At 43.8% G+C, this 72,089-nt stretch overlaps 1 protein-coding gene and 1 long non-coding RNA gene across 2 annotated transcripts; both read left to right on the plus strand.

Moving 5' to 3' along the window:
• Nucleotides 1-5,005: 5,005 nt before the first annotated feature.
• Nucleotides 5,006-10,232, plus strand: LOC116504977. The gene is made up of 3 exons (XR_004254875.1): nucleotides 5,006-5,073; nucleotides 8,122-8,220; nucleotides 10,101-10,232. It is a non-coding gene; the product is annotated as an uncharacterized LOC116504977 (long non-coding RNA).
• A 12,581-nt stretch (nucleotides 10,233-22,813) lies between these two features.
• LOC116524052 (tripartite motif-containing protein 15-like) lies at nucleotides 22,814-26,018 on the plus strand. Its single transcript, XM_032239148.1, has 3 exons — nucleotides 22,814-22,862; nucleotides 23,073-23,171; nucleotides 25,323-26,018. Exons 1-3 carry the CDS (start codon nucleotides 22,814-22,816, stop codon nucleotides 25,841-25,843), a joined length of 669 nt encoding a protein of 222 aa, XP_032095039.1. The 3' UTR covers nucleotides 25,844-26,018.
• Nucleotides 26,019-72,089: the final 46,071 nt, after the last annotated feature.

Below are 72,089 nucleotides of genomic sequence, written 5' to 3' on the forward strand. Positions count from 1 at the left end.
CACACAGATTAGGCCTCCTCCGAGTTCCATCCACCAGTCAGTGTCGACTGGCAACTACGCGGAGGAGAGCCTTCTCGGTAGTAGCTCCGACCCTTTGGAACGATCTCCCCGTGGAGATTCGTACCCTCACCACCCTCCAGACCTTCCGCACAGCCCTTAAAATCTGGCTATCCCGTCAGGCCTGGGGTTAAAGAACGTAACTCACCCCCACCCGAATGGTATGAATGTTGTGCTCTATTTTTTATTATGTATTGCTCTTATGTGTTATTGTTTGTTATTGTTTGTATCCCCCCTCCCCATGAGTTGTGAGCCGCCCTGAGTCCCGCCAGGGAAAAGGGCGGCCTATAAATAAATTTCAAATACAAATACAAATTCTTAAAGACTTCCAGTGTTGGGGCATTCACAACTTCTGGAGGCAAGTTGTTCCACTGATTAATTGTTCTACCTGTCAGGAAATTTCTCCTCAGTTCTAAGTTGCTTCTCTCCTTGATTAGTTTCCACCCATTGCTTCTTGTTCTGCCCTCAGGTGCCTTGAAGAATAGTTTGACTCTCTCTTCTTTGTGGCAACCCCTGAGATATTGGAACAGTGCTATCATGTCTCCCCTAGTCCTTCTTTCTATTAAACTAGACATACCCTGTTCCTGCAACCGTTCTTCATATGTTTTAGCCTCCAGTCCCCTAATCATCTTTGTTGCTCTTTTCTGCACTCTTTCTAGAGTCTCCCCATCTTTTCTACATCATGGCAACCAAAACTGAATGCAGTATTCCGAGTATGGCCTTACCAAGGCATTATAAAGTGGTATTAACATTTCACGTGATCTTGATTCGATCCCTCTGTTTATGCAGCCTAGAACTGTGTTGGCTTTTTTGGCAGCTGTTGCACACTGCTGGATCATATTTAAATGGTTGTCCACTAGGGCTCCAAGATCCCTCTCACAGTTACTACTATTGAGCAAGGTACCACCAATACTGTACCTGTGCATTTTGTTTTTCTTGTCTAAACGTAGAACCTTACTTTTTTCACCATTGAATTTCATTTTATTAAAGTAGTTTGATCAGCCTATGTTTAAAGAACTGAGCAACAAAGCAACTTTAGAGAATACCTCATTTACATACCAAATACCTCTAACTTTAATAGTACATGCTCTTTTTATGTATTTTTAACATTCAGTAAAATCTGCAAGTCTCATTTTCAGAATAATAGAATAATAGAGTTGGAAGGGACCTTGGAGGTCTTGTAGTCCAACAAATGAAGTTCAAATATATGAAGAACATTTGCAGGAACTGGGAATGGCTAGTCAAGAGAAAACAAGGACCAGGGGTGACATGAATGTATAGTATTCCAGTATTTCAGGGGTTGCCACAAAGAATGGGGAATCAACTTATTTTCCAAAGCACCAGAAAGCAAGAAGAAACTTGGAGAAACTTCCTAACAGTGAGAACAATTAACTAGTGGAATAGCTTGCCTTCAGAAGTTGTGGGTGTTTCAGTACTGGTGGTTTTTAAGAAGAGACTATATAGCCACTTGTCTGAAATGACATAGAATCTCCTGCTTGAGCTGAGGGTTGGACTAGAAAACTCCCATGATTCCTTCCAGCTCTATTCTGGTAATAATAATTATTATTATTATAATTCCCTGCTCAAGCTGTAAACTCTACCATTTCCGAAAAAGGTTGTCCAATCTCTTCTGTAAAACCTCCAGGGTTGGGACATGCACAACTTCTGGAAGCACTGGTTCATTGTTCTGTCAGGAAATTTCTCCTTAGATCTAAGTTGGTTCGCTCCTTCATTAGTTTCCATCCATTCAATCCAGTGTCTGGATTGGTGGAAAGATTTTTGTCCTTGGTAGGGAGTCGAACCAGAGGAAGTCCAACTCCCCTTTCGACCCTGTAAATGATGCTGTGATTCTTTCTATGTATGGAAGGTCGATATCCTGTATTTTCCCTCTCCCTCCTTAATATTGTAATGGACTGCAGATTTTTATCTGAGGCACCCACTGTCAGCCCTGTGACAAAGGGAGGAGAAACAAAGCTGGGGGAATCCACTAATCCCCTTCCTTTGCTGGTCTTTCCTTAGCACCTTAAGGATGGAACCATCCACCCATCTCATTCCTGGGACTCAGAAATATGGACAGCAAATTTTAGGCTAGCAGACTGCTTGAAGGAAAGGTGCATTGGAGGTTAACATTTGGCCATGCCCTAGAACACATCTCTCCTAGGAGAGATTCAAAGCACACATACCTCATCCCCTTAATTTTCTTTGAGAAGCTGCATCTGCCTACAATACCTCCTCTTTCTAGCACCAGCAATAGCGCTTAGACTTATATACCACTTTACAGTGCTTTACAGACCTCTCTAAGTGGTTTACAGAGTCAGCCTCTTGCCCCCAACAATCTGGGTCCTCATTTTACCCACTTCAGAAGGATGGAAGTCTGAGTCAACCTTGAGCCTGGTGAGATTTGAACTGCGAAATTGCAGGCAGCCAGCAGTCAACAGAAGTAGCTTGCAGTACTGCACCCTAACCACTGCGCCACTGTAGCTCTTGAGAACCTGAACTCAGGGCAAGAAGGTGCTAGCCATGAGTAAGGAAGCAAAATGTCCCCCTCTCTGAAATCTTTGCATGCTCTGTAAAATTATCTTCCCAGACTCCAAGCAAAGAACCGCAGATCACTCTTTCTGCCCCTGCTATCTAATTTTGTTACTTTCTTATCACTGGCACGCATGTCACATAAAGCTTTTCCAAAATATGTGTAAACAGGTAAGCTATTTAATGCTGAGTTGGGAAGCTTGGTTATTAAAAAAATAAGCTTCACTAGATGAACGAAAGATCCCTTTAAGGTAGACTGGGCTGAAGGTGGGAGTATGATCAGCCCATAGTCACTTAGTAAATTCCTGTGGATGCAGTTGGATTCAACCTGTTCAAGAATTTGTATGTTACAATACCTAATTTATTTATAGCACATCAATAGAATAGAATAGAATAGAATAGAATAGTCCAAGTATGATTGGACACAGAAGGAATTTGTCTTTGGTGCATATGCTCTCAGTGTACATAAACGCAAGACACATTCATCAAGAATCATAAGGTACAACACTTAATGAGAGTCATAGAGTACAATTAAGCAATCAGGGACAATATAAATCAATATAAATCGTAAGGATACAAGCAACAAAGTTACAGTCATGAAGTCATAAGTGGGAGGAGATGGGTGATAGGAACGATGAGAAGACTAATAGTAATATTGTAAGGCAGCATTAGTGAAGGGTATGACAGTGTTGAGGGAATTATTTGTTTACCAGAGTGATGGTGTTGGGGAAAAAACTGTTGTGTCTACTTAGCTTGGTGTGTAGTGCTCTATAGCATTGTTTTGAGGGTAGGAGTTGAAACAATTTATGTTCAGGATGCGAGGGGTTTGTAAATATTTTCACGGCCCTCTTTTTGACTCATGCAGTGTACAGGTCCTAACATGGACTCGAAAAATATATTAACATTTCACCTAGACTAGTAAAACTTAATAAAATATAAATGTGATACCTCGGCTAACGGAACTCAATAGAAGGTGATACAATAAAGGAAATTGAACGTGTTAAATGTGGTTTGCAGGCATTTGGCAAGCTAAGCATAATTTTCAAGAAAAACCTTCCCCTATGCCTGAAGAGAAAAGTTTTGATCAGTGCATGCTACCTGTTCTAACATATGCCAGTGAAACATGGATACTAACCTCACAATTGATACAAAAGCTATGAGTGGCACAAAGAGCCATGGAAAGATATATGCTTGACATCACAAGACCAGATAGAAAGATAGAAAGACCGGCACATGGATTAGAGAAGAAACGAAAGTATACAATGCCATCAAGAGAGTAAAAGAATGGAAATGGAAATGGGCTGGTCGTATAGCAAGACAAACTGATGACAGGTGGACCAAAGCCAGTCATAGAATGGATCCCACCTGATAAAAAGCATCTAAGAAAGTGACCTAAAACAAGATGGAGTGATGACATCAGCAAGTTTTGCGGGCCCAATTGGCAAAAGAAAGCTGAGGATCATATTGGTTGGAAACATGTGGAAGAGGCCTTCATCCTGCAGTGGATAGACAATGGCTAGGAGGAGGAGGAGGAGGAGGAGGAGGAGGAGGAGGAGGAGGAGGAGGAGGAGGAGGAGGAGGAGGAGGAGGAGGAGGAGGTGGAGGAGGAGGAGGAGGAGGAGGAGGAGGAGGAGGAGGAGGAGGAGGAGAAGAAGAAGAAGAAGAAGAAGAAGAAGAAGAAGAAGAAGAAGAAGAAGAAGAAGAAGAAGAAGAAGAAATGTCAAAAGTATCTGTGTTTAAATACCAACCTCTAGGCCATTTAATCGTTGAAGCACAGTATCCTTTATATTTTTAAAAAATCAGATATTGGACCGGTATACAGCCTCAGCTTACAGCTGGTCATGTTGTGACCTACAGTTTGATGTGGGACCCTGCAGCCACACTGAGGTGAGGATACTGAACCTCATTTATACAGAGAGTCCCGGTAGACGCCATGTGAGGTGTGAATCCTATTCAGGATTGTCCGTAGCTGAGGGGATAGTTCAAAATGTGGCACCTTTTTTTGGTAGGATCCTTTATGTCTTCCTATGTCTGGATGTTCAGTCACCTATTTGGCTTTCCATTGGGAATTGAGAGCTGAGGTGGCGCAGTGGTTAGAGTGTAGTACTGCAGGCTACTTTAGCTGACTGCTAGTTCGGCAGTTCGGCAGTTCAAATCTCACCGGCTCAGGGTTGACTCAGCCTTCCATCCTTCCGAGGTGGGTAAAATGAGGACCCGGATTGTTGGGGGCAATATGCTGACTCTGTAAACCGCTTAGAGAGGGCTGAAAGCCCTGTGAAGCAGTATATAAGTATAACTGCTATTGCTATTGCTATTGATGCTTAAGTTACAATACTTGATGTAAATTAAGGAATGGATGAACTTCACAATTACCTTCCAACCTCACAGATCATTCGGTGAATCCTCTCCTGTGGAAAATTTTGTTCGGCATTTCGGCTGTAGGAAATGTGATCCTGGGTGTGCTTTTGATTGTTTTCATTCTTCCAGGTAAGAAATGTTCTGCTTTCTTCCTTCAACCTGTCATCATTCTCCCCTTTACACAAAGTATCAAAAACAATCAGGAAAAAACAGATTAGGAACACAAGTTAAAATAGAGAAGAAAATGGTAATTGTGTATGTCTAGTTTAATGAAAGAAGGACTAGGGGTGACATGATAGCAGTGTTTTGATATCTTGGCGGTTGCCACAAAGAAGAGGGAGTCAAGCTATTTTCCAAAGTACATGAAGGCAGGACAAGAAGCGATGGATGGAAACTAATCAAGGAGAGAAGGTTAAAATTAGAGCTAAAAAGAAATTTCCTGATGGAACAATTAATCAGTGGAACAACTTGTCTCCAGAAGTTGTGGGTGCTCCAACACTGGAAGTTTTTAAGAAGAGATAGGATAACCATTTGTCTGAAATGCCTTAGCAGGGGGTTAGATTAGAAGACCTCCAAGGTCCCTTCAAACTCTGTTATTATTCTACTCTATTTGTTCACTCATTGGGAAATTCTTTTGTTCCATTTTGGGAACAAATCAAAGTTGAAGAGAACACTGTGTTTGTTCCTCATTTTAACAGCTGGAAATCTGGGGAGCAGAGGTTATAAATATTTTAGTCTTTCCTTTTCCCCTCACAATATTTTCCATTGGCTGCAGAGGAGCAGTGTCAGGGCTGCCATTCAGCTATGCTATGCTATGCATTGCTTGCAGTCAGCCTGCTATAGCAACAAGGGTAGGGACAAGTGGGTGGAATAAGAGGGAAAGTTAGCAGGAGGAATTGAAACTAAGCATTGCACCCTCCTGTGAAAATCGCTGGACATTCCAAGGTCAAGCAAAGAAATGCAGAAACACCCAGCCTGTGAAGACAGGGACTGTTTCACCAAACAATTTGTTAGCACCTAATTGGACACACTTTGATAACCAGGAGTGGTGGTGGATGGAAGCAAGAGAAAATTAACCATATGCTTTTGGTGTGAAAACTTCAGATCCAGCTTTGCTTCTTCTGTAACCACTTGGCTTTAGTAAAGTACACCTTTGGCTAACCATGGGCCTGAGAGCCTTTCTTTTCTAACTGACCAAGTTGGGACAGTTGACAAGTAGAGTGTGGAGTCCAGATTACAGAGATCACCATGAAGCTTCACAGGAAAACCAAAAAATTCAAGTGGGTTACTGCAAAGGCCCATCTTTTGTTTTTAACATGGAACATGTATGCAATCCACATAAAAAGTGGCAGAGCTTCAATCTCACAGTCCTGTCCATCTTGCCTGTCACCACAGTCTGGTGGCTCAGAAGTTAGAATGCAGTACTGCAGGCAAACTCTGCCCACAGACTAGCGTTCGACCTTGACCAACTCAAGGCTGACTCAGCCTTCCATCCTTCTAATATCAATAAAATGAGGTAAAATGCCCCCAGATTGTTGGGGGCAATATGCTGACATGGTATCTGCGAAGAGAGTGCTGTAAAGCTCTATGGAGCAGTAAATAAGTCCAAGTGCTATTGCTATTATTATATAATAGTACTTTTTAATTGTATTCATTCATTTATCAAGCAATCATTCAATCAATCCATCCATCGGTCGATATGGCCACCGATCTCAAAAACATGATTCTGCTGACAACCATTAAAAATGATATAAAAAGAGCAGGAGACAAAATAAAAAAAGAGGAATGGGCATTCGACAGGTTCACTGCCTTATTTATAAAGTAACAAAAGCAGGATTAAAAATCAATAAATAAAGCTAAAAAATATAAACTGGTCCTTTAATGTAATGAAAAGGGAGAAAGAATTAAATCAATGACTGGAAAGTAACTGAATTAAGTAAGGCTGTTTTGAAAGGAATAACAACATTAAATTCAGTTAATTTTTGGTCCTGGCTGTACTGTGATCTTTCTGTAGGGCCCAGCATGCCATTCAAAGTCTGAGTAAAACTTTCAGCCCAAGAAAAACTCAACACTCTGAATTTAAAGGAAGACTAGGACAGTACAGGTCTTAAACAAGCTTGCTCAGCCTGTGGGAACTCACTTTCTAATCTCCCTCTCTCCCTTCAGAATCAATGGGGCAAATTTTGGCAAGCCCTTGGTAGGACTGGGTGACCAACTCCATCTATCACTTCCTTAAAAAGCCAAATCAAATTATTTATCGTTCAGATCAGTGGTGGAATTCAATTTTTTTTGCTACTGGTTCTGTGGGTGTGCTGTGGGTTTGTGGGTGTGGCAGGGGAAAGGATACAAAATCCCCATTCGCTCTCTACCCCACTAATCTGCTTTCCAGCTCCGTTCTCCTGTCCAGAGAAACAAAAGAAGATCCGCTGGGAGGCTGAGAGGCAGGGAGGCAGTGGGGGCGGGGCCAGCCTATTTGGCAGTTCTCTGAACTACTCAAAATTTCTGCTACCGGTTCTCCAGAACCTGCCAGAACTGGCTGAATACCACCTCTGGTTCAGATTCATACACTGCTTCTCCCCTCCAAGAATAAAATTGCCCAGAGTGGTTTGTAAATCACAGAAGAAACAAGGCCACATATATCCCTACAGAGTCTCCAAAGAGCCTAACAAGGGGTAAGAACTAAGTAGCTAGTCCTTAGCTTTTTTTAGCCAAAGCTGCCTCCCCCCTTTCTCCTCCTTCTACCATATCCCTCATGGAACGTTGGTGATCATGTTTGCGATCCTATTTTTATCAACAGCCCCATGAAAAAGTGCTGCTGAGTTTTGTCCAAACCAGTCCCTTAGATTTTGAAGCCATGATGTCCTTCTTCTGCCTGGACCTCATTTGCCTTCCATCTTTCCAGGAGGATTAAGTGAAGGGTGGTGTATTTTTTCGGGTGTCACATCACATGTCCAAAATATTCTAACTTTCCCTTTTTAATGGTTTTGATGATCTCCCTTGGCTTTCCCAGGCAGCTTATTGCCTCCTCATTTCTGATTTTGTTAAGCCAGTTTATAGAACCCAGCTTATAACAGACCTTCTCCAAAAGATGGCATATATTAATAAATGTCTTTATAAGAAAAAAAAGAGAGAAGATAACGATGGCAACTGTATTCTAACGTCAAGCTATTCTCTAAGGTTCTCAGGTTCCTAGTGAGGGGCTGAAGGCAAGGAGAGGGATCCAAAGTTGTCTACAGAAATGTATTCCTTGTGGATCAGCTGAAGGCTACATAACAGGTAATCCTGGTTCTTTCCATCAATAAACATCAGCTCTGTCAAAATATCGATATGAATTATGGTTTTTAAAACATTCAGAACTCATAAAAGACAGGTGTGAGAATCCATCCGAGATGTCTCCTCAGAAGTCATTAAGTTATAGAGTCAAGAACAATACTTTTTACAGGATTCTGATAGGTTAAGAGTCCCAAGCAAGGCCGAGAGGAAGCAAGGCCAATGGAATTGTAGAAGAGAAATAAAAGTGGGAGGGAGCAAAAGCGTAGAAGTTGCCCAATGTGAGAGCTTGAATCTAGACAGGAGATACTGCAGTTGTTGCCCAAAGCATCCAAATGGGAACAGCATGAATTGTTCATAGCAATAGCAGTTAGACTTATATACCGCTTCATAGGGCTTTCAGCCCTCTCTAAGCGGTTTACAGAGTCAGCATATTGCCCCCACAGTCTGGGTCCTCATTTTACCCACCTCGGAAGGATGGAAGGCTGAGTCAACCCTTTGCCGGTGAGATTTGAACCGCCGAACTGCAGAACTAGCAGTCAGCTGAAGTGGCTGCAGTACTGCACCCTAACCACTGCGCCACTTCGGTTCATGAGTCCCGAGTCCCAGCTGATTGTGAGGAAATGGGGATTTTGCAGTAACCTTCCCCTGGAGTGAGGAGGGAATGGAGATTTTACAGTATCCTTCCCCTGCCACGCCCACCAAGCCAAGCCAAGCCAAGCCGACCAAGCCATGCCCATACAACCAGTAATAAACATTTTTGAATCCCACCACTGATAATCTCTTTCCATCTCCTGTGACCCTTTAAGCCATAAAATTGCAAGCTGGACATAAAAATGTTAACTGCATTTCAAAATACAGAGCTTCATGTTTCATGTAATGGCATCCATTCTCATTCGAGTGCCAATATCAGAAGCTTTTCGTTCTGCAGTTATTCAGCCCTGAAGGAAATAGTTGTGTGCATGCATGCATGCTATTCTCTTTTCTATCTGTTTTAGTGGCATCACAAATCAGCCTTTTAGATGGCATACTTTGTTTTTTGTGGCTCAGGCTAGGTAAATCGTTTTAAGAAGATTTACACTCCATTTGAGGAGAGATCCCACCTGTAAATCTCTACTCTTGCACAACAAATGGATAACTATAAAAATTATTTGAAGAGCTATAATAGAATAGAACGGAATTCTTTATTGGCCAAGTGTGATTGGACACAAAAGGAATTTGTCTTTGGTGTATATGCTCTCTGTGTATATAAAAGAAAAGATACATTCTTCACGAATCATAAGGTAGAACACTTAATGATAGTCATAGGGAACAAATAAGCAATCAAATCATACTAGGAGACAAGCAATTTACATTGTAAGGATACAAGCATCAAAGTTACAGTCATATAGTCATAAATGGGAGGAGATGGGTGATAGGAATGATGAGAAGATTAATACTAATGCAGACTTAGTGAATAGTTTGGCAGTGTTGAGGGGATTATTTCTTTAGCAGAGTGATAGCGTTCTGTTCTTGTGTCTAGTTGTTCTGGTGTGCAGTGCTCTATAGTGTTGTTTCGAGGGTAGGAGTTGAAACAATTTATGTCCAGGATGTGAGGAGTTGTAGATATTTTCTCAGCCCTCTTTTTGACTCATGCAGTGTATAGGTCCTCAATGGAAGGCAGGTTGGCAGTAATTGTTTTTTTCTGCAGTTCTAATTATCCTCTGAAGTCTGTGTCTGTCTTGTTGGGTTGCAGAACCAAACCAGACAGTTATGCAGATGACAGACTCAATAATTCCTCTGTAGAACTGTATCAGCAAATTCTGTACAACTGTACAGAACTGTAGAACTGCATAGCAAATTCCACAGCTGATGGTGAACATTTTTCCATTCTTTCTTCGACACAGCAAATCTGACTCTGAATCCCAGCACAGCTCATCCCCAGCTCTACATATCCTCTGATTTGAAAAGCGTGAGATGGAGAGGCATGAATCAGCAAGTCCACGGCAGTCTTCTGAGATACGACGTTATGGCCAGCGTCCTAAGCCATGAGGGCTTTAATTCTGGGAAGCTTTGCTGGGAGGTTGAGGTGGTGGATGAAGGGGAATGGTGGGGAGTGGGAATTGTTAGGGAATCTGCAAACAGAAATGGGCCGATTCTCCTCGATCCTCAAGGGGGTTACTGGGGAGTGCAGCGAATTAAAGGGCAGCATCAATCAATCACTCAGCCCAGGACAAATTTGACATTGTGCCACTCCCCAAGAAGGATCCGAGTTTCTTTGGATTATTTAGAAGGACTTGTGGCATTTTTTGATGGCGATACGAATGCTGAAATCTTCACTTTTCCAAAAGCCAATTTTGCTGGAGAGAAGATTCATGCATGGTTCTTGATCTATAAGTGGAATGGACAACTTCTTCTCCACCCGTGACACAAAGGGACAAAGACGGTCATCCTGTTGGAAGAACTTCAGGCCACCTGCTTTAATCTCTCTTCCACTTTTTCTGTTTCTCTCTACCTTCCTGTGCGATGTAGGATCCTAGGATAACATTACAGGATCCAGTCTGGGGTGCTTTGACCTTTTTAAAAATCCTTCTGTTTTCCCCAGTCTCACCTACCAGATTTTTAAATTCTAAATCAAAGAACCCTTATGTTTCAGTAATAAACTGCATTTCAAATAATACTTCTAAACTTAAAAATTAGAAGGAATAAATCATGTTTCAATCTGTCTCCTATATTTGAGAATGTGTGTGCTGGACAGGACTAGGACACAAATAATTATCTTGACTTTGAGAGTTCACTTGTCAATCCATCCCCAAAACCATGTACCTTGCAGCCATTGGATCTCATTAAGCTTCTGGCCACTCCCAGTTTTAAACATTCTGAATCCATCATCCAGTGGTGGGATTCAGCCAGTTCGCACCACTTCGGGAGAACCAGTTGGTAACTTTCTAAGCAGTTTGGTGAACTGGTTGTTGGAAGAAATCATTAGGGCAGAGAACCGATTGTTAAATTATTTGAATCCCATCACTGCCATCATCCAATGTTAAACAGCAATCTTGGGGGCAGGGGGATGGCTGCCCAGATACACTCTGGGACGTGCTTTGGCTGGTTCAGATATTGAAACCTAGGCATTCAGAGTGCCTATCAGTCTTGTTGGTTTTAAACCAGAATCATTCATTTCATTTTTTTTCATTTATTTGACATTTATAGGCCGCCCTTTTCCCTGAGGGGACTCAGGGCAGCTTACAATTTGTAGGAAGGGAGTGCAAGACAAAACACAAAAAGAAAGTGTGGAATATAATAAAATAAAACAATAAAACACAACATTCATTCAGCATTCGGGTGGGGCGAGATTAGGGTCTTATCCCCAGGCCTGACGGGATAGCCAGATCTTGAGGGCTGTGCGGAAGGTCTGGACGGTGGTGAGGGTACGACTCTCCACGGGGAGATCGTTCCAAAGCTGCTACTGAGAAGGCTGCTACTGAGAAGGCTCTCCTCCGCGTAGTCACCAGTCGGCACTGACTGGCGGATGGAATTCGGAGGAGGCCTACTCTATGCGATCTGATGGGACGAAGGGAGGTAATCGGCAGAAGGCGGTCTCTCAAATAGTCAGATCCACTACCATGGAGGGCTTTATGAATGGTAAGTAGCACCTTGAAGCGCACCCGGAGATCAACAGGTAGCCAGCGCAGCTCACGGAGGATCGGTGTTATGTGGGCGAACCGTGGTGCGCCCACGATCACTCGCGCGGCCGCATTCTGGACTAGCTGAAGTCGCCGGATGCTCTTCAAGGGCAGCCCCATGTAGAGCACATTGCAGTATTCCAGCCTAGAGATCACAAGGGCTCGAGTGACTGTTGTGAGGGCCTCCCGATTCAGGTAGGGCCGCAACTGGCGTACCAGGCGAACTTGGGCCCCCTGGTCACAGCTGACAAATGATGGTCAAAAGTCAGCTGTGGGTCCAGGAGGACTCCCAAGTTGTGGACCCTATCTGAGGGGTGTAGATTTTGACCCCCCAGCCTGAGTGATGGAACGCTGGCCAAATTGTTGGGAGGGAAACACAACAGCCACTCGATCTTGTCTGGGTTGAGTACCAGTTTGTTAGCCCTCATCCAGTTCTTAACGGCCTCAAGACCCCGGTTCATCACGTCCACCGCTTCATTGAGTTGGCACGGGGCGGACAGATACAACTGTGTGTCGTCCGCGTATTGATGGTATTTTATCCCGTGCCTCCGAATGATCTCGCCCAGCGGTTTCATGTATATGTTAAATAGTAGGGGGGATAAGACCGAGCCCTGCGGCACCCCATAGGTAAGGGGCCTCGGGGACGATCTCTGACCCCCCACCAACACCGACTGCGACCTGTCCGAGAGGTAGGAGGAGAACCACTGCAAAACAGTGCCTCCCACTCCCACCTCCCGCAGTCGTCGCAGAAGGATACCATGGTCGATGGTATCGAAAGCCGCTGAGAGGTCAAGGAGAACCAGGATGGATGCACGGCCTCCATCTCTGGCTCTCCAGAGATCATCGGTCAATGCGACCAAAGTGGTTTCTGTGCTGTAACCGGGCCTGAAGCCGGACTGGAAGGGGTCAAGGTAACTAGCTTCCTCCAAGGTACGCTGAAGCTGGAAGGCCACCACCTTCTCAACAACCTTCCCAACGAATTCTTAGGATGAATGAATAAATAGCACCTTCTTACACAACAGAACTAGCGGTTCCTGGGAACTATATGGAAGCTCCATCACCTTAAATCAGTGTTGGGATTAAAAAAATGTTTTACTATCGGTTCTGTGGGCATGGCTTGTTGGGTAAGGCTTGTTGGGCATGGCAGTGGAAGGATACTGTAAAATCTCCATTCCCTACCCACTCCAGGGGAAGGTTACTGCAAAATCTCCATTTCCTCCTGATCAGCTGGGACTAGGGAGGCAGAGAATAGATGGGGACGGGGCCAGTAAGAGGTGGTATTTATTGGTTCTCCAAACTACTCATAATTTCTACTACCGGTTCTCCAGAACCTGCTGAATATCACCTTTGCTTTACATCTCTGCTTGTGAGAAGAATGTGTGGAAACTAAGTGTTGAACTATATGAGTATCTTTAATGGCAGAAGTCTAAGCTAGTTGGATTGGATCAAGAGCTTGACTACATTTCTAAGATGGGGTGGGAGCTAGGTATATGTCGGGAACCAAAATAAAACAACTCAATTTGTGATGTTTTTCACAATTACATTATAGCTGAATCTTCAACAGTGGTATGCAGTCTAAAGATGGCCTTGGAAGGACATGTAGGTATAATGATATGTTGGAACAACCTTGGGAGAGGAAGACAAGAGATGGTGCCCAAGGAACAATCAGATGAGAGATGGCACAGCCCACGGCTGCATAAAGAGCGGAGAAAGAAAGTTAGGGAGGACCTGCCCTAGTTGATCAGGCTGTTAAAAGCAACTGTGGGAGATTCATACTTTCAGACTAGCAATACACTTTTGCGAGGCTTTATAATACAGTAGATTAGATTATCTGGTCATGTTTCCTTTATGGGAGCGCTGACAACAATTTTTCAAGTTTGACAAGACAAATCTCCCGACATCTCTTTTACAGCCTGAGGAGCCAGGAGATTCCTTTCTTTCTCTGCCCATTATGCAGCTGTGGGTTAAGCCCTCTCTTATCTCATTGTTCCCTAGGAGAGATTCTGCCCACATTCAGATTCAGATTCAGATTTAATTTATTTGTATGCCGCCCTTCTCCGGGAGGGACTCAGGGCGGTGAACAACTCAAAAGGGAAAAGGGGATACAAACACAATACATATAATTAAAATACACAAGAGTCATACGGCCATACAAGTTGAGAGGGGAGGGGAACTCATCAACCCCAGGCCTGCCGGCACAGCCAGCTTTTGACGGCTTTCCGGAAGGCCTGGAGAGGGGTAAGGGTCCGAATCTCCGTGGGGAGTTCATTCCAAAGGGCTGGAGCTGCAACAGAGAAGGCCCTCCCCTGGGTAGTAGCCAGATGGCATTGGCTGGTAGACGGAACCTGGAGAAGGCCGACCCTGTGCGATCTAACGGGTCTGTGGGAGGTAATTGGCAGAAGGCGGTCTCTCAAGTACCCAGGTCCAATACCATGAAGGGCTTTATAAGTTATGACTAGCACTTTGAAGCGTATCCGGAGACCGATTGCTAACCAGTGCAGCTCGCGGAGGAGAGGTGTCATGGCAATACAGTAGGAGATGCATAAACTGGGGGGGGGGGAATCCTTGGTTTTGGAGGAATACAAAAAGAATGGATGGAACCAGAATGAACATTACATTTAATTCCCAATTACATGTTGACATTAATATACTTTATGTCTCATGAGTGAGGGAGCCTAATTATCTACAGCAGGGGTGTCAAACTCAAGGCTTGCAGGCCAGATCCGGCCTGTGGAGTGCTTAGATTTGGCCCACAGGCCTGCCCTGGAAACAGCGAAGGACCGGCGTATGGTGGCCTCTGCCAGCAAAGACAGAGCTCGGGAGGGCCACACGCAGCCCTCCTGAACACCATTTTTGGCTGTGACTGCCTCCTGCAGCCTTATGCCAGAGAAAATGCAGCTGGGAGGACCGCACAGAGCCCCCCCCAGCTCCATTTTGCTGGCAGAGCGCTCAGGTCACCACAGGTGCCCCCAACATGAGTGACATTGAGCTGGCCATGCCCACCCTGGCCACACTCACCTGGCCCCCTGGGGTCAAACACAACCCTGGTGTGGCTTTCAATGAAATTGAGTTTGACACCCCTGGCCTACAGCCATTGTCATTTGAGGGAATTTCACAAGGGCCTCCAAAATTACAATATAGGTAATCTTTGACTCAGGTCCACAATTAAGCCAAAAGTTTCTGTTGCTAACCAGCAATTTTATGACCTTTCTTGCCACAATTGTGAAGTGAATCGCTGCAGTTTTTCAGCTAATAACACGGTTGTCAAGTGAATCTGGCTTCCACAGTGACTTTCTTTGCCAGAAGGTCACAAAAAGTGATCACATGACCCTGGGGACACCCTCAAATCATCATAAGTATGAATCAGTTGCCAAGGGTCTAATTTTGATCGCATGACCACAGGGATGCTGTAATGGTCGTAAGCAGTGGTGGGCTGCTGCCAGTTCAGACTGGTTCGGGTGAACCGGTAGTTCCAATGATCAGCTGCCCCTGCCCACCTGCCCCCGTCCTATCCTGCCCTATATTTCCTGGCTCAGCTGATTCATGCAACACAGCTGACATCCGTGTCTCCTCTGCTCTACTTACCAGGGCTGCCTTAGTCGGTGAGCAGCTGAGCTTCAAACTGCTGTGTTTTGAATGCTGTGTGCAAGCACATTAGGTATTTAGGTATTTAGGTATTTATTGGGATTTATATGCCGCCCTTTTCCCTGAGGGGACTCAGGGCGGCTTACAACCACAGGGGAGGGGAAGTGCAAGGTCAAAACAAAACAATATGTGAACAACAGAAAAATAATAAAACCCAACTTTCATTCAGCAATCAAACAAAACACTCGGGCGGGTAATTAGGAGCCTATCCCCAGGCCTGCTGGGAGAGCCAGATCTTGAGGGCTGCGCGGAAGGTCTGGATAGTGGTGAGGGTGCGGATCTCCATGGGGAGCTCGTTCCACAGGGTCGGGGCAGCAACAGAAAAGGCTCTCCTCCGTGTGGTCGCCAGTCGGCATTGACTGGCAGATGGAATTCGCAGGAGGCCCAGTCTGTGCGATCTAATTGGTCGATTTAGGGAGGTAATCGGCAGAAGGCGGTCTCTCAAGTACCCAGATCCACTACCATGGAGTGCTTTAAAGATGGTCATCAGTATCCTGAAGCGCACCCGGAGACCAACAGGCAGCCAGTGCAGCTCACGGAGGACAGGTGTAACGTGGGCGAACCGCGGTGCGCCCACTATCACTAGGCGCACGCACAGACATGATCACCGAACCGGTTGTTAAACTTGTTGCAGCCCACCGCTGGTCGTAAGTGTGAAAAATGGTCATAAATCATATGCATTCTCCCCCAGTTGGAACTTTGAACGGTCAGTAAATGAACTGTTGTAAGTTGAGGACTATCTGTATGCAGGAGAACTCATGTTGCCACAGAACCCTCACTGACAATGGAGTCCTGACCGTAAGGAGGAATGAGTCTTCCATCACTACTCTATTATAAGAGGTTAATTAGGAGATGGAACAGCTATCCCGTTTTTCCCAATCCAGATGTCCAGATGTCATGAAGCCATGGAGCTGAACTTTCTTAAAACATGGTGAAGAAAAGGAATAGCCATAGCAATAGAACTTAGACTTATATACGGCTTCACAGTGCTTCTTTGAGAAGCTGCATCTGCCTACAATACCTCCTCTTTCTAGCACTAGCGCTTAGACTTATATACCACTTTACAGTGCTTTACAGCCCTCTCTAAGCGATTTGCAGAGTCAGCATATTGCCCCCAACAATCTGGGTCCTCATTTTACCCACCTCAGAAGGATGGAAGCCTGAATTAACCTGAACCTGGTGAGATTCGAACTGCTGAATTGCAGGCAGCCATCAGGCAGCAGAAGTAGCCTGCACTCTACTGCACTCTAACCACTGCGCCACCACGGCTGATCAGTCAAATGGAAATGGAGTGATCGTCCTTAGAAATTGAGGTTCTGAGTCTCAAATATCTGCCTACAACTCACTAGTTGTTCCCTGATCAATCTTCATCATCATCTTTGTCCACAAAGCATCAGTTATGTACCAGGGATGGGTTCCGGCAGGTACTACTGCCAGTTCGCTCATGTGCATGCTTGATGTGCACTGCACCCGCATGCACAGTGCAATTAAACTTGTTCTGTGTATGCACAGAACTGAAAAACAAGATAGCACCGCTGGCAGGGAACCAGTTCGGGGACGTGACAGGCCTGAGTCTCTGCTGGTTCCAGCAACCCAGGCCACCAAACCACTACTGGTTTGGCTGAATAGGTAAGAACCCACCACTGTTGTGTACTGATGATTACCATTAAGCAATAACCCTCCCACTCCCCCACACTCTTTGAACAAAACATGATTTATAGGGCTGGGTTTCTGAAGGCAATGATGTAATTGCTTCAGACCGGCTGTTTCAGAAGCTCAAGGAGTTAGTGGTTTCTCTTTTGAAGACTGTGAAACTTGCAACTGCCGTTAACAACAAGCTCTGGAAGATGGATGTAGATGGACAAGTGTATATGGATGCCCAAAAAAGAGACTTGCCAGCTTCTAAACAGAGCAAAGGTAACGACTTAAAGCTCCTTTTACTGCCCTCTGCATGTGGGTAGTAAATTTTTTTAAAGCAATTTAAGAAGATGGTGAAAGTAAATCCAGTCCCTAGGACTTTTATGCTTTTTTTAAATATCATTTTTATTCAGCATTTTTAAACATCAAAATCACAATTGTGTGATCACAATTACCCTTTTACAGCTTTCCGCTATTGGTATTCTTTTTTCCCTCATTTAGGCTTCCTGTTGTTGTTGTTGTTGTTGTTGTTGTTGTTGTTGTTGTTGTTAGGCATGCATAAATGTCCCTGTCCTACTGTCCCCATTTATTTGTATTCATTTCTTTCATTTATATCCATGTTTATATTTATACCTCATATCTTGAACATGTTTGACAAACTAATAAATACAAATATTAATATTATCTACATCTGCAAGCTGATTGGACACTCCTTTTAGACTTTCTGAATGAATTGGAAAAATATGTTCTTATGATTTATGGTTTTGATTATGAGAAAAAAAAACCTGGATAGTAGAAAACATGAAAGACTTTTTTTGCAATTATAGGTAAAAATAATTTTACAATTGTACTTACATTTACTGCAAAGGAAATCAGAAGTTTCTTCTATTTCTTTGTCATTCATTCTTTCTGCACTTTTTCTTTCTCTCCTTGCTTCTTCTATTCTTTATCTGTGTTATTTTAAGTTTTTGTAAACTTTAAATAAAATTGTCATAAAAACTGAAGTTTTTTATTGATTGAACTTCCTGTATTTCAACTTCCTATGTTCTAACAACTTTTTGGTGTCTGTATTCCGGCTTTTCATATGACTTTTTTTTTTTTACAAAGTGCACTTTAAAAAAAATTACTCCTTCCTTGTCAGATTTTTATGAGCTACATTTCATACTGTTTCCCTCTTCTCCACCATCTTATGATCAGGTCATATTAGGCAGATGAAACATTGTAAAAGCAAAGAAGATGGAATACATGGCAATGCCCATATGATCTGAAGCTTCTAAAGATAAGCGTGTGTTCTTAAGTTAAGTTTACTTTATTGTCATAGCACCTCGTACAATGAAATTAAATGCCGCCTTCAGGTTACATCATTCATAATAAAACTATAAAAAATGTAACAAAAACATACATCCTTCACATTCTATACAATTTTGTCAGTCTTGTGACAAGGAAAGGAGAAACAAAGCCAGGGGAATCAACTAACCATCTTCCTTAACTATGTGGTCTTTCCTTAACAGCCGTGTGCAGCAGCTGCCAAAAAAGCCAACACAGTTCTAAGCTGCATAAACAGAGTGACAGAATCAAGATCACGTGATTTATTAATACCAGTTTATAATGCCTTGGAATACTGCATTCAGTTTTGGTGACCACGATGTAGAAAAGATGTGGAGACTCTAGAAAGAGTGAAGAGAAGAGCAACAAAGATGATTAGGAGACTGGAGACTAAAACATAGGAGGAACAGTTGCAGGAACTGGGTATGTCTAGTTTAATGAAAAGAAGGACTAGGGGAGACATGATAGCAGTGTTCCAATATCTCAGGGGCGGCCACTAAGAAGAGGGAGTCAAGCTATTCTCCAAAGCACCTGAGGACTGAATAAGAAGCAGCTTAGAACTAAGGAGAAATTTCCCAACAGTTAGAACAATGAATCAGTGGAACAACTTGCCTCCAGAAGTTGGGAATTCTCCAACACTGGAAGTTTTTAAGAAGAGATTGGACAACCATTTGTCTGAAGTGGTGTAAGGTTGCCTGCCTAGGCAGGGGGTTGGACTAGAAGACCTCCAAGGTCCCTTCCAACTCTTCTATTCTGTCCTGTTTGTCCTGTCCTATTTTATCCTATCCTATCCTATCCTATCCTATCCTATCCTATCCTATCCTATCCTATCCTATCCTAATCTATTAGGACAGCACCATCCACAGGTCTCCTTCCTGGAAGAGAAGAAGACCTTTAGATTTTATGCTAGAAGACTTTCTAGGCTGCTCAAGAACAAGTGCAGGGCTCTGCCTCTAGAAAAGATCTCTCACCGAAAAGATTCAAAGCATAGCACTTCATCCCCATAATGTTCTTTGCTAAGTTGCACCTGCCTACAATTCCTTTTCTCTACAAAAACATATAGTCAAGACAGCTACACATAAGGAAGCAACCCTTCTTTCATGGCTCCCACTTGTGGCTGAAGTGGGATTAGCTGTTTTCTGACCTAGGCTTCCCCGAAAAACACAAAGCAGATTCCCGGTCCTGACAAAACCCCTTTTATTAAACGAAAGTGAATTCCTCTCATGCACGTTCCTCAAAGGCCTGGTAAACAGTCTTTCAAAGGTGAATTTATGACCACAGATCTTATCTATCTTGGAAAGCTGCCATGTAAATATTTTCCAAACACAGTGGTATGCAAGGAAAGACTTGGCACAGAGTCTCTGAGATCCATGGATAGATCTTCACACTCCTGAAACGAATCTAACGATCAAACGAATGTATTGATTCCTGCAAAAGCCCACTCTCCTTTTGATCCTCTTTTATTTCCTATGGGAGGGGCCATTCACCGTCCACCTGTGGCTTTATTCCCAAGTCGACCCTGATTTCTTAGCTGTTCTTTTCTTCTGGCAGCTCTGCACATGTGCACACTGGAAACAGGCTCCAGCTGTTCCTCTGCCTCGCTGCTGTGTAGCTCCGAAGGCAGCTGAGAACTGCCAGACGGCCTTGGCCCCATCTCTGCCTCCGACGCAGAGCCCTTGTCCAAGCCTTCCCCAGCCTCCATGACTGGCCCATGTTCCTCCCCAACCTCCTCACTCTCCGACTCTGCTTCCAGCTCCGTTGGCTGCTGGCAGGCCACAACAAGCTACTCTGGAAGAAATTATCCATAGGAAAGACCACACGATCATTTTTGGCCTTTGCAAAAGCTGCTGCCTATTTATCATTTACTCATTGTCCTAAGTCTTCCCTTAAGGCCTTACCAGAAAATCTTTGGAAAGAGGCGACCTATTTAGCTTCTAGGTGCAAAACTGGACTGCCGCATCTCTCGGTTTTATGTTTCATTTTAGCATCTACTTTGAAATTGTTCTTAGGACTTTTATTTCTGGTTCTTATGGTTACAATAGGCTCTGCTGAGGAATTAGTTAAACCAAAAGGAAATACAGGAGAAATGCAAAGCAATCTCTCCTTCAGCAGAAAGGAAATGGAAAACCTTTTAAGAAGAGAGAGGACAGCCACTTGCCTCAAATTTTATAGGGTCTCCTCCTTGAGGAGGGGGCTGGACTAGCTTCCCTTCCAGCTCCATTGGGATTGAAAGGGTAGAGGAATGATGGACCCCAGTGGTGAAATTCAATTTTTTTTACTACCTGTTCTGTGGACGTGGCTTAGTGGGTGGGGCAGGGGCAGGATACTGCAAAATCTCCATTCCCACCCCACTCTGGGGTCAGTTACATGTAGTATTTGCCGGTTCTCCAAACTACTCAAAACTTCCACTACCAGTTCTCCAGAACCTGCTGAATTTCACCCCTGATGGACCCCCTTTTATAACTCTGTCTTCATATCACACAATATAACAAGAGGAACAGAATTTGTAGTGCAACAAACAATGCCACTTTCATAATTTCAAAAATGAGATCCTGTGGACACCTGTGGCATCTGCTTTACTTCCCCATCTAATGTCCCTGTGAGGAAGGTTTGGGCTGAAAGAGTGAGCCTGACCCTCAAATTGTGAGTTTCCATGGCTGAATGTAAACCTGGGCCTAATCCCAATATTTTAATACCCCACAACACAGTTATGGAAGCTGGTGGAGGGATGGAAGATTAAACTCTATGATTAATATCCACAGGTTGCTCCTTTAATTTCTGCTGCAAGATTACGCTTGGCATTTCGATGGTGGGAAATTTAGCTCTGGCTGTGCTTTTGATTCTTTTCATTCGTGGAGGTAAGACAAGTTCTGCAGTCTTCTCCTAGCTTTTCATGCTTTTTTTCATGCTGCAATGCATTGTTATAGAGATACACAGAACCATATTCACACCCAAAATATTTTATTTATTTCTTTAATTATTAAATTCAGAAACCACCCATCTCCCTCAGAGGGACTCTGGGCAGCGCACAAATAAAATATTAAAACATAAAAACAGTATATAAAATGTTTAAAAGAGGCAAGGATAAGTAAAATTCAACGTCAAAAGTTAATCAAAGGGAGAGGGGAGAGTTTTCAGGATACTAACCAGCCCAGAGGTGGGTTGCTGCTGGCATTACTGCCAATTCGCGCACAAACCAGGCGCATTTTCGCATTTGCAAATAAAATGGTTTGCACATATGTAAAACCTTAGAAAATGAAAAGAAAACAAATAAATTTCTGCACTGAAAACTGTTCTGCACATGCGCAGAACCAAAAAACAAGATGGCGGCCACATTGGAGAACTGGTTCAGGGGCGTGGCAGGCCTGGGTCGCTGCCAGTTCCAGCGACCCAGGCCGCAAAACCACTACTGGTTTGGCTGAACTGGTCCAAATTGTTAGGAACCCACCTCTGAACCAGCCCCATGGCTGTGTGCTCCATTGTGTACTCTAAGCAAGACCACAGAGCCATGTTTTACATCTTTCCGAAAGGCCAGGACAGCAGGGGCCAACCTCACCTCCATGGGTGGGTAGAATAGCAATAGCACAGAGTCAGCATGTTTCCCCCAACAATCTGGGTCCTCATTTTACCCACCTCGGAAGGATGGAAGGCTGAGTCAACCTTGAGCCTGGTGAGATTCGAACTCCCAAATTGCAGGCAGCCGTCAGGCAGCAGAAGCAGCCTGCACTCTAACCAGTGCGCCACCATGGCTCTTCAGGATGTTCCAAAGGATGGGGAGAACAGCACCAGTCAGAATTGATCAATGGGACCCACAACATGTCTTCCCTGCTTTGATCGAGTGGGAATGGCTGATGTAATAGGACAAAGATGATACTGTAGGTAGCCTAGTCCCCTGCCATATAGGGCTTTAAAGCAGTGGTGAAATTTAAATATTTTTACTACCAGTTCTGTGGGTGTGGTTTGGTGGGCGTGGCAGGGGAAGGATACTGCAAAATCTCCATTCCCTCCCTATTCTGGAGCCAGCCATAGGTGGTATTTGCCGGTTCTCCGAACTACTCAAAATTTCCGCTACCGGTTCTCCAGAATCTGTCAGAACCTTCTGAATTTGACCCCTCTTTAAAGGTCATAACCAATACCTTGAATTGGACCAGGAAGAAAACTGGCACCCAATGCAGCTTCTGCTGGAAAGGTGTCATAATCCCTGCTCTTTGGGTGCCCAAGTTTGCCTGCCCGGCTGCATTCTGTACCAGCTGAAGTATCTGGGTACTTTCCAAGGGTAGCCCCATGTAGAGCACATTGCAATAGTCTGAACAGAAGATGACCACGGCATGAGTGACCGGGCAATTAAAAACTTGAATTTGCGAATTGGGCTCATTGGTGAGGAAATGCTTTAAAATGACTGAATCAGAGACAAAGAAACTTCTTGATATTTTACTCTTATTCATAGGGACTTTGTTTCTTAAAATAACTCCGAATACCAAAAGTCTAATGGGTTTTCTACTCCCCTGAACCACTTGTGAACCAATAAAAAACAAATGGTGGTGTTGGATGGCATTGAACTCAATTTTTTTTAATTTTTTTTTTAAGATTTGCAGGTTCGTGCTGTTTCAGAACCTGCACCTTACCATATCGGGAGTTGCATGCTAAACTGTATTCCTTGTCAACCTGCTACAAACAGCATAACAGGTAAACTCCAACTGCTCTAGCATTGAGCAACATAGTTATTCCTCTTTGTGGGTTCGAAGACATCCAAGATGCGGTGTCAAAGCTCACACACTGGTGAAGTGTTTTCAGAAATAAGATTTTGCTCCAGTGACAGGGTGAGCCAGTGTCCTTTGAAGCTGCACTGTGGTCATTGTGCCTTCCCAGCAAAAGGGGCGTCGGGGTGCAAAATAAAGCAAAGGTCATCTGATGTTGCTCAATGCTGAAGACCTTTTGGGGGGAAGGACGATAATGACTCCAAAAGGGATACCAGTCCCTTTGGCAGTTATTATGCTTTCCTCTGGCTGTGTGCATTGCTGAAGAAGTTGGCCATTCAGTTGCAACGGGACCTAAGGACAGTGGTGGGTTTCAATTTTTTTTAGAACCTCTTCTGTAGGGGTGGTCTGCTTTATGGGAGTGGCTTGCTGGCCATGTGATCAGGTGGGAGTGGCTTGGCAGCCATGTGACTGGGTGGGCCTGGCCAACATGTAAAATGTGGTGAAATTCACTTAACAACGCTCTTGCTTAGCAACCAAAATGTTGGCTCAGAAACTCTGGCATTTGAAGCACGCAAGTCTTAAAGCTGTCAAGCTACAAGGCCCTTGTACCCCTAACCCTTTAGAAAAAAAAACCCAGGGGTGTTCAAACTTGACAGCTTTAAGACTTGTGGACTTCAACTCCCAGAATTCCTCCAGGCATGTTGGCTCAGAAACTTTGGCATTTGAAGCATGCAAGTCTTAAAGCTGTCAAGTTATTCCTCTTTGTGGGTTCAAAGACATCCAAGATGCGGTGTCAAAGCTCACACAGAGCCCTAATAAAAAGTCCCTTCTTTGTTTTTACACTTCCCACATGACATATGTTGGAAGTGTAAAAACAAAGAAGGGAATTTTACCATCTATGGTAGATATGTGACAAAGCAAAAAAAAAATTTTTTTTTCCACTCTAGTCTTTCTGTCTGAGGTAAGAAATTAAGTTGCTGGTGTTTTTCTCCCTTTGGGCACAATCCAGCATAAAGTAAAATGCTTTCTTCAGGTATCAAGAGGAAATATGTCCATCAGAGGTTTCCAGATAAGGCCAGTTTGAGGAAGATCCAGGGGTCAAAAATTTTAGCAAGGTGTTCTCTGCCCAGTTGGGTGGGTATGGCCATGGTGGATGTGGCCTAGTTGGCCTCCTGCACCAGAGTGGGGTACGTGTGCTTTTTGCTTTCCTCGAGCCTCTGGGAGGGCAAAAATGGCTTCCTCAGCTCTGGAGGGCCTTCCGAACTTCCGGTAGGCCCATTTTTCACCCTCCCTGAGCCTTCATACACACCCTGCACTTACCCACATCCAAAATGGGTGGCCTAGGGACTCCTGGGAGGGGTAGGATGGGCGGGGCCAGTCAAGAGTGGGACTTGGGGGGGTTCTCCGAACTACACTGAATCTTAGCTAGAGGTTTTCCCGAACCCCTGTGAACCCCCAGAAGTGAACCCCTGGGAAGATCTATTTCAAGCCCATCCCCAAAAGTAAAGAATTGGAAAAGTAAAGTGATGCACTTGATGAATAAAAGAAATGTGTGCCTTCCAGTGAAACAATATCAGCTACCTGTCAGCGTTCCAAGTATCATGAAGTCTAGTTTTTTTTTCCTATTGCATCTGGAGTCCACTGATAGGGTGTCTGTAAAATAGAAGGCTTACTGTATATACCGTATTTTCGGACTATAAGACACACTGGTATATAAGATGCACCAAGATTTCAAAGAGGTAAGTCAGGAAAAAAAGGTTTTGTCCTCACTGGCCCCCAGGAGCATTCTGCAGGCTTCATCAGGGCTTGGGGAAGGCAAAAATGCCCCCCTTTTTCAGCCCTGCTGAAGCCTGCAGAGTGCTTCTGGGGAGTGGGGAAAGTGAAAACCATCCTCCTTTTTTGCCCGTTTTTCACAAAAATGTGCTAAGGGGGGCGGGGCTTCAGGAAAGGCCAAAAACAGCTGTATTTGGTGTATAAGACTCACCAACATTTCGTCACCCTTTTATTGTCATTTACTCCGAAAAATATGGTAGTTGAACAATTGCTATTTTCCCCAACCAGCTTATAAGAAAAAGTAGATGGCACACAAAAGATGGTAATTCCTTCTCCCCAAAACTGTTTTCTTTCTTCCACACAGCAAACCTGACTCTGGATCCAAGCACAGCTCACCCCTGGCTCTACGTATCTCAAGATTTGAAAAGTGTGAGATGGAAAGAAATGAAACAGCAAGTGAACGCCAGTCCACTGAGATATGAACTTTTGGCCAGCGTTCTAAGCCAAGAGAGCTTTAATTCTGGGAAGCTTTGCTGGGAGGTTGAGGTGGTGGAGGAAGGGGAATGGTGGGGGGTGGGAATTGTTAGGGAATCTGCAAACAGAAATGGGCAGATTCTCTTCGATCCTCGAGGGGGTTACTGGGGAGTGCAGCGAATTAGCGGGAAGCACCAAGCCATCACTCATCCCAGGACAAATTTGACACTGAGTCATTCGCCGAGAAGGATCCGAGTTTCTCTGGACTATTCACAAGGCCTCATCGCATTCTTTGATGGTGACACGAATGCTGAACTCTTCACTTTTCCTAAAGCAAATTTTGCTGGAGAGAAGGTTCACGCTTGGTTCTTGATCTATAAGTGGAATGGACAGCTTCTCCTCCATCCATGAGATGGTGAAGCAAAGGGGTCGTCATACTGAAGAAATGCAGACTATCTGCCTTCAGGTCTCCTTCATTCCTTGTGTTTTTCCATGCCACCACTGTCATGGGTGTATTTGATTTCCTTTGACCTTCCTTTCCCCTGAATAGCTGAATTATCTTCTAAATAGAGTAGAGTAGAGTAGAGTAGAGTAGAGTAGAGTATAGAGTAGAGTAGAGTAGAATAGAGTAGAATAGAATAGAATAGAATAGAATAGAAAGAATAGAATAGAATAGGAAGGGATCTCAGAGGTCTTCTAGTCCAGCCCCCTGCTCAAGCAGGAGAACCTATACCATCTCAGACAAGTGGCTGTCCAGTCTCTTCTTTAAAACCTACAGTGATGGAGTGCCCACAATTTCTGGTGGCAAGCTGTTCCACTGGTTAATTGTCCTCCCTGTTTGGAAGTTTCTTCTTAATTCCAGGTTGCTTCTCTCTTTGATTGTTCCCAACCATTATTTCTTCTTCTGCCTTCTGGTGCTTTGGAGAATAAGGGGAAAAGGGGGACAAAAGAGGTCACCAGTGAATGAGCAAATAGAATACAATAATAACAGAGTTGGAAGGGCCCTTGGAGGTCTTCTAGTCCAACTGCCTGCTTAGGCAGGATACCCTACACCACTTCAGACAAATGGTCATCCACTCTTCTTAAAAATTTCCAGTGTTGGAACATTTAGAAGTTCTGGAGGCAAGTTGTTCCACTGATTAATTGTTCTCCTTAGTTCTAGGTTGCTTCTCTCCTTGATTAGTTTCCACCCATTGCTTCTTGTCCTACCCTCAGGTGCCTTGGAGAATAGTTTGACTCCCTCTTCTTTGTGGCAACCCCTGAGATATTGGAACACTGCTATCATGTCTCCTCTAGGCCTTCTTTTCATTAAACTAGGCATACCCAGTTCCTGCAACTGTTCTTCATACGTTTTAGCCTCCAATCCCCTAATCATCTTTGTTGCTCTTCTCTGCACTCTTTCTAGAGTCTCCTTCTACCTCACCTTCCTCATATCTCCCAATGCCAACCCTAGCTAGCTAACCAAGTCAAATATTTAAGGGATGAAATCCCACATTTTTTCAGATATTCAAATAACAAAAAACAACAGATCCACAAAGATTAAAACACAGGGGGAAATGGATATTTCTGAGAAAGACCAGCAAAGGATAGAATGGAAAGGAAAGGAAAGGAATGAAATAGAATAGAATAAAATAGTTGGAAGGAACCTTGGAGGTCTTCTAGTCCAACCCCCTGCTCAGGCTAATTCTAGGACCAGTAGGATATTTTTAAAAGAAAGGGGATGTTTTAAGAGAGGACCACGCCAATGTACTTCCAGATCGCTATGGAAGGATCTTAAATGCCTTTGAAGTCTTCACACAATGTCCTCATCACTTTCTGAGGGCCAGCTCCTGCATGTTCTTTCTTCCACTAATCTCTGAATTTAGGTGCTCAGCAATGCATCTGCTAAATTCCTCTTTCAGTGCTTTTTAATATTACTCCTTGGCCAAAAGAGAAGAAATAATTGAGCCCGCTGGTCAATTATCTAACAATCAAAATATCAAAGGGGTAAAATCATGCCTCGCTTTTAGCAAGTTGTGAAAAACCAGCCATGTGTTTTGAGCAATAAATTAGATTATAAAATTCTGTCAGCATGACTCATCAAGTTGTTGGCTGTGAATTGGAAGGAACCTCATCACCATCTGGAATTCACCCATTATGAATAATGCCAATTGATGAGATCTATAAGCCCCAAATAAACTACATTTCGGTAGGCAAAGAGTAGATGAAACTGAGATCTCCTCTAATAATTTGGAATCTGGAGACAAAAATCATTTTTTCCTGCCTTCTCAGGGAAACCCCAAATCAGGTAAGTCTGGAAATTGCTGTAGACTCACTGGAACACAAAGGACTTTCTTTTGCTTTCCTAATTAACTTGACAGAGTGTGTTAGATAATTATTGTCATCCTATATGGAATTTCCTGACACAATTCTACACCTTAATCACTTATTGCTTGTGTGGGGTGTATTTACACCATACTCAGCAAAAGCCCTTGGTTCCTTGGTATATAGACCAGGGCAGAGGTGCTCCCAGTTCGGCCCAGATCAGACAAACCAGTAGTAGTAGCAGCAGCAGGAGGCTCCACCCACCCACCGGGACGCATCACGCATGGGAAACTAAACCGATAATTTAAAAAATTGGCAACACACCACTAGACCAGGGATGTCAAACTGGATTTCTTTGAAGGCCAGATCAGCATTGTAGTTCTCCTCCGTCACCTGGTGAGGGAGATTGGGGAGTGGGGGAAGATGGGACGGACCTCTCCTGCAGCACCCCGCCAGCCCAAATGCGGTGTGGGCGGAATGCATATCCCCCCACACCCAGTGGTAGGAACCTCTTGGTTATACAACTGGCTAGGTTATCGTGCGATTTGCGTGTGTGTGTACACTTCCCACACACCCGTGCCTGACGTGTGCTGCACACGTGTGCGCAGTTTGAAGAAATCTTCACTTTCTTTGGACGAGTAACACAGCTGTTTCCCCAAAAATAAGACAGGGTCTTATTTTCTTTTGACCCCTTGAAATAAGCACTTGGCCTTATTTTTGGGGAGGTCTTATTATTTTTGAAGTGCAGGAGGTGGCAAGCGTAGTTACTTCATGGCAGATACTGTGAGGCAAAATTTTCCAGAAGGGCTTATTTTAGCGCATGTGCTCAAAAGCCCTATTGGGCTTATTATCACGGGAGGTCTTATTTTTGGGGAAACATGGTATATCATTGCTGGTTGTCTTTTTCTCCTCTTCCTCCTCCTCCTCCTCCTCCTCCTCCTCCTCCTCCCCTTCCCCTTCCTCCTCCTCCTCCTCCTCCTCCTCCTCCTCCTCCTCTTCTTCTTCTTCCCCTTTCCCTCCTCCTTCCCCTCCTCCTCCTTCTTTCCCTCTTCTTCCTTTCCCTTTTCTTCCTCTTCCTCCTCCTCCCTCCCTCCCTTCTGTCTTCTACATCAAGAGCATGAGTGGTCTAACGATATGGGTGGGACATTGGTAAGTATGTGGAACCAGAATAAACACCTTCATTCTAAAATCAATCATTCTGTTCTTCACCCTTACTTTAAAACCTGGCCTTCAAGCTTGGTATGCAACTTGGACTTGGGGAAATAGAAACAAAATGAGTGAAACCCAACCATTGAGTTCCCAGTGAAAGATCGACACACATTTCTAATGGAAGAAGAGCCTAGTTGCCTACAAAGGACTTTTTATTTCCACGCACCTTCTTCAACAATCTAGTTGTGAGTCAATAAGGGCTCTTCACCATATCCTGGGATGAGTCACTCTGTTGCATAGGAGGTGTGCCATCCACAACTCCTTCCGACTACTTTCCCAATCCAGACACCTGACGTCTTCCTCAAAAGTTGCAGTAAACACCTGTAACGTAACTAAGCCTACAGAAACAGATTGGGAAGTAAAGAGCAGAAATGGCTACCTCCATGTCTGAATCCAGCTAAAAACACCTCTCGGCTAACTACTATCCTATGGGAAACTTCAACCACCGATCCACTACTGATGATGGTAACTATGGAATAAGCTGGTCTCCTATCCCACTTGGGCAAAAAACTATTTACTAACTTGGAGGCTGGCTTTGTGAAACCAGTTACACAATTGTGTCAGACTGGCTGTTTGAAGAACTTCAACGAACTGTCACTTCCTCTTGAGAAGAGTACAAAACTTGCCACTGCCCCCCCCCCCAATCAAAAAGTTCTAAAGGATGGATGAAGATGGATATATGAGTATAGATCCAAGTAAGAGAGACCATCCCTTGCCAGCCATCAAAGGAAAGAAAGGTAATATCTAACAGCTACTTATTTTTCTTTATTTAACTCTGCCTATTGGAAATAAGGTTTTTTTTAAAAAAGAGAAGTTAAGAAAAGGGTGAAGGGGAATCTAGTCCCTATTGTTTTTTTTGGTGGGGGGAATTACATTTGTCAAATGTCATTTCTGTTTAACAGAGAACACTTTCCTTGATTATCTACATGTCCTTTGCTTTAAGTTCTTTCTGTATATCTAGCAATTATGAGAGGGATACAGAGAGAGACACACAGTGTGTATGTGTGTGTGTGTGTGTGTGTTTTGTCTAGTGCTTAAGGCACTGGACTAGGAACAAGAAAACAATGAATTCTAATTCTGCCTTAGCCATAAAAACCAGTTTTGGTGGGGGGGGGGGTTGCCTGGTCACTTTCTCTCAGCCTAACTCACCACACAGAGTTGTTGCTGTGGGGAAAATAGAAGGAGGAAGGAGTATTACATATGTTTGCCACCTTAAAGTCAGAATATTAAATAAATGTATAAATTACATCCAGAAGCTAGAGATTAAAATAGGGAGGTTGGTTGGCTGGCTGGCTGGCAGGATAAACAACTGAGCTTTTACAAATGGCAATAAATCTCATTTCGTACCATGGGACAAAATTCTGGAAAGATTTTTAAAAAAACATTTTTAAAGTTTACAGAGTTACAGAATATCAGAGTTGGAATGGACCTTGGAGGTCTTCTAATCCACTTGTTTTTGTTTGTTTTGCCTTTATTTGTATGCCGCCCTTTTCCCTGGGGGGACTCAGGGTGGCTCACAATTCAAAAGAGGGAGGGGGAGAAGACAAACAATAGACAATACAGCATGTTAAAAAGAAAACACAACAATCGCACAATTCGAGTGGGGCTACAATCTTAACCCCAGGCCAGCCGGGACAGCCAGATCTTTAAAGCGGCGCGGAAGGACTGGAGGGTGGTGAGGGTACGAATCTCCACGGGGAGTTCGTTCCAAAGGGATGGAGCAGCCATCGAGAAGGCTCTCCTCCGGGTAGTTGCCAGTTTGCACTGGCTAGAAGATGGGATTCGGAGGAGGCCTAATCGATGCGATCGAATCGGTCTAGTGGAGGTAATTGGCAGTAGGCGGTCTCTCAAGTACCCAGGCCCACTACCATGAAGGGCTTTATAGGTGATAAGTAGCACCTTGAAGCGCACCCGGAGATCAACAGGTAGCCAGTGCAGCTCGCGGAGGATAGGTGTTACATGGGTGAACCGAGGTGCACCCACAATCGCTCGCGCGGCAGCATTCTGGACTAGCTGGAGTCACCGAATACTCTTCAAGGGCACCCCCATGTAGAGCACATTGCAATATTCCAGCCTAGAGGTCACAAGGGCACGAGTGACTGTTGTGAGGGCCTCCCGGTTCAGGTAGGGATGCAACTGGTGTACCAGGCGAACCTGGGCAAATGCCCCCCTGGTCACAGCTGACAAATGATGTTCGAAGTTCAGCTGTGGGTCCAGGAGGACTCCCAAGTTGCGAACCCTGTCTGAGGGGCGTATAATTTGACCCCCCAGCCTGAGAGATGGAGTACTTGGCCAATTCATGGGAGGGAAACACAGCAGCCACTCGGTCTTTTCTGGATTGAGCACAAGTTTGTTGACCCCCATCCAGTCTTTAACAGCATCCAGCCCCTGGCTCATCACATCCATCGCTTCGTTGAGTTGGCACGGGGCGGACAGATACAACTGAGTATCGTCCGCATATTGATGGTACTTTATCCCGTGCCGTCGAATGATCTCACCCAGCGGTTTCATGTAGATGTTGAAAAGAAGGGGGGACAGGACCGAACCCACATTAGGGGCCTAGGGGTCGATCTCTGCTCCCCAACTAACACCGACTGCGACCTGTCCGAGAGGTAAGAGGAGAACCACTGTAAAACAGTGCCTCCCACCCCCACCTCCCGCAGTCGTCGCAGAAGGATACCATGGTCGATGGTATCGAAAGCCGCCGAGAGGTCAAGGAGCACCAGGATGGAGGCGTGGCCTCCATCCCTGGCTCTCCAGAGATCATCGGTCAATGCGACCAAAGCGGTTTCTGTGCTGCAGCCAGGTCTGAAGGCAGACTGGAACGGATCGAGATAACTTCCTGCTTAAGCAGAAGATCCTGTACAATAACAGACAAATAGTTGTTCAATCTCTGCCCGCAACTTCGGGAGGCAACCTGTTCCACTAATTAATAGCAATAGCAATAGCAGTTAGACTTATATATCGCTTCATAGGGCTTTCAACCCTCTCTAAGTGGTTTACAGAGTCAGCATATTGCCCCCAACAACAATCCGGGTCCTCATTTTACCCACCTCGGAAGGATGGAAGGCTGAGTCAACCCTGAGCCAGTGAGATTTGAACAGCCGAACTGCAGAACTGCAGTCAGCTGAAGTAGCCTGCAGTGCTGCATTTAACCACTGCACCACCTTGGCTCTATAAATTGTTCTAAGAGGAAATTTCTCCTTAATTCTAGGTTGAATCTCTCTTTGATAAGCTTCCATCCGTTATTTGCCCTCAGGTGCTTTGGAGTATAGGTCAATTCCCTCTTCTCTAGACAGCCCCTCAAATGAGATAGAATGGAATGGAATGGAATGGAATAGAATAGAATAGAACAGAACAGAACCTTGAAGGTCTTCTAGTCCAGTGGTCTCCAACCTTGGCAACTTTAAGACTTGTGGACTTCAACTCCCAGAGTTCCTCAGCCAGCTTGCGTCCTGCACATGCGTGGAAGCGCAGAACTCGTCAAAACCGGGTAAGGAGCACGGGCGGGCGGGTGAGCCCTTCGCCGTTCCCGGAAGTTACTTACTTCCGGGTTCGCCGACCAACCGGTTCGCAGGGACCGCCGCGAACCGGTTGATACCCACCCCTGGTATTGCTACTATGGTAGTATCATACTAGTGGAACTCGTATGACAATTTGTCATGCCAGTGGAAGTATTTATAGAATGAATTTCCTATATTAAGTTTCCTTCTCTCCTTGGCACAGCACTGAATAATGTGTTAAGTTTCTTGTTTTGCAAAATGTGCTTCAGAGAAATCAAATAATCCCATTCTTGCCCAATCAAATTGTCTACAGTATTGTTTTCTTCCTTCTCTATCACCTAATAATCCAGTAATCTTAGACAGAAAGAAAATAAAATAAAATTGGAAGGAAAAGGAATACAGATTCACATCCATTTGACCAGTTGTCTTTCAAGATAAACTTGCTTTCTTTGAGATTATAATTTCATATATGTGGGAGGAAGAGAAGTTTGCAACAAGTTTAGTTTCCTTTTCTGGTCATCTCTGCTAAATAAAAATAGCAGATTGAAGGGAAGAATGCATATGAAGGCATATAACAGATTTCTCCCACATTTTAAGTATTTAAAAGTCTAATTTGTCTTCCTCCACATGAGTGGAAAATGAAGTTACTCTATCCTGTGATGTATTTTTCTGGCACTGGCTGGAGAGAAGCTCTGAGTGGGAAATTTCATCAGCCTCTGTTGCAATATTTGTGTGGCATCTACTTAGAGTGGTGTCAGTGTTCCAGATAGCATCCAAAATTAAATCAGAGTCCAAGGCAACATAATGCTCAAAGTTCCAATTTATTAAGAGAGCCATGCTGGCACATCTGGGGAAACTCGAATCTGAAACTTCTTCCATTTCCCCCACCCAACTTAAAGTTCATCACATGGTGCAATCTTCCACTGCCATGCTGGCAGTTCCACCCATCTAGTTCTGGTCAGGGGCAGAGGTGCAGAGACAAAGGATGATCTTGGCAATCTAGAAAGGAATTTTATTTTGGCTACATAACATTCTACTCTGTACTATCTCCCCTCCCAATTCCCCACTATAGAAACCCACTGGAATGTAGCATGCCAAAGATCCAAAAGGAACATGGCTGCAGACCTGACAAGTGGTTTTCCTTTTTCCTGTATAGCAGATGGTTCCAATCCACTAGACATGATTGATTACTAAGGATTTATGAGTGTTTAATCAATTACTGCAAAAATAAAATTGAGATGACTTTTTCCTAAGTACAAATAAATATAAATGCAAATACAGTAGCAGAGTTGGAAGAGACCTTGGAGGTCTTATAGTCCAACCCCCTGCCTAGGCAGGAAACCCTACACCATTTCAGACAAATGGCTATCCATTCATATTCTTAAAGACTTCCAGTGTTGGGGCATTCACAACTTCTGGAGGCAAGTTGTTCCACTGATTAGTTGTTCTACCTGTCAGGAAATTTCTCCTCAGTTCTAAGTTGCTTCTCTCCTTGATTAGTTTCCACCCATTGCTTCTTGTTTTGCCCTCAGGTGCCTTGAAGAATAGTTTGACTCTCTCTTCTTTGTGGCAACCCCTGAGATATTGGAACAGTGCTATCATGTCTCCCCTAGTCCTTCTTTCTATTAAACTAGACATACCCTGTTCCTGCAACCGTTCTTCATATGTTTTAGCCTCCAGTCCCCTAATCATCTTTGTTGCTCTTCGCTGCACTCTTACTAGAGTCTCCCCATCTTTTCTACATCATGGCAACCAAAACTGACTGCAGTATTCCGAGTATGGCCTTACCAAGGCATTATAAAGTGGTATTAACACTTCACGTCATCTTGATTCTATCCCTCTGTTTATGCAGCCTAGAACTGTGTTGGCTTTTTTGGCAGCTGCTGCACACTGCTGGCTCATATTTAAATGGTTGTCCACTAGGACTCCAAGATCCCTCTCACAGTTACTATTATTGAGCAAGGTACCACCAATACTGTACCTGTGCATTTTGTTTTTCTTGCCTAAATGTAGAACCTTACTTTTTTCACCATTGAATTTCATTTTATTAAAGTAGTTTGATCAGGCTATGTTTAAAGAACTGAGCAACGAAGCAACTTTAGAGAATACCTCATTTACATACCAAATACCTCTAACTTTAATAGTACATGCTCTTTTTATATATTTTTAACATTCAGTAAAATCTGCAAGTCTCATTTTCAGAATAATAGAATAATAGAGTTGGAAGGGACCTTGGAGGTCTTGTAGTCCAACAAATGAAGTTCAAACATATGAAGAACATTTGCAGGAACTGGGTATGGCTAGTCAAGAGAAAACAAAGACCAGGGGTGACATGATAGCATAGTATTCCAGTATTTCAGGGGTTGCCACAAAAAATGGGGAATCAACTTATTTTCCAAAGCACCAGAAAGCAAGACAAGAAGAAACTTGGAGAAACTTCCTAACAGTGAGAACAATTAACTAGTGGAATAGCTTGCCTTCAGAAGTTGTGGGTGTTTCAATACTGGTGGTTTTTAAGAAGAGACTATACAGCAACTTGTCTGAAATGACATAGGATCTCCTGCTTGAGCTGAGGGTTGGACTAGAAAACTCCCATGATTCCTTCCAGCTCTATTCTAATAATAATAATTATTATTATTATAATTCCCTGCTCAAGCTGTAAACTCTACCATTTCCGAAAAAGATTGTCCAATCTCTTCTTTAAAACCTCCAGGGTTGGGACACGCACAACTTCTGGAAGCACTGGTTCATTGTTCTGTCAGGAAATTTCTCCTTAGATCTAAGTTGGTTCACTCCTTCATTAGTTTCCATCCGTTCAATCCAGTGTCTGGATTGGTGGAAAGATTTTTGTCCTTGGTAGGGAGTCGAACCAGAAGAAGTCCAACTCCCCTTTCGACCCTGTAAATGATGCTGTGATTCTTTCTATGTATGGAAGGTCGATATCCTGTATTTTCCCCCTCCCTCCTTAATATTGTAATGGACTGCAGATTTTTATCTGAGGCATCCACTGTCATCCCTGTGACAAAGGGAGGAGAAACAAAGCTGGGGGAATCCACTAATCCCCTTCCTTTGCTGGTCTTTCCTTAGCACCTTAAGGATGGAACCATCCACCCATCTCATTCCTGGGACTCAGAAATATGGACAGCAAATTTTAGGTTAGCAGACTGCTTGAAGGAAAGGTGCATTGCAAGTTAACATTTGGCCATGCCCTAGAACACATCTCTCCTAGGAGAGATTCAAAGCGCACATACCTCATCCCCTTAATTTTCTTTGAGAAGCTGCATCTGCCTACAATACCTCCTCTTTCTAGCACCAGCAATAGCGCTTAGACTTATATACCACTTTACAGTGCTTTACAGCCCTTTCTAAGTGGTTTACAGAGTCAGCCTCTTGCCCCCAACAATCTGGGTCCTCATTTTACCCACTTCAGAAGTCTGAGTCAACCTTGAGCCTGGTGAGATTTGAACTGCCATATTGCAGGCAGCCAGCAGTCAACAGAAGTAGCTTGCAGTACTGCACCCTAACCACTGTGCCACTGTAGCTCTTGAGAACCTGAACTCAGGCCAAGAAGGTGCTAGCCATGAGTAAGGAAGCAAAAGGTCCCCCTCTCTGAAATCTTTGCATGCTCTGTAAAATTATCTTCCCAGACTCCAAGCGAAGAACCACAGATCACTCTTTCTGCCCCTGCTATCTAATTTTGTTACTCTATTATCACTGGCTCATATGTCACATAAAGCTTTTCCAAAATATGTGTAAACAGGCAAGCTATTTAATGCTGAGTTGGGAAGCTTGGTTGCATTAAAAAAATAAGCTTCACTAGATGAATGATGGCAGTGTTTTGTTATTGTTGTTGCCTTACTCACATCACACTTCCAGGTGCACACAACAGTGTCCACAACACCCCCGCCTGTTTTATTTTCCAACCGAAAGATCCCTTTAAGGTAGACTGGGCTGAGGGTGGGAGTATGATCAGCCCATAGTCACTTAGTAAATTCCTGTGGATGCAGTTGGATTCAACCTGTTCAAGAATTTTTATGTTACAATACCTAATTTATTTATAGCACATCATACATAGAATAGAATAGAATAGAATAGAATAGAATTGTCCAAGTATGATTGGACACAGAAGGAATTTGTCTTTGGTGCATATGCTCTCAGTGTACATAAAGACAAGACACATTTGTCAAGAATCATAAGGTACAACACTTAATGAGAGTCATAGAGTACAATTAAGCAATCAGGAACAATCAATATCAATATAAATTGTAAGGATACAAGCAACAAAGTTACAGTCATGCAGTCATAAGTGGGAGGAGATGGGTGATAGGAACGATGAGAAGACTAATAGTAATATTGTAAGGCAGCATTAGTGAAGGGTGTGACAGTGTTGAGGGAATTAATTGTTTACCAGAGTGATGGTGTTGGGGAAAAAACTGTTGTGTCTACTTAGCTTGGTGTGTAGTGCCCTATAGCTTGTTTTGAGGGTAGGAGTTGAAACAATTTATGTTCAGGATGCGAGGGGTTTGTAAATATTTTCACGGCCCTCTTTTTGACTCATGCAGTGCACAGGTCCTAACATGGACTCGAAAAATATATTAACATTTCACTTAGACTAGTAAAACTTAATAAAATATAAATGTGATACCTTGGCTAACGGAACTCAATAGAAGGTGATACAATAAAGGAAATTGAACGTGTTAAATGTGGTTGGCAGGCATTTGGCAAGCTAAGCATAATTTTCAAGAAAAACCTTCCCCTATGCCTGAAGAGAAAAATTTTGATCAGTGCATGCTACCTGTTCTAACATATGCCAGTGAAACATGGATACTAACCTCACAATTGATACAAAAGCTATGAGTGGCACAAAGAGCCATGGAAAGATATATGCTTGACATCACAAGACCAGATAGAAAGATAGAAAGAACTGCACATGGATTAGAGAAAAAACGAAAGTATACAATGCCTTCAAGAGAGTAAAAGAATGGAAATGGAAATGGGCTGGTCATATAGCAAGACAAACTGATGACAGGTGGACCAAAGCAGTCATAGAATGGATCCCACCTGATAAAAAGCATCTAAGAAGGTGACCTAAAACAAGATGGAGTGATGACATCAGCAAGTTTTGCGGGCCCAATTGGCAAAAGAAAGCTGAGGATCATATTGGTTGGAAACATGTGGAAGAGGCCTTCATTCTGCAGTGGATAGACAATGGCTAGGAGGAGGAGGAGGAGGTGGTGGTGGTGGTGGTGGTGGGGTGGTGGTGGTGGTGGTGGTGGTGGTGGAGGAGGAGGAGGAGGAGGAGGAGGAGGAGGAGGAGGAGGAGGAGAAGAAGAAGAAGAAGAAGAAGAAGAAGAAGAAGAAGAAGAAGAAGAAGAAGAAGAAGAAGAAGAAGAAGAAGAAGAAGAAGAAATGTCAAAAGTATCTGTGTTTAAATACCAACGTCTAGGCCATTTAATCGTTGAAGCACAGTATCCTTTATATTTTAAAAAAAATCAGATATTGGACCGGTATACAGCCTCAGCTTACAGCTGGTCATGTTGTGACCTACAGTTTGATGTGGGACCCTGCAGCCACACTGAGGTGAGGATACTGAACCTCATTTATACAAAGAGTCCCGGTAGATGCCATGTGTGGTGTGAATCCTATTCAGGATTGTCCGTAGCTGAGGGGATAGTTCAAAATGTGGCACCTTTTTTTGGTAGGATCCTTTATGTCTTCCTATGTCTGGATGTTCAGTCACCTATTTGGCTTTCCATTGGGAATTGAGAGCTGAGGTGGCGCAGTGGTTAGAGTGCAGTACTGCAGGGTACTTTAGCTGACTGCTAGTTCGGCAGTTCGGCAGTTCAAATCTCACTGGCTCAGAGTTGACTCAGCCTTCCATCCTTCCGAGGTGGGTAAAATGAGGACCCGGATTGTTGGGGGCAATATGCTGACTCTGTAAACTGCTTAGAGAGGGCTGAAAGCCCTGTGAAGCAGTATATAAGTATAACTGCTATTGCTATTGCTATTGATGCTTAAGTTACAATACTTCACAATTACCTTCCAACCTCACAGATCATTCGGTGAATCCTCTCCTGTGGAAAATTTTGTTCGGCATTTCGGCTGTAGGAAATGTGATCCTGGGTGTGCTTTTGATTGTTTTCATTTTTCCAGGTAAGAAATGTTCTGCTTTCTTCCTTCAACCTGTCATCATTCTCCCCTTTACACAAAGTATCAAAAACAATCAGGAAAAAACAGATTAGGAACACAAGTTAAAATAGAGAAGAAAATGGTAATTGTGTATGTCTAGTTTAATGAAAGAAGGACTAGGGGTGACATGATAACAGTGTTTTGATATCTTGGCGGTTGCCACAAAGAAGAGGGAGTCAAGCTATTTTCCAAAGTACATGAAGGCAGGACAAGAAGCGATGGATGGAAACTAATCAAGGAGAGAAGGTTAAAATTAGAGCTAAAAAGAAATTTCCTGATGGAACAATTAATCAGTGGAACAACTTGTCTCCAGAAGTTGTGGGTGCTCCAACACTGGAAGTTTAGGATAACCATTTGTCTGAAATGCCTTAGCAGGGGGTTAGATTAGAAGACCTCCAAGGTCCCTTCAAACTCTGTTATTATTCTACTCTATTTGTTCACTCATTGGGAAATTCTTTTGTTCCATTTTGGGAACAAATCAAAGTTGAAGAGAACACTGTGTTTGTTCCTCATTTTAACAGTTGGAAATCTGGGGAGCAGAGGTTATAAATATTTTAGTCTTTCCTTTTCCCCTCACAATATTTTCCATTGGCTGCAGAGAAGCAGTGTCAGGTCTGCCATTCAGCTATGCTATGCTATGCATTGCTTGCGGTCAGCCTGCTATAGCAACAAGGGTAGGGACAAGTGGGTGGAATAAGAGGGAAGGTTAGCAGGAGGAATTGAAACTAAGCATTGCACCCTCCTGTGAAAATCGCTGGACATTCCAAGGTCAAGCAAAGAAATGCAGAAACACCCAGCCTGTGAAGACAGGACTGTTTCACCAAACAATTTGTTAGCACCTAATTGGACACACTTTGATAACCAGGAGTGGTGGTGGATGGAAGCAAGAGAAAATTAACCATATGCTTTTGGTGTGAAAACTTCAGATCCAGCTTAGCTTCTTCTGTAACCACTTGGCTTTAGTAAAGTATACCTTTGTCTAACCATGGGCCCGAGAGCCTTTCTTTTCTAACTGACCAAGTTGGGACAGTTGACAAGTAGAGTGTGGAGTCCAGATTACAGAGATCACCATGAAACTTCACAGGAAAACCAAAAAATTCAAGTGGGTTACTGCAAAGGCCCATCTTTTGTTTTTAACATGGAACATGTATGCAATCCACATAAAAAGTGGCAGAGCTTCAATCTCATAGTCCTGTCCATCTTACCTGTCACCACAGCCTGGTAGCTCAGAAGTTAGAATGCAGTACTGCAGGCAAACTCTGTCCACAGACTAGCGTTCGACCTTGACCAACTCAAGGCTGACTCAGCCTTCCATCCTTCTAATATCGATAAAATGAGGTAAAATGCCCCCAGATTGTTGGGGGCAATATGCTGACATGGTATCTGCGAAGAGAGTGCTGTAAAGCTCTATGGAGCAGTAAATAAGTCCAAGTGCTATTGCTATTATTATATAATAGTACTTTTTAATTGTATTCATTCATTTATCAAGCAATCATTCAATCAATCCATCCATCGGTCGATATGGCCACCGATCTCAAAAACATGATTCTGCTGACAACCATTAAAAATGATATAAAAAGAGCAGGAGACAAAATAAAAAAAGAGGAATGGGCATTCGACAGGTTCACTGCCTTATTTATAAAGTAACAAAAGCAGGATTAAAAATCAATAAAGCTGAAAAATATAAACTGGTCCATTAATGTAATGAAAAGGGAGAAAGAATTAAAGCAATGACTGGAAAGTAGCTGAATTAAGTAAGGCTGTTTTGAAAGGAATAACAACATTAAATTCAGTTAATTCTTGGTCCTGGCTGTACTGTGATCTTCCTGTAGGGCCCAGCATGCCATTCAAACTCTGAGTACAACTTTCAGCCCAAGAAAAACTCAACACTCTGAATTTAAAGGAAGACTAGGACAGTACAGGTCTTAAACAAGCTTGCTTAGCCTGTGGGAACTCACTTTCTAATCTCCCTCTCTCCCTTCAGAATCAATGGGGCAAATTTTGGCAAGCCCTTGGTAGGACTGGGTGACCAACTCCATCTATCACTTCCTTAAAAAGCCAAATCAAATTATTTATCGTTCAGATCAGTGGTGGAATTCAATTTTTTTACTACTGGTTCTGTGGGTGTGCTGTGGGTTTGTGGGTGTGGCAGGGGAAAGGATACAAAATCCCCATTCCCTCTCTACCCCACTAACCTGCTTTCCAGCTCCGTTCTCCTGTTCAGAGGAACAAAAGAAGATCCGCTGGGAGGCTGAGAGGCAGGGAGGCAGCGGGGGCAGGGCCAGCCTATTTGGCGGTTCTCTGAACTACTCAAAATTTCCGCTACCGGTTCTCCAGAACCTGTTAGAACTGGCCTAAACCTAAAAGATAAACAACTTTACTGCAATAAATACAGATACGTGTGTGGGCGCATTTATCTGCAGCGGCTATTAAATACAAACAGTAAACTTTTGTGAAAGCTGATTGACGTAGTGGATAGAAGAAGACTGAGGCTTTGGACTAGTTAAATTTGAGGATTAACAGAGGACGAGACGAAGAAGAGAAGCTGGATTTGCCTGCCTGGGAAAAAGGAAAGAAGTTTAATCACAAGGGTTTGAAGTACGCGGTGTCATATTACAGCCAGAGACAGCAGAAGGAAAACACTACACTGACAACAGGAAGAGATTGATGGGTGAGTTCTAATTACTTTCTGGCCTCTCCTGCACCCTGTCGTATCACGCTGAAACGTTTCTCTTCCTGACTCTCCCAGATACTATAGAATTAACTGAGCCTAGATTTCACAGCCCTGCTCCAGCTTAATTACCCTGTATGTACCCCGGGCTCTGTATAACTACTCAAACAGCATTCAGAAGGTACTAGACTTACACCTTATAGGGGAAGAGCTGAATTAAAGCAAATGGCAACGAAAACAGTAACTTTAATTAAAGGGAGTAAAAAGCAAACTCCCCTATCTACCCCGGTGAGGGAAAAGTCCCCTGAGGGCAGGCAAACGGGAGATAAGGCAGCCCCAACCCTGCAAGACCAGGAAGTAACAATGGACTCCCTACAAGAGACAATATTGAAGATGGGGGAAAGTGTCGCCAAAGGCCTGGAGGGAGTAAAGAATGAAATGCGTGAAGTAAGAAACAATATGGGAAAAATTGAGGAACGTATAGGAGTAATACAAACAGCGCTGCTGAAAAATGAGCAGGAAATCCAAAATGTTAAGGGGAGAACGGAAATAGCGGAAAAAAGGATAGACAAAGTGGAGGACAATCTGGAATCTATAAACTCAAGCCTGGAGGAGGCCATCCTCCAGCTAGAATTAGAGCGATCAGCATATTATTTAAGACTACAAAACGTGGAGGAAGCAAAAGATGAAAACCTCTGGGAGCTGATTGGAGAAATCCTGGGATTAGTCCTCGGCAGGCCGAAAAAAGAGGTTATTAATGATCTGGACGAAGCCTATAGAGTCAATACAGGCTTCGCGAGACGCCACCGGCTTCCGAGGGAGATCCATGTGAGGGTGTTGAGAAGACAGCTGAGAGAGGACATTCTAAGTACAATAAGAGGGGACTCTCTAACATACAAAGGTAAAGAAATTCTCATCTTAAAACAGACTCCACGGAGAGTCAGAGAGAAGAGAAGGAAATACAACTTCCTCTCCACACGTTTAAACAGAGACAGAATCCAGTTCAGATGGCTCCTTCCAGAAGGAATGTTGATAACATGGAGGGAAAAGAAATACCGAATAGACACCTTGGCGAAAGCTCAAGAATTCCAGGAACTTTTACTAGCAGACGATGAGAGATTTAATAAAGAAGGACTTTTAAGACAGGAGGACACTATAATTGAAACTCAACCAGAGGGGCGGGGGCCAGGAGAGGCCAGAGAACGAGAGAGATATGGCAGAGAAGATTCGAGAGCAAGGTCACCCATCGAGACTCGATCCAAAGGCGCCCTCAAAGCGAATAACGTGTAAGGGAATTGAAGAATGGGAAACGAATGTACTATCAGCAAATGTAAATGGTCTTAACATAACTTCCAAAAGAAAACGTGTACTGTTGGATCTAGTGAAACAAAAGTTAGATGTAATCTGTCTTCAGGAAACCCACATTAAAGAAAAATACAATAACCTGTTGGTCTGTCCAAAACTAGGTAAAACATTCTGCTCGTCAGCACAAACCAGAAAAAGAGGAATTGTGATGTATATAAAAGAATGGTTGAACCCCAAATTAATATATGCAGACAAAGACGGTAGGGTATTAATGGTGGAGATAATTAATGGTGGGAAAAAAAATTTACTAGTTGGAATCTATGCCCCAAATCAAAAACAAGAGAGATTTTATAATAATCTATATAAGAGGATAAATGAAATAGAGTGGCAAAATATATGTATTCTAGGGGATTTCAACGCTATAGCAGACGGTAAGATGGACTATAAGGGTACTCACAAGAAAAGCACAAGAAGGAAACTACCGTCTGCCTATGTAAATATGGTGAAGGATTTAGATCTTTATGATGTCTGGCGAGCAATGAATGACAAGATGCAACAGTACACGTTTTACTCCCATCCACATAATTCATGGTCCCGTATCGACATGGTTTGGTCAAACTCGGAGCTACTCATGGATACTGTAAATATTGAAATAATAACCAACAAGTGGGCCGATCATCACCCAGTCTTATGGCAATGGAAAGGGAAGGCAAGGATAAAAGCTAGGTGGACATTAAACCAGAACATACTACAAGAGAAACAATTTGTACAACAAATAGAAAAGGAATTGGGCTACTTCTTTAAAGAAAACGGTAAAGAGCAGACCTCAATACAAAATGTTTGGGACACGATGAAGGCAGTTGTGAGGGGAATATCCATAGCCTATATAATAAGAAGAAACAAAATGCACAGGGAAAAACTTAATACACTGAACAAAGAATTAAGAGAGACGGAACTGCTGACCCAGAAAGAGCCAGAAAATAGTAGACACAGGGAAAAAGGAGAGTTAATTAAACACCAAATAAATTTGATCTCTCAAGAGGAAATAGCACAAAACATTAAGAAAATGAAGCAGAATTATTTTGAACATGCAAATAAAACTGGGAGATGGTTGGCCCACAAAATAAGAAAGGAGAAGGTCAAAAGAATTATTAAACAACTGTATGACGAGGAGGGGAATTTGAAACAAGAAATAGGAGAAAAGAAAAAGATAGTACAGAACTATTATAGGAAACTATATAAACAAGACGAAATTAATGAACAAGACATTAGAAAATACCTTATAAAGCAGAAGCTTCCAGTCTTGTCGGAGGAGATGAGAGAGATGCTCGATAAAGAAATCACACAAGAAGAACTGAAAAAGGCCATTCAAAAACAAAAAAACAATAAAACACCTGGGCCGGATGGGCTTCCGTCGGAAATATATAAAAAACTTCAAAATACCATAGAAGACAAATTATTAGAACTATGTAATGAGGCATTGCAAAATGGTAGGGTCCCAAAATCATGGGGGGAAGCTTACATCACCCTAATACCAAAGGAAGAGGCGGACAGTAGCAAGGTCCAAAATTATAGACCCATATCCCTGTTAAATGCAGATTACAAAATCTTTGTATCAATATTGGCGGAAAGACTAAAAATAATATTAAATCAAAGTATCCATTCGGATCAAAATGGCTTTCTCCCAAAAAGACATATTAGAAACAATACAAGAATAATAATTGATACCCTGGAATTCTATCAAACAAGATCCGAGAAACAACTCGCATTAATCTTTGTCGACGCTCAGAAAGCCTTTGATAACCTAGATTGGAACTTTTTAACCACTCAACTAAAAATGATGAAATTTGGCGATAAATTTATTAAGATTATAGAATCTATATATTCACGGCAATCTGCAAATATTATAGTCAATGGGGAACTAACGGAGAGGATACAAATTGGAAAGGGTGTTAGACAAGGGTGCCCGCTCTCCCCACTACTATCTATTACGTCACTAGAGGTCCTTTTAAATCGGATAAGATCAAATCAGGAAATTAGGGGCTTGACCATAAAAAAAGAACAATATAAAGTACAGGCCTTCGCGGATGACATGGTCTTTATCGTGGAAGACCCCTTACTTTCAGGACCGAATTTGATGAAGGACATTGAGAACTTTGGGTGTGTGGCCGGTTTAAAAATAAACAAGGAAAAAACAAAAATGATTATAAAAAATTTCCCCAAAAACCAGATTGGAGAACTAGAGGAAACAATGGAATTAAAGGTAACTAAAAAAATTAAGTATTTAGGGATCTGGCTGTCTGCGAAGTGCTCTTCCATAAAAGAAGACAACTATGATAAGTTGTTACAGAATACCCAAAAGGACTTAAAAACCTGGTCAAAATTACAACTATCACTGATGGGAAGAGTCGCAGTAATTAAAATGAATGTTCTGCCAAAAATCCTCTACCTATTTCAAACGGCACCGGTTAAGCTAGGGGAAAAATTTTATAATGATTTGGACAAAATGATTCGAAACTTTATATGGAATGGTAAAAAGCCCAGAATAAAATATATGCACCTGCAGGATAAAAGAACTCAAGGGGGAATGGGATTACCGGAATGGAAAACATATCATCAAGCAGCAACAACTATGTGGATAAAAGAATGGGTAATGTTAGCTAATAAAAGAATCTTAACAATAGAGGGCCACGACCTGCAATACGGGTGGCACAACTACTTATGGTGCGAGGGAAATAAAATCCACAATTATTTTAGTAGTCACCATTTAAGGGGGGTATTGATTAAGGACTGGCTCGAAATTAGAAGGAGATACTATACGCAACTACCTAAATGGATATCTCCGACGGAAGCCCTGATATACCCGAATTTGATAAACTTGGATAAAATTGTTACCTACCAACAGTTGCTAGACGACCAAAACAAACTAAACCCCAGGGAAAATTTGGCTGATAAGGGAATAAACATCGATTGGTGGCCATATCTTCAAATTCAAAACAAACATAAATTCGATCTAGCACAACCTGGCTTCCAGAACAAGAACCAGGAATTAGATAAAATTTTAATTGGACCAGATGAGAAATTAATTTCAAAAATATACAACTGCTTACTGATTCGAAAAACGGAAGCAGAAAGAGTAAAAGAAGTCATGGTAACCTGGGCCCAAAACATCGGCCACACAATAGACCTAGACGACTGGGAAAGAGTCTGGGAATGGAATCTAAAATTGACAAAGTCGACGGCCTATAAAGAAAATATATATAAAATGTTCTACCGCTGGCATCTTCCACCGACAAGACTGGCGAAAATGTCTTCAAAAGTTTCGGCCATATGCTGGAAATGTAAAACGGTGCTGGGCACGTACTACCATATGTGGTGGACGTGTCCGGTAGCCAAAGCATATTGGAAGCAAATACTAGGATGGCTGAATGGAATCCTGTCAATTAAACTATGCCTTAAGCCGGAAACTTTCTTATTAGGAATAATAGATCAAAAAATTTGCAAATCTGACCAATACCTCCTAGTCCATATTCTGACAGTGTCAAGGATTGTTTACGCACAGTGCTGGAAGAGTGAAAATGCCCCCACCAACACTATGGTGATGAATAAAATTTTAGAACTAGCAGAAATGAACAGACTGACGATGCGAATTAATGACAAAGAAGACACAGACTTTTATACAGTCTGGGAGAAGCTATACAAATGGCTTGATGAGTCAGTGAAGACCTAGACATAAAAAGAGATAGCTGACTAACCTATTACGATTAAACCAATAACTCAAATGAACAATATACAACAACTGAGAGATAAACGAAAGGAGAAATGTATCAGGGGCGAGAACCCACCATCGAGCAATTTTGTTACGCTACAATGTTGGGAAAACTTTAAAAAGCTGATAGGAAATCCGCTATAATTACCTGCATGAAATTAGCGATCAAACTTCATTTTAGATGAGGCGAGAGGACTTATAATCCTTGCCTCTTCAAGCAAGGAAAGGGAAAGAGAACCAGGTTGTCCTCAGCAGAGGAAAATATGCAAATGTAATAAAGGTTAGAAGGGAGGGAGGGAGGACAGTAGGGAAGTCAGGATGGAGAGGAGAAAGGAGAGGAATAGGAAAGGCAGAAGAAGGGGGGAAGGAAGAGGAGGAAGAGAAAGAAGAGAAGGGAAAGAAGGTGGGAAGAAAGAAGGAGAGAAGAAAGAGAAGAAACTGGGGGAGGAAGGAGGGAGGGAAGAAGAGAGGGTAGTAAAGAGGGAAAGAGGGAGGGAAAGAAAGAGAGAAGGAGAGTTGAAAGGAAGGAGGGAAGGAGGGAGGAAAGGAGGGAGATTAAGAGAAAAGGAAGGAGGAGGGAAAGAGGCAGGGAAGGAGGGAAGGTATGTGTGAAGGAGTGGGGGATCGAGGGAGGGAAAGGAGGGGGAAGGAAAGGAGAAAAGGAGAAAAGAAAGGAGGGAAGGCAGGGGAGAAGGAAGTAAGGGGGGAGGGAAGAAAAGAGGGAGGGAAAGATACCTAACCTTTGATGTTTATAATGATTTGATAGTATGGGAATATCTCAAAATGTAGTTGTATTGTTTGTTACAAGTTATGGATGTTGTATTTTCTTTTTACCAATAAAATCTTTAAGTATAAAAAAAAAAAATTAAAAAAAAAAAAAAAGAACTGGCTGAATACCACCTCTGGTTCAGATTCATACACTGCTTCTCCCCTCCAAGAATAAAATTGCCCAGAGTGGTTTGCAAATCACAGAAGAAACAAGGCCACATGTATCCCTACAGAGTCTCCAAAGAGCCAAACAAGGGGTAAGAACTAAGTAGCTAGTCCTTAGCTTTTTTTAGCCAAAGCTGCCTCCCCCCCTCCTCCTTCTACCATATCCCTCATCGAACGTTGGTGATCATGTTCGCGATCCTATTTTTATCAACAGCCCCATGAAAAAGTGCTGCTGAGTTTTGTCCAAACCAGTTCCTTAGATTTTGAAGCCATGATGTCCTTCTTCTGCCTGGACCTCATTTGCCTTCCATCTTTCCAGGAGGATTAAGTGAAGGGTGGTGTATTTTTCCGGGTGTAGCATCACATGTCCAAAATATTCTAACTTTCCCTTTTTAATGGTTTTGATGATCTCCCTTGGCTTTCCCAGGCAGCTTATTGCCTCCTCATTTCTGATTTTGTTAAGCCAGTTTATAGAACCCAGCTTATAACAGACCTTCTCCAAAAGATGGCATATATTAATAAATGTCTTTATAAGAAAAAAAAGAGAGAAGATAATGATGACAACTGTATTCTAACGTCAAGCTATTCTCTAAGGTTCTCAGGCTCCTAGTGAGGGGCTGAAGGCAAGGAGAGGGATCCAAAGTTGTCTACAGAAATGTATTCCTTGTGGATCAGCTGAAGGCTACATAACAGGTAATCCTGGTTCTTTCCTGGTTATTTCCATCAATAAACATCAGCTCTGTCAAAATATCGATATGAATTATGGTTTTTAAAACATTCAGAACTCATAAAAGACAGGTGTGAGAATCCATCCAAGATGTCTCCTCAGAAGTCATTAAGTTATAGAGTCAAGAACAATACTTTTTACAGGATTCTGATAGGTTAAGAGTCCCAAGCAAGGCCGAGAGGAAGCAAGGCCAATGGAATTCTAGAAGAGAAATAAAAGTGGGAGGGAGCAAAAGCGTAGAAGTTGTCCAATGTGAGAGCTTGAATCTAGACAGGAGATACTGCAGTTGTTGCCCAAAGCATCCAAATGGGAACAGCATGAATTGTTCATAGCAATAGCAGTTAGACTTATATACCGCTTCATAGGGCTTTCAGCCCTCTCTAAGCGGTTTACAGAGTCAGCATATTGCCCCCACAGTCTGGGTCCTCATTTTACCCACCTCGGAAGGATGGAAGGCTGAGTCAACCCTTTGCCGGTGAGATTTGAACCGCCGAACTGCAGAACTAGCAGTCAGCTGAAGTGGCTGCAGTACTGCACCCTAACCACTGCGCCACTTCGGTTCATGAGTCCCGAGTCCCAGCTGATTGTGAGGAAATGGGGATTTTGCAGTAACCTTCCCCTGGAGTGAGGAGGGAATGGAGATTTTACAGTATCCTTCCCCTGCCACGCCCACCAAGCCAATGCAAGCCGACCAAGCCATGCCCATACAACCAGTAATAAACATTTTTGAATCCCACCACTGATAATCTCTTTCCATCTCCTGTGACCCTTTAAGCCATAAAATTGCAAGCTGGACATAAAAATGTTAACTGCATTTCAAAATACAGAGCTTCATGTTTCATGTAATGGCATCCATTCTCATTCGAGTGCCAATATCAGAAGCTTTTCGTTCTGCAGTTATTCAGTCCTGAAGGAAATAGTTGTGTGCATGCATGCATGCTATTCTCTTTTCTATCTGTTTTAGTGGCATCACAAATCAGCCTTTTAGATGGCATATTTTGTTTTTTGTGGCTCAGGCTAGGTAAATCGTTTTAAGAAGATTTACACTCCATTTGAACTCAGTTTTAACTTGGAGATCTTCGTGTGTAAAAAAAGTTCTGTGATTCTGAGGCAGATAGACAGATAGACCACAAAAATCACAATCTTTTTGTGTTTTAATCTTCATTGACATTTAAAACTGTTTTCCCCCTACATATGACGTTGTTTCAAAATAAATTTAGTCCAGATTTTGCAACGAATGGGCTTTCTTGCACAATCAAGTTACTAATGCTTCTGCTTTAAACTGTTACCATTTATGCTTTTTTTTAAAGGCAACCACAGTTGAATTTTCTTTGCAACTTCTTCTTGGGTATTGCCTAGAAGACAAGGCATTTTTGTATAAACCATTTTAATTTCACTTCAATCATTTTCATAGATCCCTGGGATATGAGCTCTATTGTACTGAACACTTTCAAAATTTCTTATGGTTTTCAATTTTATTACTTATTTAAAATCAGCATCCTTGTAATCTCGTTGAAAAAAATCCCCCAAAATTGAGGAGAGATCCCACCTGTAGATCTCTACTCTTGCACAACAAATGGATAACTATAAAAATTATTTGAAGAGCTATAATAGAATAGAACGGAATTCTTTATTGGCCAAGTGTGATTGGACACAGAAGGAATTTGTCTTTGGTGCATATGCTCTCTGTGTATATAAAAGAAAAGATACATTCTTCACGAATCATAAGGTAGAACACTTACTGTATATACTCGAGTATAAGCCTAGTTTTCCAGCCCACTTTTTGGGCTGAAAAAAGCCGCCTCGGCTTATACTCGAGTCAGTGAAAAATTTGCCCGAAATGGAGGAGAAAAAGGGGCGGGGCCATGCCGCTGGGTGACACTCGTGAATGGCCCAGTGCCCCTGTGAGTTTCCCCTCCCTCTGTGTCAGTTTGCCGCGCAGCGCGCACCGCACCATCCCCCCTCCTCACGTTCTAATGTAATGCAGGGCTGTCTTACGATTCCCCTTCCTCCCCCTCCTGCCGCTCTGCAACGATGTCCCACCTCCTCCTTGTTATGGCAAGCAGCCACATAGCGATGTCCCACCTCCTCTGGTACAGTGATCCAATGATAGGAATCACTGTGCCGTGTGTCATAGGAGGCGGGACATCGCTCCCGCGGCTGCACGGGACATCATCATCACAGCGGGACATCAGCATCATGAGGTGAGTGAAGTATTTCATTGAATACACCGCTAGTTTACTGTTTTTCTTTGAAATAAATATTCAAAAACATTATTGGTATCTATTTTTATTTTTGAAATTTACCGGTAGCTGCTGCATTTCCCACCCTAGGCTTATACTCGAGTCAATAACTTTTCCAGTTTTTTGTGGTAAAATTAGGTGCCTCGGCTTATATTCGGGTCGGCCTATACTCGAGTATATACGGTAATGATAGTCATAGGGAACAAATAAGCAATCAAATCATACTAGGAGACAAGCAATTTACATTGTAAGGATACAAGCATCAAAGTTACAGTCATATAGTCATAAATGGGAGGAGATGGGTGATAGGAATGATGAGAAGATTAATACTAATGCAGACTTAGTGAATAGTTTGGCAGTGTTGAGGGGATTATTTCTTTAGCAGAGTGATAGCGTTCTGTTCTTGTGTCTAGTTGTTCTGGTGTGCAGTGCTCTATAGTGTTGTTTCGAGGGTAGGAGTTGAAACAATTTATGTCCAGGATGTGAGGAGTTGTAGATATTTTCTCAGCCCTCTTTTTGACTCATGCAGTGTATAGGTCCTCAATGGAAGGCAGGTTGGCAGTAATTGTTTTTTTCTGCAGTTCTAATTATCCTCTGAAGTCTGTGTCTGTCTTGTTGGGTTGCAGAACCAAACCAGACAGTTATGCAGATGACAGACTCAATAATTCCTCTGTAGAACTGTATCAGCAAATTCTGTACAACTGTACAGAACTGTAGAACTGCATAGCAAATTCCACAGCTGATGGTGAACATTTTTCCATTCTTTCTTCGACACAGCAAATCTGACTCTGAATCCCAGCACAGCTCATCCCCAGCTCTACATATCCTCTGATTTGAAAAGCGTGAGATGGAGAGGCATGAATCAGCAAGTCCACGGCAGTCTTCTGAGATACGACGTTATGGCCAGCGTCCTAAGCCACGAGGGCTTTAATTCTGGGAAGCTTTGCTGGGAGGTTGAGGTGGTGGATGAAGGGGAATGGTGGGGAGTGGGAATTGTTAGGGAATCTGCAAACAGAAATGGGCCGATTCTCCTCGATCCTCGAGGGGGTTACTGGGGAGTGCAGCGAATTAAAGGGCAGCATCAATCAATCACTCAGCCCAGGACAAATTTGACATTGTGCCACTCCCCAAGAAGGATCCGAGTTTCTTTGGATTATTTAGAAGGACTTGTGGCATTTTTTGATGGCGATACGAATGCTGAAATGTTCACTTTTCCAAAAGCCAATTTTGCTGGAGAGAAGATTCATGCATGGTTCTTGATCTATAAGTGGAACGGACAACTTCTTCTCCACCCGTGACACAAAGGGACAAAGACGGTCATCCTGTTGGAAGAACTTCAGGCCACCTGCCTTAATCTCTCTTCCACTTTTTCTGTTTCTCTCTACCTTCCTGTGTGATGTTAAATCTGTGTGATCTGTGTGATCCTAGGATAACATTACAGGATCCAGTCTGGGGTGCTTTGACCTTTTTTAAAATCCTTCTGTTTTCCCCAGTCTCACCTACCAGATTTTTAAATTCTAAATCAAAGAACCCTTATGTTGCAGTAATAAACTGCATTTCAAATAATACTTCTAAACTTAAAAATTAGAAGGAATAAATCATGTTTCAATCTGTCTCCTATATTTGAGAATGTGTGTGCTGGACAGGACTAGGACACAAATAATTATCTTGACTTTGAGAGTTCACTTGTCAATCCATCCCCAAAACCATGTACCTTGCAGCCATTGGATCTCATTAAGCTTCTGGCCACTCCCAGTTTTAAACATTCTGAATCCATCATCCAGTGGTGGGATTCAGCCAGTTCGCACCACTTTGGGAGAACCAGTTGGTAACTTTCTAAGCAGTTTGGTGAACTGGTTGTTGGAAGAAATCATTAGGGCAGAGAACCGATTGTTAAATTATTTGAATCCCACCACTGCCATCATCCAATGTTAAACAGCAATCTTGGGGGCAGGGGGATGGCTGCCCAGATACACTCTGGGACGTGCTTTGGCTGGTTCAGATATTGAAACCTAGGCATTCAGAGTGCAGTATTTTCCATACTGAATTTGAAAAAGTAAATCTCTTTCAGAATCTTTGTGCGGGATTCATCTCAATTAACAGCGGATAAATAGGAGGGAGGGAGGGGGACGGGGGACTCCCTACAGGGTAAGGCTGAGGAGTACGTCCAGTTCTTGGCGGACAAAGTTGCCCGGTTTCGAGCGGACCTGGACTCCACCCCAGTAGATCCAGCCGAGACACAAGGAGAAGACTTGGCAAACCATCTCTGGGTTGAGTTTCAGGAAGTTGCCTCCGGGGATGTGGACAAGGCTATGCGAGCTGTGAGTGCCTCCACCTGCATACTGGACCCGTGTCCCTCCTGGCTGGTTGCCAACAGCAGTGAGGTGACACGAGGCTGGATCCAGGCGGTTGTTACCGCCTCTCTTCGGGAGGGGTACTTTCCCACCGCGCTCAAGACAGCGGTGGTAAGACCCCTCCTGAAGAAACCGTCCTCGGATCCAGCTGTTCTTAATAACTATCGTCCAGTCTCCAACCTCCCCCTTGTAGGGAAGGTTGTTGAGAAGGTGGTGGCTCTCCAGCTTAAGCGTACCTTGGAGGAAGCTAACTATCTTGACCCCTTCCAGTCTGGCTTCAGACCCGGTTACAGCACAGAAACCGCTTTGGTCGCATTGACCGATGATCTCTGGAGAGCTAGGGACGGAGGCCATGCTTCCATCCTAGTTCTCCTGGACCTCTCAGCGGCTTTTGATACCATCGACCATGGTATCCTTCTGCGACGACTGCGGGACATAGGGGTGGGCGGCACTGTTTTGCAGTGGTTCTCCTCCTATCTCTCGGACAGGTTGCAGTCGGTGTTGGTGGGGGGGCAGAGATCGTCCCTGAGGCCCCTAACTTATGGGGTGCCGCAGGGATCGGTCCTATCCCCCCTACTATTTAACATTTACATGAAACTGCTGGGCGAGATCATCCGAAGGCACAGGATAAAATACCACCAATATGTGGACGATACACAGTTGTATCTGTCCGCCCCGTGCCAACTCAATGAAGCGGTGGATGTGATGAACCGGGGTCTAGAAGCCGTTAAAGACTGGATGAGAGAAAACAAGCTGATACTCAACCCAGACAAGACCGAGTGGCTGTTGTGTTTTCCTCCCAAAAATTTGACCAACATACCATCACTCAGGCTGGGGGGACAAAACTTACGCCCCTCAGAAAGGGCCCGCAACTTGGGAGTCCTCCTGGATCCACAGCTGACTTTTGACCACCATCTCTCAGCTGTGACCAGGGGGGCATTTGCCCAGGTTCGCCTGGTGCACCAGTTGCGGCCCTACCTGAATCGGGAGGCCCTCACAACAGTCACTCGAGCCCTTGTGATCTCCAGGCTGGAATACTGTAATGTGCTCTACATGGGGCTGCCCTTGAAGAGCATCCGGAGACTTCAGCTAGTCCAGAATGCGGCCGCGCGAGTGATTGTGGGCGCACCACGGTTCGCCCACATAACACCGATCCTCCGTGAGCTGCACTGGCTACCTGTCGATCTCCGGGTGCACTTCAAGGTTCTACTCACCACCTATAAAGCGCTCCATGGTAGTGGATCTGGCTATTTGAGAGACCGCCTTCTGCCAATTACCTCCCTGCGTCCCATCAGATCGCATAGAGTTGGCCTCCTCCGTATTCCATCCGCCAGTCAGTGCCGACTGGCGACTACTCGGAGGAGAGCCTTCTCTGTTGCGGCTCCGACACTATGGAACAATCTCCCCGTGGAGATTCGTACCCTCACCACCGTCCAGGCCTTCCGCACAGCCCTCAAGAACTGGCTAGCCCGTCAGGCCTGGGGATAAGTTTACTTTTGCCCCTCCCGAATGTTGAGTGAATGTTGAGTTTTACTATTTAATTTACTTTTGTGCACATTTCTTTTTGTATTGTCTGACACCCCCTTCCCTTTTGACTGTAAGCCACCCTGAGTCCCCTCAGGGAAAAGGGCGGCCTATAAATGTCTATAAAAAAGAAAAAAAAAAGGATGCCTATCAGTCTTGTTGGTTTTAAACCAGAATCATTCATTTCATTTTTTTTCATTTATTTGACATTTATAGGCCGCCCTTTTCCCTGAGGGGACTCAGGGCAGCTTACAATTTGTAGGAAGGGAGTGCAAGACAAAACACAAAAAGAAAGTGTGGAATATAATAAAATAAAACAATAAAACACAACATTCGTTCAGCATTCGGGTGGGGCGAGATTAGGGTCTTATCCCCAGGCCTGACGGGATAGCCAGATCTTGAGGCTGTGCGGAAGGTCTGGACGGTGGTGAGGGTACGACTCTCCACGGGGAGATCGTTCCAAAGCGTCGGAGCTGCTACTGAGAAGGCTCTCCTCCACGTAGTCACCAGTCGGCACTGACTGGCGGATGGAATTCAGAGGAGGCCTACTCTATGCGATCTGATGGGACGAAGGGAGGTAATCGGCAGAAGGCGGTCTCTCAAATAGTCAGATCCACTACCATGGAGGGCTTTATGAATGGTAAGTAGCACCTTGAAGCGCACCCGGAGATCAACAGGTAGCCAGCGCAGCTCACGGAGGATCGGTGTTATGTGGGCGAACCGTGGTGCGCCCACGATCACTCGCGCGGCCGCATTCTGGACTAGCTGAAGTCTCCGGATGCTCTTCAAGGGCAGCCCCATGTAGAGCACATTGCAGTATTCCAGCCTAGAGATCACAAGGGCTCGAGTGACTGTTGTGAGGGCCTCCCGATTCAGGTAGGGCCGCAACTGGCGTACCAGGCGAACCTGGGCAAATGCCCCCCTGGTCACAGCTGACAAATGATGGTCAAAAGTCAGCTGTGGGTCCAGGAGGACTCCCAAGTTGTGGACCCTATCTGAGGGGTGTAGATGGAACGCTGACCAAATTGTTGGGAGGGAAACACAACAGCCACTCGGTCTTGTCTGGGTTGAGTACCAGTTTGTTAGCCCTCATCCAGTTCTTAACGGCCTCAAGACCCCGGTTCATCACGTCCACCGCTTCATTGAGTTGGCACGGGGTGGACAGATACAACTGTGTGTCGTCCGCGTATTGATGGTATTTTATCCCGTGCCTCCGAATGATCTCGCCCAGCGGTTTCATGTATATGTTAAATAGTAGGGGGGATAAGACCGAGCCCTGCGGCACCCCATAGGTAAGGGGCCTCGGGGACGATCTCTGCCCCCCCACCAACACCGACTGCGACCTGTCCGAGAGATAGGAGGAGAACCACTGCAAAACAGTGCCTCCCACTCCCACCTCCCGCAGTCGTCGCAGAAGGATACCATGGTCGATGGTATCGAAAGCCGCTGAGAGGTCAAGGAGAACCAGGATGGATGCACGGCCTCCATCTCTGGCTCTCCAGAGATCATCGGTCAATGCGACCAAAGTGGTTTCTGTGCTGTAACCGGGCCTGAAGCCGGACTGGAAGGGGTCAAGGTAACTAGCTTCCTCCAAGGTACGCTGAAGCTGGAAGGCCACCACCTTCTCAACAACCTTCCCAACGAATTCTTAGGATGAATGAATAAATAGCACCTTCTTACACAACAGAACTAGCGGTTCCTGGGAACTATATGGAAGCTCCATCACCTTAAATCAGTGTTGGGATTAAAAAAATGTTTTACTATTGGTTCTGTGGGCATGGCTTGTTGGGTAAGGCTTGTTGGGCATGGCAGTGGAAGGATACTGTAAAATCTCCATTCCCTACCCACTCCAGGGGAAGGTTACTGCAAAATCTCCATTTCCTCCTGATCAGCTGGGACTAGGGAGGCAGAGAATAGATGGGGACGGGACCAGTAAGAGGTGGTATTTATTGGTTCTCCAAACTACTCATAATTTCTACTACCGGTTCTCCAGAACCTGCTGAATATCACCTTTGCTTTACATCTCTGCTTGTGAGAAGAATGTGTGGAAACTAAGTGTTGAACTATATATGAGTATCTTTAATGGCAGAAGTCTAAGCTAGTTGGATTGGATCAAGAGCTTGACTACATTTTTAAGATGGGGTGGGAGCTAGGTATATGTCGGGAACCAAAATAAAACAACTCAATTTGTGATGTTTTCACAATTACATTATAGCTGAATCTTCAACAGTGGTATGCAGTCTAAAGATGGCCTTGGAAGGACATGTAGGTATAATGATATGTTGGAACAACCTTGGGAGAGGAAGACAAGAGATGGTGCCCAAGGAACAATCAGATGAGAGATGGCACAGCCCACGGCTGCATAAAGAGTGGAGAAAGAAAGTTAGGGAGGACCTGCCCTAGTTGATCAGGCTGTTAAAAGCAACTGTGGGAGATTCATACTTTCAGACTAGCAATACACTTTTTGCGAGGCTTTATAATACAGTAGATTAGATTATCTGGTCATGTTTCCTTTATGGGAGCGCTGACAACAATTTTTCAAGTTTGATAAGACAAATCTCCCGACATCTCTTTTAGAGCCTGAGGAGCCAGGGAGATTCCTTTCTTTCTCTGCCCATTATGCAGCTGTGGGTTAAGCCCTCTCTTATCTCATTGTTCCCTAGGAGAGATTCTGCCCACATTCAGATTCAGATTCAGATTTAATTTATTTGTATGTCGCCCTTCTCCGGGAGGGACTCAGGGCGGTGAACAACTCAAAAGGGAAAAGGGGATACAAACACAATACATATAATTAAAATACACAAGAGTCATACGGCCATACAAGTTGAGAGGGGAGGGGAACTCATCAACCCCAGGCCTGCCAGCACAGCCAGGTTTTGACGGCTTTCCGGAAGGCCTGGAGAGGGGTGAGGGTCCGAATCTCCGCGGGGAGTTCATTCCAAAGGGCCGGAGCTGCAACAGAGAAGGCCCTCCCCTGGGTAGTAGCCAGATGGCATTGGCTGGTAGACGGAACCTGGAGAAGGCCGACCCTGTGCGATCTAACGGGTCTGTGGGAGATAATTGGCAGAAGGCGGTCTCTCAAGTACCCAGGTCCAATACCATGAAGGGCTTTATAAGTTACGACTAGCACTTTGAAGCGTATCCGGAGACCGATTGCTAACCAGTGCAGCTCGCGGAGGAGAGGTGTCATGGCAATACAGTAGGAGATGCATAAACCGGGGGGGGGGGGGAATCCTTGGTTTTGGAGGAATACAAAAAGAATGGATGGAACCAGAATGAACATTACATTTAATTCCCAATTACATGTTGACATTAATATACTTTATGTCTCATGAGTGAGGGAGCCTAATTATCTACAGCAGGGGTGTCAAACTCAAGGCTTGCAGGCCAGATCCGGCCTGTGGAGTGCTTAGATTTGGCCCACAGGCCTGCCCTGGAAACAGCGAAGGACCGGCGTATGGTGGCCTCTGCCAGCAAAGACAGAGCTCGGGAGGTCCACACGCAGCCCTCCTGAACACCATTTTTGGCTGTGACTGCCTCCTGCAGCCTTATGCCAGAGAAAATGCCGCTGGGAGGACCGCACAGAGCCCCCCCCCCAGCTCCATTTTGCTGGCAGAGTGCTCAGGTCACCACAGGTGCCCCCAACATGAGTGACATTGAGCTGGCCATGCCCACCCTGGCCACACTCACCTGGCCCCCTGGGTCAAACACAACCATGGTGTGGCTTTCAATGAAATTGAGTTTGACACCCATGGTCTACAGCCATTGTCATTTGAGGGAATTTCACAAGGGCCTCCAAAATTACAATATAGGTAATCTTTGACTCAGGTCCACAATTAAGCCAAAAGTTTCTGTTGCTAACCAGCAATTTTATGACCTTTCTTGCCACAATTGTGAAGTGAATCGCTGCAGTTTTTCAGCTAATAACACGGTTGTCAAGTGAATCTGGCTTCCACAGTGACTTTCTTTGCCAGAAGGTCACAAAAAGTGATCACATGACCCTGGGGACACCCTCAAATCATCATAAGTATGAATCAGTTGCCAAGGGTCTAATTTTGATCGCATGACCACAGGGATGCTGTAATGGTCGTAAGCAGTGGTGGGCTGCTGCCAGTTCAGACTGGTTCGGGTGAACCGGTAGTTCCAATGATCAGCTGCCCCTGCCCACCTGCCCCCATCCTATCCTGCCCTATATTTCCTGGCTCAGCTGATTTGTGCAACACAGCTGACATCCGTGTCTCCTCTGCTCTACTTACCAGGGCTGCCTTAGTCGGTGAGCAGCTGAGCTTCAAACTGCTGTGTTTTGAATGCTGTGTGCAAGCACATTAGGCGCACGCACAGACATGATCACCGAACCGGTTGTTAAACTTGTTGCAGCCCACCACTGGTTGTAAGTGTGAAAAACGGTCATAAATCATATGCATTCTCCCCCAGTTGGAACTTTGAACGGTCAGTAAATGAACTGTTGTAAGTTGAGGACTCTCTGTATGCAGAAGAACTCATGTTGCCACAGAACCCTCACTGACAATGGAGTCCTGACCGTAAGGAGGAATGAGTCTTCCATCACTACTCTATTATAAGAGGTTAATTAGGAGATGGAACAGCTATCCCGTTTTTCCCAATCCAGATGTCCAGATGTCATGAAGCCATGGAGCTGAACTTTCTTAAAACATGATGAAGAAAAGGAATAGCCATAGCAATAGAACTTAGACTTATATACGGCTTCACAGTGCTTCTTTGAGAAGCTGCATCTGCCTACAATACCTCCTCTTTCTAGCACTAGCACTAGCGCTTAGACTTATATACCACTTTACAGTGCTTTACAGCCCTCTCTAAGCGGTTTGCAGAGTCAGCCTATTGCCCCCAACAATCTGGGTCCTCATTTTACCCACCTCAGAAGGATGGAAGCCTGAATTAACCTGAACCTGGTGAGATTCGAACTGCTGAATTGCAGGCAGCCATCAGGCAGCAGAAGTAGCCTGCACTCTACTGCACTCTAACCACTGCGCCACCACGGCTGATCAGTCAAATGGAAATGGAGTGATCGTCCTTAGAAATTGAGGTTCTGAGTCTCAAATATCTGCCTACAACTCACTAGTTGTTCCCTGATCAATCTTCATCATCATCTTTGTCCACAAAGCATCAGTTATGTACCAGGGATGGGTTCCGGCAGGTACTACTGCCAGTTCGCTCATGTGCATGCTTGATGTGCACTGCACCCGCATGCACAGTGCAATTAAACTTGTTCTGTGTATGCACAGAACTGAAAAACAAGATAGCACCGCTGGCAGGGAACCAGTTCGGGGACGTGACAGGCCTGAGTCTCTGCTGGTTCCAGCAACCCAGGCCACCAAACCACTACTGGTTTGGCTGAATAGGTAAGAACCCACCACTGTTGTGTACTGATGATTACCATTAAGCAATAACCCTCCCACTCCCCCACACTCTTTGAACAAAACATGATTTATAGGGCTGGGTTTCTGAAGGCAATGATGTAATTGCTTCAGACCGGCTGTTTCAGAAGCTCAAGGAGTTAGTGGTTTCTCTTTTGAAGACTGTGAAACTTGCAACTGCCGTTAACAACAAGCTCTGGAAGATGGATGTAGATGGACAAGTGTATATGGATGCCCAAAAAAGAGACTTGCCAGCTTCTAAACAGAGCAAAGGTAACGACTTAAAGCTCCTTTTACTGCCCTCTGCATGTGGGTAGTAAATTTTTTTAAAGCAATTTAAGAAGATGGTGAAAGTAAATCCAGTCCCTAGGACTTTTATGCTTTTTTTAAATATCATTTTTATTCAGCATTTTTAAACATCAAAATCACAATTGTGTGATCACAATTACCCTTTTACAGCTTTCCGCTATTGGTATTCTTTTTTCCCTCATTTAGGCTTCCTGTTGTTGTTGTTGTTGTTGTTGTTAGGCATGCATAAATGTCCCTGTCCTACTGTCCCCATTTATTTGTATTCATTTCTTTCATTTATATCCATGTTTATATTTATACCTGCTATCTTGAACATGTTTGACAAACTAATAAATACAAATATTAATATTATCTACATCTGTAAGCTGATTGGACACTCCTTTCAGACTTTCTGAATGAATTGGAAAAATATGTTCTTATGATTTATGGTTTTGATTATGAGAAAAAAAAACCTGGATAGTAGAAAACATGAAAGACTTTTTTTGCAATTATAGGTAAAAATAATTTTACAATTGTACTTATATTTACTGCAAAGGAAATCAAAAGTTTCTTCTATTTCTTTGTCATTCATTCTTTCTGCACTTTTTCTTTCTCTCCTTGCTTCTTCTATTCTTTATCTGTGTTATTTTAAGTTTTTGTAAACTTTAAATAAAATTGTCATAAAAACTGAAGTTTTTTATTGATTGAACTTCCTGTATTTCAACTTCCTATGTTCTAACAACTTTTTGGTGTCTGTATTCCGGCTTTTCATATGACTTTTTTTTTTTACAAAGTGCACTTTAAAAAAAATTACTCCTTCCTTGTCAGATTTTTATGAGCTACATTTCATACTGTTTCCCTCTTCTCCACCATCTTATGATCAGGTCATATTAGGCAGATGAAACATTGTAAAAGCAAAGAAGATGGAATACATGGCAATGCCCATATGATCTGAAGCTTCTAAAGATAAGCGTGTGTTCTTAAGTTAAGTTTACTTTATTGTCATAGCACCTCGTACAATGAAATTAAATGCCGCCTTCAGGTTACATCATTCATAATAAAACTATAAAAAATGCAACAAAAACATACATCCTTCACATTCTATACAATTTTGTCAGTCTTGTGACAAGGAAAGGAGAAACAAAGCCAGGGGAATCAACTAACCATCTTCCTTAACTATGTGGTCTTTCCTTAACAGCCGTGTGCAGCAGCTGCCAAAAAAGCCAACACAGTTCTAAGCTGCATAAACAGAGTGACAGAATCAAGATCACGTGATTTATTAATACCAGTTTATAATGCCTTGGAATACTGCATTCAGTTTTGGTGACCACGATGTAGAAAAGATGTGGAGACTCTAGAAAGAGTGAAGAGAAGAGCAACAAAGATGATTAGGAGACTGGAGACTAAAACATAGGAGGAACAGTTGCAGGAACTGGGTATGTCTAGTTTAATGAAAAGAAGGACTAGGGGAGACATGATAGCAGTGTTCCAATATCTCAGGGGCGGCCACTAAGAAGAGGGAGTCAAGCTATTCTCCAAAGCACCTGAGGACTGAATAAGAAGCAGCTTAGAACTAAGGAGAAATTTCCCAACAGTTAGAACAATGAATCAGTGGAACAACTTGCCTCCAGAAGTTGGGAATTCTCCAACACTGGAAGTTTTTAAGAAGAGATTGGACAACCATTTGTCTGAAGTGGTGTAAGGTTGCCTGCCTAGGCAGGGGGTTGGACTAGAAGACCTCCAAGGTCCCTTCCAACTCTTCTATTCTGTCCTGTTTGTCCTGTCCTATTTTATCCTATCCTATCCTATCCTATCCTATCCTATCCTATCCTAATCTATTAGGACAGCACCATCCACAGGTCTCCTTCCTGGAAGAGAAGAAGACCTTTAGATTTTATGCTAGAAGACTTTCTAGGCTGCTCAAGAACAAGTGCAGGGCTCTGCCTCTAGAAAAGATCTCTCACCGAAAAGATTCAAAGCATAGCACTTCATCCCCATAATGTTCTTTGCTAAGTTGCACCTGCCTACAATTCCTTTTCTCTACAAAAACATATAGTCAAGACAGCTACACATAAGGAAGCAACCCTTCCTTCATGGCTCCCACTTGTGGCTGAAGTGGGATTAGCTGTTTTCTGACCTAGGCTTCCCCGAAAAACACAAAGCAGATTCCCGGTCCTGACAAACCCCTTTTTATTAAACGAAAATAAATTCCTCTCATGTACGTTCTGCAATGGCCTGGTAAACAGTCTTTCAAAGGTGAATTTATGACCACAGACCTTATCTAGCTTGGAAAGCTGCCATGCAAATACTTTCCATATGCAGTGCTGTGCAAGGAAAGACTCAGAGTCTCTGAGATTCATGGATAGATCTTCACATTCCTGAAATGAATCTAATGACCAAACGAATGTATTGATTCCTGCAAAAGCCCACTCTCCTTTTGATCCTCTTTTATTTCCTATGGGTGGGGCCATTCACCGTCCACCTGTGGCTTTATTCCCAAGTCGACCCTGATTTCTTAGCTGTTCTTTTCTTCTGGCAGCTCTGCACATGTGCACACTGGAAACAGGCTCCAGCTGTTCCTCTGCCTCGCTGCTGTGTAGCTCCGAAGGCAGCTGAGAACTGCCAGACGGCCTTGGCCCCATCTCTGCCTCCGACGCAGAGCCCTTGTCCAAGCCTTCCCCAGCCTCCATGACTGGCCCATGTTCCTCCCCAACCTCCTCACTCTCCGACTCTGCTTCCAGCTCCACTGGCTGCTGGCAGGCCACAACAAGCTACTCTGGAAGAAATTATCCATAGGAAAGACCACATGATCATTTTTGGCCTTTGCAAAAGCTGCTGTCTATTTATCATTTGCTCATTGTCCTAAGTCTTCCCTTAAGGCCTTCCCAGAAAATATTTGGAAAGAGGAGACCTATTTAGCTTCTAGGTGCAAAACTGGACTGCCGCATCTCTCGGTTTTATGTTTCATTTTAGCATCTACTTTGAAATTGTTCTTAGGACTTTTATTTCTGGTTCTTATGGTTACAATAGGCTCTGCTGAGGAATTAGTTAAAGCAAAAGGAAATACAGGAGAAATGCAAAGCAATCTCTCCTTCAGCAGAAAAGAAATGGAAAACCTTTTAAGAAGAGAGAGGACAGCCACTTGCCTCAAATTTTATAGGGTCTCCTCCTTGAGCAGGGGGCTGGACTAGCTTCCCTTCCAGCTCCATTGTGATTGAAAGAGTAGAAGAATGATGGACCCCAGTGGTGAAATTCAAATTTTTCTACTACCTGTTCTGTGGGCGTGGCTTAGTGGGTGGGGCAGGGTCAGGATACTGCAAAATCTCCATTCCCACCCCACTCTGGGGCCAGTCACAGGTAGTATTTGCCGGTTCTCCAAACTACTCAAAACTTCCACTACCAGTTCTCCGGAACCTGCTGAATTTCACCCCTGATGGACCCCCTTTTGTAACTCTGTCTTCATATCACACAATATAACAAGAGGAACAGAATTTGTAGTGCAACAAACAATGCTACTTTCATAATTTCAAAAATGAGATCCTGTGGACACCTGTGGCATCTGCTTTATTTCCCCATCTAATGCCCCTGTGAGGAAGGTTTGGGGTGAAAGAGTGAGCCTGACCCTCAAATTGTGAGTTTCCATGGCTGAATGTAAACCTGGGCCTAATCCCAATATTTTAATACCCCACAACACAGTTATGGAAGCTGGTGGAGGGATGGAAGATTAAACTCTATGATTACTATCCACAGGTTGCTCCTTTAATTTCTGCTGCAAGATTTCACTTGGCATTTCGATGGTGGGAAATTTAGCTCTGGCTGTGCTTTTGATTCTTTTCGTTCATGGAGGTAAGACAAGTTCTGCAGTCTTCTCCTAGCTTGTCATGCTTTTTTTCATGCTGCAATGCATTGTTATAGAGATATACAGAATCATATTCGCACCCAAAATATTTTATTTATTTCTTTAATTATTAAATTCAGAAACCACCCATCTCCCTCAGAGGGACTCTGGGCAGCACACAAATAAAATATTAAAATATAAAAACTGTATATAAAATGTTTAAAAGAGACAAGGATAAGTAAAATTCAACGTCAAAAGTTAATCAAAAGGGGAGGGGAGAGTTTTCAGGATACTAACCAGCCCAGAGGTGGGTTGCTGCTGGCATTACTGCCAATTCGCGCACAAACCAGGTGCATTTTCGCATTTGCAAATAAAATGGTTTGCACATATGCAAAACCTTAGAAAATGAAAAAAAAAACAAATAAATTTCTGCACTGAAAATTGTTCTGCACATGCGCAGAACAAAAAAACAAGATGGCGGCCACATTGGAGAACTGGTTCAGGGGCGTGGCAGGCCTGGGTCGCTGCCGATTCCAGCGACCCAGGCCGCAAAACCACTACCGGTTTGGCTGAATTGGTCCAAACTGTTAGGAACCCACCTCTGAACCAGCCCCATGGCTGTGTGCTCCATTGTGTACTCTAAGCAAGACCACAGAGCCATGTTTTACATCTTTCCGAAAGGCCAGGACAGCAGGGGCCAACCTCACCTCCATGGGTGGGTAGAATAGCAATAGCACTTAGACTTATATACCGCTTCACACTGCTTTACAGCCCTCTCTAAGCAGTTTACAGAGTCAGCATGTTTCCCCCAACAATCTGGGTCCTCATTTTACCCACCTTGGAAGGATGGAAGGCTGAGTCAACCTTGAGCCTGGTGAGATTCGAACTGCCAAATTGCAGGCAGCCGTCAGGCAGCAGAAGCAGCCTGCAGTACTGCACTCTAACCACTGCACCACCATGGCTCTTCAGGATGTTCCAAAGGGTGGGGAGAACAGCACCAGTCAGAATTGTTCAATGGGACCCACAACATGTCTTCCCTGCTTTGATCAAGTGGGAATGGCTGATGTAATAGGATGAAGATGATACTGTAGGTAGCCTAGTCCCCTGCCATATAGGGCTTTAAAGCAGTGGTGCAATTTAAATATTTTTACTACCGGTTCTGTGGGTGTGGTTTGGTGGGCATGGCAGGGGAAGGATACTGCAAAATCTCCATTCCCTCCCCATTCTGGGGCCAGCCAGAGGTGGTATTTGCCGGTTCTCCGAACTACTCAAAATTTCCGCTACCGGTTCTCCAGAATCTGTCAGAATCTGCTGAATTTGACCCCTCTTTAAAAGGTCATAACCAATACCTTGAATTGGACCAGGAAGAAAACTGGCACCCAATGCAGCTTCTGCTGGAAAGGTGTCATAATCCCTGCTCTTTGGGTGCCCAAGTTTGCCTGCCCGGCTGCATTCTGTACCATTCTGTACCATTCTGCACTATACAAAAGTATCTGGGTACTTTCCAAGGGTAGCCCCATGTAGAGCACATTGCAATAGTCTGAACAGAAGATGACCACGGCATGAGTGACCGGGCAATTAAAAACTTGAATTTGCGAATTGGGCTCATTGGTGAGGAAATGCTTTAAAATGACTGAATCAGAGACAAAGAAACTTCTTGATATTTTACTCTTATTCATAGGGACTTTGTTTCTTAAAATAATTCCGAATACCAAAAGTCTAATGGGTTTTCTACTCCCCTGAACCACTTGTGAACCAATAAAAAACAAATGGTGGTGTTGGATGGCATTGAACTCATTTTTTTTTTTTTTTTTTTTAAGATTTGCAGGTTCGTGCTGTTTCAGAACCTGCACCTTACCATATCCGGAGTTGCATGCTAAACTGTATTCCTTGTCAACCTGCTACGAACAGCATAACAGGTAAACTCCAACTGCTCTAGCATTGAGCAACATAGTTATTCCTCTTTGTGGGTTCGAAGACATCCAAGATGCGGTGTCAAAGCTCACACACTGGTGAAGTGTTTTCAGAAATAAGACTTTGCTCCAGTGACAGGGTGAGCCAGTGTCCTTTGAAGCTGCACTGTGGTCATTGTGCCTTCCCAGCAAAAGGGGCGTCGGGGTGCAAAATAAAGCAAAGGTCATCTGATGTTGCTCAATGCTGAAGACCTTTTGGGGGGAAGGACGATAATGACTCCAAAAGGGATACCAGTCCCTTTGGCAGTTATTATGCTTTCCTCTGGCTGTATGCATTGCTGAAGAAGTTGGCCATTCAGTTGCAACGGGACCTAAGGACAGTGGTGGGTTTCAATTTTTTTTAGAACCTCTTCTGTAGGGGTGGTCTGCTTTGTGGGAGTGGCTTGCTGGCCATGTGATCAGGTGGGAGTGGCTTGGCAGCCATGTGACTGGGTGGGCCTGGCCAACTTGTAAAATGTGGTGAAATTCACTTAACAACGCTCTTGCTTAGCAACTAAAATGTTGGCTCAGAAACTCTGGCATTTGAAGCACGCAAGTCTTAAAGCTGTCAAGCTACAAGGCCCTTGTACCCCTAACCCTTTAGAAAAAAAAAACCCAGGGGTGTTCAAACTTGACAGCTTTAAGACTTGTGGACTTCAACTCCCAGAATTCCTCCAGGCATGTTGGCTCAGAAACTTTGGCATTTGAAGCATGCAAGTCTTAAAGCTGTCAAGTTATTCCTCTTTGTGGGTTCAAAGACATCCAAGATGCGGTGTCAAAGCTCACACAGAGCCCTAATAAAAAGTCCCTTCTTTGTTTTTACACTTCCCACATGACATATGTTGGAAGTGTAAAAACAAAGAAGGGAATTTTACCATCTATGGTAGATATGTGACAAAGCAAAAAAAAATATATTTTTTTCCACTCTAGTCTTTCTGTCTGAGGTAAGAAATTAAGTTGCTGGTGTTTTTCTCCCTTTGGGCACAATCCAGCATAAAGTAAAATGCTTTCTTCAGGTATCAAGAGGAAATATGTCCATCAGAGGTTTCCAGATAAGGCCAGTTTGAGGAAGATCCAGGGGTCAAAAATTTTAGCAAGGTGTTCTCTGCCCAGTTGGGTGGGTATGGCCATGGTGGATGTGGCCTAGTTGGCCTCCTGCACCAGAGTGGGGTACGTGTGCTTTTTGCTTTCCTCGAGCCTCTGGGAGGGCAAAAATGGCTTCCTCAGCTCTGGAGGGCCTTCCGAACTTCCGGTAGGCCCATTTTTCACCCTCCCTGAGCCTTCATACACACCCTGCACTTACCCACATCCAAAATGGGTGGCCTAGGGACTCCTGGGAGGGGTAGGATGGGCGGGGCCAGTCAAGAGTGGGACTTGGGGGGGTTCTCCGAACTACACTGAATCTTAGCTAGAGGTTTTCCCGAACCCCTGTGAACCCCCAGAAGTGAACCCCTGGGAAGATCTATTTCAAGCCCATCCCCAAAAGTAAAGAATTGGAAAAGTAAAGTGATGCACTTGATGAATAAAAGAAATGTGTGCCTTCCAGTGAAACAATATCAGCTACCTGTCAGCGTTCCAAGTATCATGAAGTCTAGTTTTTTTTTCCTATTGCATCTGGAGTCCACTGATAGGGTGTCTGTAAAATAGAAGGCTTACTGTATACTGTATATACTCGAGTATAAGCCTAGTTTTTCAGCCCACTTTTTGGGCTGAAAAAAGCCGCCTCGGCTTATACTCGAGTCAGTGAAAAATTTGCCCGAAATGGAGGAGAAAAAGGGGCGGGGCCATGCCGCTGGGTGACACTCGTGAATGGCCCAGTGCCCCTGTGAGTTTCCCCTCCCTCTGTGTCAGTTTGCCGCGCAGTGCGCACCGCACCATCCCCCCTCCTCACGTTCTAATGTAATGCAGGGCTGTCTTACGATTCCCCTTCCTCCCCCTCCTGCCACTCTGCAACGATGTCCCACCTCCTCCTTGTTATGGCAAGCAGCCACATAGCGATGTCCCACCTCCTCTGGTACAGTGATCCAATGATAGGAATCACTGTGCCGTGTGTCATAGGAGGCGGGACATCGCTCCCGCGGCTGCACGGGACATCATCATCACAGCGGGACATCAGCATCATGAGGTGAGTGAAGTATTTCATTGAATACACCGCTAGTTTACTGTTTTTCTTTGAAATAAATATTCAAAAACATTATTGGTATCTATTTTTATTTTTGAAATTTACCGGTAGCTGCTGCATTTCCCACCCTAGGCTTATACTCGAGTCAATAACTTTTCCAGTTTTTTGTGGTAAAATTAGGTGCCTCGGCTTATATTCGGGTCGGCCTATACTCGAGTATATACGGTATACCGTATTTTCGGACTATAAGACACACTGGTATATAAGATGCACCAAGATTTCAAAGAGGTAAGTCAGGAAAAAAAGGTTTTGTCCTCACTGGCCCCCAGGAGCATTCTGCAAGCTTCATCAGGGCTTGGGGAAGGCAAAAATGCCCCCCTTTTTCAGCCCTGCTGAAGCCTGCAGAGTGCTTCTGGGGAGTGGGGGAAGTGAAAACCATCCTCCTTTTTTGCCCGTTTTTCACAAAAATGTGATAAGGGGGGCGGGGCTTCAGGAAAGGCCAAAAACAGCTGTATTTGGTGTATAAGACTCACCAACATTTCGTCACCCTTTTATTGTCATTTACTCCGAAAAATACGGTAGTTGAACAATTGCTATTTTCCCCAACCAGCTTATAAGAAAAAGTAGATGGCACACAAAAGATGGTAATTCCTTCTCCCCAAAACTGTTTTCTTTCTTCCACACAGCAAACCTGACTCTGGATCCAAGCACAGCTCACCCCTGGCTCTACGTATCTCAAGATTTGAAAAGTGTGAGATGGAAAGAAATGAAACAGCAAGTGAACGCCAGTCCACTGAGATATGAACTTTTGGCCAGCGTTCTAAGCCAAGAGAGCTTTAATTCTGGGAAGCTTTGCTGGGAGGTTGAGGTGGTGGAGGAAGGGGAATGGTGGGGGGTGGGAATTGTTAGGGAATCTGCAAACAGAAATGGGCAGATTCTCTTCGATCCTCGAGGGGGTTACTGGGGAGTGCAGCGAATTAGCGGGAAGCACCAAGCCATCACTCATCCCAGGACAAATTTGACACTGAGTCGTTCGCCGAGAAGGATCCGAGTTTCTCTGGACTATTCACAAGGCCTCATCGCATTCTTTGATGGTGACACGAATGCTGAACTCTTCACTTTTCCTAAAGCAAATTTTGCTGGAGAGAAGGTTCACGCTTGGTTCTTGATCTATAAGTGGAATGGACAGCTTCTCCTCCATCCATGAGATGGTGAAGCAAAGGGGTCGTCATACTGAAGAAATGCAGACTATCTGCCTTCAGGTCTCCTTCATTCCTTGTGTTTTTCCATGCCACCACTGTCATGGGTGTATTTGATTTCCTTTGACCTTCCTTTCCCCTGAATAGCTGAATTATCTTCTAAATAGAGTAGAGTAGAGTAGAGTAGAGTAGAGTAGAGTAGAGTATAGAGTAGAGTAGAGTAGAATAGAGTAGAATAGAATAGAATAGAATAGAATAGAATAGAATAGAAAGAATAGAATAGAATAGGAAGGGATCTCAGAGGTCTTCTAGTCCAGCCCCCTGCTCAAGCAGGAGAACCTATACCATCTCAGACAAGTGGCTGTCCAGTCTCTTCTTTAAAACCTACAGTGATGGAGTGCCCACAATTTCTGGTGGCAAGCTGTTCCACTGGTTAATTGTCCTCCCTGTTTGGAAGTTTCTTCTTAATTCCAGGTTGCTTCTCTCTTTGATTGTTCCCAACCATTATTTCTTCTTCTGCCTTCTGGTGCTTTGGAGAATAAGGGGAAAAGGGGGACAAAAGAGGTCACCAGTGAATGAGCAAATAGAATACAATAATAACAGAGTTGGAAGGGCCCTTGGAGGTCTTCTAGTCCAACTGCCTGCTTAGGCAGGATACCCTACACCACTTCAGACAAATGGTCATCCACTCTTCTTAAAAATTTCCAGTGTTGGAACATTTAGAAGTTCTGGAGGCAAGTTGTTCCACTGATTAATTGTTCTCCTTAGTTCTAGGTTGCTTCTCTCCTTGATTAGTTTCCACCCATTGCTTCTTGTCCTACCCTCAGGTGCCTTGGAGAATAGTTTGACTCCCTCTTCTTTGTGGCAACCCCTGAGATATTGGAACACTGCTATCATGTCTCCTCTAGGCCTTCTTTTCATTAAACTAGGCATACCCAGTTCCTGCAACTGTTCTTCATACGTTTTAGCCTCCAATCCCCTAATCATCTTTGTTGCTCTTCTCTGCACTCTTTCTAGAGTCTCCTTCTACCTCACCTTCCTCATATCTCCCAATGCCAACCCTAGCTAGCTAACCAAGTCAAATATTTAAGGGATGAAATCCCACATTTTTTCAGATATTCAAATAACAAAAAACAACAGATCCACAAAGATTAAAACACAGGGGGAAATGGATATTTCTGAGAAAGACCAGCAAAGGATAGAATGGAAAGGAAAGGAATGAAATAGAATAGAATAAAATAGTTGGAAGGAACCTTGGAGGTCTTCTAGTCCAACCCCCTGCTCAGGCTAATTCTAGGACCAGTAGGATATTTTTAAAAGAAAGGGGATGTTTTAAGAGAGGACCACGCCAATGTACTTCCAGATCGCTATGGAAGGATCTTAAATGCCTTTGAAGTCTTCACACAATGTCCTCATCACTTTCTGAGGGCCAGCTCCTGCATGTTCTTTCTTCCACTAATCTCTGAATTTAGGTGCTCAGCAATGCATCTGCTAAATTCCTCTTTCAGTGCTTTTTAATATTACTCCTTGGCCAAAAGAGAAGAAATAATTGAGCCCGCTGGTCAATTATCTAACAATCAAAATATCAAAGGGGTAAAATCATGCCTCGCTTTTAGCAAGTTGTGAAAAACCAGCCATGTGTTTTGAGCAATAAATTAGATTATAAAATTCTGTCAGCATGACTCATCAAGTTGTTGGCTGTGAATTGGAAGGAACCTCATCACCATCTGGAATTCACCCATTATGAATAATGCCAATTGATGAGATCTATAAGCCCCAAATAAACTACATTTCGGTAGGCAAAGAGTAGATGAAACTGAGATCTCCTCTAATAATTTGGAATCTGGAGACAAAAATCATTTTTTCCTGCCTTCTCAGGGAAACCCCAAATCAGGTAAGTCTGGAAATTGCTGTAGACTCACTGGAACACAAAGGACTTTCTTTTGCTTTCCTAATTAACTTGACAGAGTGTGTTAGATAATTATTGTCATCCTATATGGAATTTCCTGACACAATTCTACACCTTAATCACTTATTGCTTGTGTGGGGTGTATTTACACCATACTCAGCAAAAGCCCTTGGTTCCTTGGTATATAGACCAGGGCAGAGGTGCTCCCAGTTCGGCCCAGATCAGACAAACCAGTAGTAGTAGCAGCAGCAGGAGTCTCCACCCACCCACCGGGACGCATCACGCATGGGAACCTAAACCGATAATTAAAAAAATTGGCAACACACCACTAGACCAGGGATGTCAAACTGGATTTCTTTGAAGGCCAGATCAGCATTGTAGTTCTCCTCCGTCACCTGGTGAGGGAGGTTGGGGAGTGGGGGAAGATGGGACGGACCTCTCCTGCAGCACCCCGCCAGCCCAAATGCGGTGTGGGCGGAATGCATATCCCCCCACACCCAGTGGTAGGAACCTCTTGGTTATACAACTGGCTAGGTTATCGTGCGATTTGCGTGTGTGTGTACACTTCCCACACACCCGTGCCTGACGTGTGCTGCACATGTGTGCGCAGTTTGAAGAAATCTTCACTTTCTTTGGACGAGTAACACAGCTGTTTCCCCAAAAATAAGACAGGGTCTTATTTTCTTTTGACCCCTTGAAATAAGCACTTGGCCTTATTTTTGGGGAGGTCTTATTATTTTTGAAGTGCAGGAGGTGGCAAGCGTAGTTACTTCATGGCAGATACTGTGAGGCAAAATTTTCCAGAAGGGCTTATTTTAGCGCATGTGCTCAAAAGCCCTATTGGGCTTATTATCACGGGAGGTCTTATTTTTGGGGAAACATGGTATATCATTGCTGGTTGTCTTTTTCTCCTCCTCCTCCTCCTCCTCCTCCTCCTCCTCCTCCTCCTCCTCCCCTTCCCCTTCCTCCTCCTCCTCCTCCTCCTCCTCCTCCTCTTCTTCTTCTTCCCCTTTCCCTCCTCCTTCCCCTCCTCCTCCTTCTTTCCCTCTTCTTCCTTTCCCTTTTCTTCCTCTTCCTCCTCCTCCCTCCCTCCCTTCTGTCTTCTACATCAAGAGCATGAGTGGTCTAACGATATGGGTGGGACATTGGTAAGTATGTGGAACCAGAATAAACACCTTCATTCTAAAATCAATCATTCTGTTCTTCACCCTTACTTTAAAACCTG

Source organism: Thamnophis elegans, chromosome 2 (genome assembly GCF_009769535.1).
Source record: "Thamnophis elegans isolate rThaEle1 chromosome 2, rThaEle1.pri, whole genome shotgun sequence".
NCBI lineage: Eukaryota > Metazoa > Chordata > Lepidosauria > Squamata > Colubridae > Thamnophis > Thamnophis elegans.

Bases quoted from the DNA above. Each gene is read 5' to 3' on its own strand.
- LOC116524052 (XM_032239148.1), top strand. From the start codon at position 22,814: ATGAGTGACCGGGCAATTAAAAACTTGAATTTGCGAATTGGGCTCATT. The intron at 22,863-23,072 runs GTGAGGAAATGC...TTTTTTTTTAAG, and splicing joins TTTGCGAATTGGGCTCATTG to ATTTGCAGGTTCGTGCTGTT. The intron at 23,172-25,322 runs GTAAACTCCAAC...TCTTCCACACAG, and splicing joins TGCTACAAACAGCATAACAG to CAAACCTGACTCTGGATCCA.